Source organism: Conger conger, chromosome 15, assembly GCF_963514075.1.
Source record: "Conger conger chromosome 15, fConCon1.1, whole genome shotgun sequence".
NCBI lineage: Eukaryota > Metazoa > Chordata > Actinopteri > Anguilliformes > Congridae > Conger > Conger conger.
In genome coordinates this window covers 13,808,931-13,881,019 of record NC_083774.1, presented here as the reverse complement: position 1 = coordinate 13,881,019, position 72,089 = coordinate 13,808,931, and the positions used below count along the sequence as shown (strand labels likewise).

The window sequence follows — 72,089 nt, the reverse complement described above, 5'->3', positions numbered from 1 at the left end:
CTACAAAATCAGGAGCATAGAATCTAGATTTGCAGTCTTCGGATCTGTCTCTATCCGTTGGTCAAATAATTCAACACTTTGTTGGAAAATATGTAATTAAGTTTGCATATTATTCCTTTTCATCTGCAGCGGTAAACAATACATGGGCCAAAGTCAGTCTATTTTCAGAATTAAGTTTGCATAACTAGTCCTATTCATCTGCTTTAGTATGCAATACACAGGCCAACTTTAAATTCAATGTCTCACTGAATGAAAATGATTAAAAACAGTTTAACTTTAAAAACTTCTAAATGCAACTGTTTTGAGAGCATAATGGTTTGACCGATCAATCGACCCTAGTTAAAATAATGGTTCAGTACAGTGTGTCTCTGACTGTCCAGCTGGTCCATTCTGGATTCTGGCATTCTGGCAAAAACTATGCTATTCTTGTTTTTGCTCCTACCCACTATTTACTATTTTTAAGGCTTTCTTTAGACCACTTTTAGTGTTGTGGGGTCTTCTTGGGAATATTTTATTGTCCATTTAGAAGGGATATCGTTTTGGAAGGCTTTCTGTTAATGTGAAATCACTGGATAAAACTTAAAACAAAAAATTATTAAAGTTTGCATTACATTAATGGCATTTGGCAGACACTCGTATCCAGAGTGACATACAGTTGATTAGATTAAGCAGGAGACAATCCTCCCCTGGAGCAATGCAGGGTTAAGGGCCTTGCTCACGGGTCCAAAGGCTGACCTTGCGGGTCCCAGTCATGTACCTTAACCATTACGCTACAGGCCACCCACAAGTGTTGTGCCATATGTCCTGACATCAACCTTGAATCCATCCTTTCAGTGGGATCAATATTATCCTGATTTTCTGTATCAACCCTATCTCTACCTTAGAATTTTGAAATACCTAAAACCTTTGATCTAGATTCTAGATGGGATAAAGATTGTGTAATACAATCCCAATTTTTTGGATCAGGATCACAGCGTCTAGATTTGAAATACCCAATTTTGAGATTGAATCCCATCTGATTACTGAAATCCTATCCAAAAAAAGTTTGGAATACTGGGCTGTGGGGGTCAAAAGATTTTTAATTTTAAAATACTGCACAAATAAGTCAGAATTCCAGGCATGCGTGTGCACATTGTCATTTATATATTTCTGGCACATTAAATGCTGATTCTCTTTATGCTTCCTAACCACAATTTCACTCTGTACTGCTCTTTTAGAATACAAGTTTATCATGAAACGGTATTATCTGATTGTATTAGCTGCATATACGGCTATTGACCCAGAAGTAGGCCGTAAAAAACCCAAGCGGTTTGGCAGCAGCATAAAAGTGACTTAGCATTAGAGACCTGAGCAGGAGGGGAGAGGGAATCGCGGCATTTATCGTTTTCTCAGACACTTTCTAATCCCACGTGTGCGGGGTTTCTGAAGGCTTGAGCGTCAAACTGTAATGACTGAGTGTGGGAGCGTGCAGTGCGTCATATCCACGATCGAACGGAGGCTATAAATACTCTGTGCAATTAACACTCTCGCATTCCTCTAATCTTCAGAACCTGAGTGCACTGGGTACCCAGTGCCCAGTGTCTCAGCTGTCGCTCATCACCGGGTGAGTTTTAGACGCACCGTACGGGCGAGCAGTTGTTTGACTGTTGTAGTGGGGGGTATTATTAGTCTGTGAGAATGACCCTCAGCCGAAGAGGCTATTGCGTGCGAGTGGCAATGAACAGCAGGAGTTAAATGCCTCACATTTAGTCCTACCTGAGTATAGACCTACCTCTTGGATTAGTTACCCGTGCCATATGACTCAGTTCACAGCCTGAGAAGAGGGGCGGGAAAAAAAGGAATGAAATAACCGAAATCCCTGAAACAGCCACAGCTTCACAATGACAGGACAGGATTGTGCCTTTGGTGTCGATATGAGTTGTGTAACACGGTATAATATGATTTCCCCTCCCTTTCTCTCCCTTTCCCCATCTGATTTATACTGAATCCCAGTGTCACTGCTGCTTACTGGACTGAATCATTCCTGCAAGCAATCCATTTGTGCCACATGACTGCTCCTGTAGGTCAACATGTTTATGAGCAAAGGCTTTGTTTGTCCCTGACTGTTTGCAAAGATCATTGCGGCTCTTGTACAGGAGGGCAGTGACATCCTATGGGTGGGGGCGGGGGGGTCAGAGTGATTCCATCTGCCCCTGACTGACAAGGGCCCTCCTCACTGTACTGTAATGGAGAATCAAGCTTCACATTGGGTAGAACCTTCTTGATATACGTTTATGAAAATAGAATACGCCGTATCCACCGTTGATACGTATGATCATATAAAAAAAAATTATCCTTCAAATGGGACCTAGTTGACGGTCGAGGTGAAATTGTAAAATGCTCTAATTCAGGACGGAGGCCTGTAAAGACCTGTCCAGCTCGATTTTGATCACTTAATGACAAGAAATATGCAGGACCTGAGGCACAGTTGGCTTATGAAGTTAAAAATGTTTCACATCGCAAAGAGCGATTATTATCATCATTCCTGGCACATTCATATCTTGGATTTTCTACCATACAAGCATAGATTCATTCGGCCTATCTGAGGTCTGATACCCATATGTCCTGTGCAATGGGGTTGCTCCACCAACACAGTTGAGGTGACAAGGGAACATTCCAAATTAGGATGGGAATTGGACATACACAGTTATAAAGAAATAGATAAATAAATACTTTTGATCTCCATGTTCCCCTCCTCTTCCAGTGAGACTGCATCAAATGCTATAGGGTGGCCTGTAGCATAGTGGTTAAGGTAAATGACTGGGACATGCAAGGTCGGTGGTTCTAATCCCGATCTAGCCACAATAAGATCCGCACAGCTGTTGGGCCCTTGAGCAAGGCCCTTAACCCTGCATTGCTCCAGGCGAGGACTGTCTCCTGCTTAGTCTAATCAACTGTACGTCACTCTTGATAAGTGTGTCTGCCAAATGGCAATAATGTAATGTAATCACATCCAATGATGTGAGCATCACTCTGTGCCTAACAATAAGCAACACATTTATTTAGTTTCTGATACGCCGGTAATGTGCAGTAGCTCCGGACGCCTCTTCCCAACTCGCGGTCTTTGAAGGACTTCTGATCCCATAAACCGGTCGCGTGAGCGAAACATCCGCTTCACTTACGCGCAAAACCTCCAGCCGCACGCCGAATTGTCAGCTGTCCCTGCGAGGAGCTCGTTAAATTCCCGGCCAAATTCAAGCGAGCGGCCGGCGGATAGCCGAGACGTAGAGCGCGCCTGACACAAAGCCGCGCGGAGCAGACGGCTTAGCGCCCGCCGCGGCCGATATAGCGGTTAAATTAAATGACCCGCGGTTACAGCAGCCGGGGAGGGGCGGCGCGGTGCGACGAGGAGCCGGATAATGCAGCATAATCCACGCAAGGCTGCCCTCGCTGTTCCAGGGGTTATCAGCAGCTGCCACATCCAAGACCGGCTCCCGCCCGTGATTGATACACTGTAAATTGATTTCGCCTTGATTAGCATAATGAGCAGGGCCAGATGAGATGATCCCCGGCAGTTTGCTTATTGATGGGGCATGGCTCGCGTTATGGATAAAAGTCTCCGCTGACCCTTGAGATTAAGAAAAATAAAATCAAAATTTGATTCTGCGTAACGGTGGGGATGTGGTGTGTGTGATGGGGGGTGTTCTGGCTAGTGCTGATGAAATAGAACGCAAGATATTCAAACCAGAAGAAATTAGTGTAACAACAATTTGGCATACTTCATCAATAGCATTAATGCACTCTGGTTTCTATGGTACGTTTTCCTAATGGAGTCTTCATATTATTGCTAGATGCGTCCAAAGCAATTAACACTTTAAAAAGGACCAAAAAAATAATAATTAAACCTTAACAGAACGAAAGGAAATAAAAATATAATATGGCACGGTTATTGATGTTGTTGTGAGCCATAGCTCAGAACACAGGATGTTTAGCAGGTTTTCATTTCACAGATGGCTTTTTGAATTGGCAACACGGGCGCGTGGATACGGCTTTTATTAATAGGCTCCGTTCTGTTGGTCTAAAACACGGTTTCCATTATAGACATGGAGAAATCAGTTTTCATTTTCTCTGCGTGATTTCGGTTCTTGTATCTATTTAAAAACCCAGACCACCTGCTTGGAGTCTGGCATGCTGGCACTCTGGAGTAGTGTTGATAAAGCACCATTGGTTGTTTACTGCACTGTGAGGGTTATTGAAATCCTATTTACACCTGGGCAGTGGGTGGCAGTTCCCGTTCACACGGTGTTAATTTTGCAACAATTTGAAAAGACGGCAGGGGAAAAAGAAGATCCCATTCCTGTTAATTAACGACTGGCACCAGCATATGATGTAAATGGCCGCGTTTCCATTAGTGGCGCTGAGGCAGGCTCATGGGAGACACTCCCGCCAGTCTGGACTTTGATCAACTGAGAGAAATCGTGCAGAAAAAAATGTCTTCAAATGTGAGCAAAATCAGCGCGTGTTTATGATTTTATTGTTCTGAAATCAAGTTAAGAGCAAGTTAGTGGTGCCTGGAAAATCATCCTGGAAAATACTGGGAGGAAACGTCTGTTGAAATGAGCTGGTAAGTAGAAAACCTCATGATATAATACTTGGTTTTTCTCCCAAACATCTGATTTATTTCATTTACCCCAAAGATACCCCAGTTAATGGCTAGCATTACTGGTGGAGTTGATATCCTCTTCTTATTGAGTGGCTGGCCAAAAGGAAAAATGGTCACTCCATACCGTAGGCCATGAGGCAGGAGTGCAGCTAAGGGGGTAAAACAGACAACAGGGAAAGCTTTCCTGGGCACCAGTGGGTCCTGGGGGCCCCTAGAGGCGGAGTGTGTACGTATGTGTGCCAGTGTGGAGCCTTTTCATATTTTTTTTCCTGCAGAAATAAATAATTGATCCATCTCTGCACGAGGGACTCATCATCATGTACTCTTCTTGACGGACTGACGGACTGACTTTTGCTGCCAAGGGCTTATCGCGGTATTCAAGACGGTTCAATATTTTGCATATTAGTCTGGTAGCTCAGTCTTGTCTTGTTCTCTCAACATGGGGATTATTGCGGTATTTCTGTATTCTGATTCTAGGTTGTTCAAATAGTGCTCTGTATTACCCCATTATTCATGAGTGAACATTGAACAGTGAACATTATACAGAAATTTTAAGCATAGTCATTAATTTCTATGTTTTTTGTAGACAAATGTTAATTGGCATACTGTACAGATTAAAAGAAGCTCAATTTAAAGGTATTGAAATATGCTTAGAAAGTGCCTGTCACAGAAAGAAGATTAGACAATGTTCAGGAGAGAACATGGAGGCCATTTTAAATGGAATGGATGTTGAACCCTCATGAAAGGAGAATAAAGCTAGTTGAGTAGTAGAGTCTCATTCTCAAGTACTGACTGCACTGGACATATCCATAAAATTTATGAAAAATGGTTAGGCTGTGACTAATTGCCCGTTTAGTGTCTCAGAAGGTTGTTAAACAGACCATTACCTTTTAACACCTAAAGTAAGAAATGGGATTAATTAAGCAGAAATGTATTCCTCAATGCTGCCAAGAACCTTCCTCCTACTCTCTAAAAACAGTGTCTGATGGTGGTATGGACTCAAGGGGAATCTCTGGTAATTATATGAGAATAGATTCCCCTCTGTATTCTCCAGTCACAAAAAAGATTAAATAAATGAGAAAATGTATGAATATATATGGATGTCTGTAGCTGAGTTTTTGTGAAATGTTGCACTTGCTGAATATTGCATTCTGTATCACTCACACCCGGGTAGCAGTGTATGAATATTGGAGAAAGTCTGTTCACTTGTTTTATCTTGTACAGAACCAGCTCTGATAGGGTTTTTAGAATTGTGGCTGTGCACTATGATGATTGGGAGTGTGCAACAAAGTGTACAATTCTCAAAAACTTTATCAGAGCCGGTTCTGCTCCCATTGACCAAAAAGCACGAGTGTACAGTAATGATCAGTGGATGTTTTTGTATTTTTTGCCAACACAGTGACATGGTCTTTTCAACAATATTAATAACTGTGAGGAATATGTTACTTGTTATTTCTTGCCATCTTTCATGTCATTGACTTTGCTGTCTATTACTGTATGTCCATATTATGTATGCACACAAATAACCATGTGTGTACTATCAAACATTAGGAAATATATGCTATTGGTTGCTCTGAGTGGCAGTTTATGTAATTTGATAAAACCTGAAGCAGGACTATCAATTTCAATGTAATCATTTAGCAGATGCCCATAGCCAGAGTGCCTTATAAAAGTACATTTCAATCATTTCCACTGATCAGGTCTAGCGAATTACTTTGCTGGTCAACAGCAAACACTGTACAGTACTAATACATTGTACTGTATTGTGATACATTCTGTTTGCCCTTGGGAAGACTTTCAATTGATCATGTTGGAGATATTATAGAAACAATCTTTGATATGTGTACATTTTATATTTCACTGAAGATGCATGGTGCTATATTAATTGGAAAGTATAAACATTATTTAATGTACATTTTGCCCATCTTTTTCACCCAACTGGCAGTAGGACCCTATAAGCCCAGTTAAATCTGTGTTGGTATGACATCATTTTGGTAGCTGTGGGATTTACAGTAACACACGTTTGAACTTATGGCACAGTGCAGGCAGGTTAGGGGTTGCCTGAATAGCCAATCTCACATCAGACCATGGATGCACATGACAGATGTACTTTATGAAATATAGCCCTATAAACAATGTTTTGGATGAGGACGTTTCTAGGCAAGATACTTATATTTGCCTCCAGACAGGTTTAACATGCAGTATGTCCCCTCCCCCCCCCCCATTTCATTATTTCCATTAGAACGAGCTCTCCTTTGTTTCTCTTTTAATTACAAGTAATATGCATCAACTAAAAAAAATATATAAAGGCCTTTCACTTAAAATGTTAATCTAATTACTGGCCTTGTTAACTGTGTGTCGATACTGTATGTTTGAATTTCCACACAGCAATGTGCAAATGGATTAATTTATTCTGTGTTATGACACCACCGTAGTTCCCGTATTTTGTTCCCAATTACGCCTTTATAAGCTACATAAATAAACGTGGATATCCAGTACTCAATTATAAAGTTCCTCCAGAGAGAGTGACATTTTACTAATTGTACGTATTTGAGAATTGCCATCACTCAATGCATTTTAAAGGGTGTGCTGTACTGCAGCAGAACACGAGACAGCCCTGTAAACCTCAGGCCCTGCTATGCAGTAAAGATTTCATAAACATGCCATATGTTGCACAAATAATGAGACACATTAAATACCACAGGTGCTAAAGTGAAAATCATTATATCAGATCTTCCGGTGGTTTAGATTTAACAGCAGACAGTTGACATTAATTGTTGAATTAATGCGCCCATACCCCACCACCCCCCACCCCCCACCCCCCACCCCACACCTCCTACAAACACAAATGCATGAATGCACGCACGCACACATGCATTTATAATTTCTCCTGGCAGTTTATGATCATATTAAGTACTCTATAATGCTTTTGTATCCTGAACTGCACCTGTATATGTCATAATATTTTGCAGGGTAAAAACTTGTGGTGGATGAACTCTTCACTGCTAACATTGTGCCAGAACTAAACCTGCTTCCCTAGATTAACTTGTTTCTGGCATAGTTTTCCCAGATTCTCATGAATTAGTAACATTTTATATACAGAAATATTCAGTAAGCACTATGTCCTGTCTCTCCTGGAATGTTTTGATTTGGGAGAGAGTAGGATTGGCATGTTTGTTTGATTGCCTAATCCCCTAGGCCCTGTGAATGTAGCCTAATGGATCTTAAGATGGAAGTAATGGAGTAGCCGGGTTTGGGTAGCTGTTTGACTAGGTAGAAATTAAGATTTGAGAACTCACTCTGTCAATGGTCAAATTGGTTCCTCCCAGTGAGGGTGACTGCAGTCTGCCATATACTTTTTATCCCCCGCACATAATCATCAATAATATGACAGGATATTGGTAGCTGGCTGTCTTCATTAAGGAGTTTATTGCATTAATTAATTTCAGAGGAGGTTCCCAGATATGCCGATAACATATGCCATTCCCCCATAGACGGTGTCCTTCATCCTCTATGAACGTTTAATCTAATCTGGAGCCATTTCATACATGCTCATTAATCACCTCGGGAAGCCCAATCAGGGTCTGAGTAATGTTAGGCATGGCCTTGTTCGGCGATCCCACAGTGGCACTTAGCCATCCATTTCATCCCACACATGTCACGGGAATTCTCTGTGGATCACTGACTCATGTCATCTTCAACACTTAATCACACTGAGGGAATAAGTGCAATAATACAGGGAGCAGATTTTTATACTTAAGTGCACCAGTGGGTTTTTGGCCCTTTTGTTTTTTTTCCTCTTCAACTTGGAACTGGAAAATAACTCCTCAGTTAACTCTCTGCCACTCACATCCAATACAGGACAGCTACTTACAGTAGTGTGTGAAAATATGTGGGCACCCCTGGTCAAAAAGCCTTTTCCAAATAATATCTAAGTGAACAGAAGTGAACCTGACCTCTAAATGTTAGACAGGACATTTTTTAACATTCCTTTTTTTTCTTTTTCTTTTTTACAGTTTCAAAATAATAAAGTGGAAAAAGGTTCTGTGCAAAAGTTTGGGAGCCCTGGCAGTTAGTACTTTGCAACTATAGCTTGTAAATGCTTCCTGTAGCCAGCTAAGAGTCTTTCAATTCTCGTTTTTGGAATTTTTCCCCATTCTTCCTGGCAGAACACCTCTAGCACAGAAATATTCTTCCACCTCCTTGCATTTACTGCATGTTTGAGATCTCTCCACAGATTTTCAATAATATTCAATTATTGGCCATTCCAAAACTTTCATCTGTCTTCCTGGTTACCTAACCTCTCTTCAACTTCAATGCCTGGACTGACCTTTGAACATTAGCCTCTAGAATTTATTGATATATGGTAGAATCCATGTAGGTCTTTGTTAAAATCTTTCTAGGTCTTCCAGAGCTTGCCATGACTTCAGCTGTCCCATTTATCTTCCAATGTTTCTGACAGTGGAAATAGGTATTGAAACATTGAGAGTTTTTGTAGCCTTCTCCTTGGTGGCAATGAACCAGCATCATTCTGAAATCTTTGGACAACCATTTAGGGGAGCCCAAACACCAGACAGAACAACCACTGCAGTTGGATACATTAGAAGGCATGGAGTTACTTCAGAATAAAAAGTTCAGCCCTGGCATTATACTCACCTGACTCATTGAAGCCCTAATGACTAAATCACCTGGGTTTGGGCCTTAGTAATTATCTTTTTAAAAAGTGACAAGGAATAATCTTGCTTTAAAATGTGAAGAAAGGTCTTATGTTTAACTCTGTACCAATTAAAAGTCAAGTTTGCTTTCAGTCACATAAAGATTCATTGTAACAAACATTTTTGCAGCCCACTGTATATGTGAGGCTATTTTACCCCCTACAGGTGAAAACTACTAAGAGCACACAACTGCCACTGATCACCTAAAAGCTTCTGGATGTTTGGAGAGGGAGTTGGGGACAGTGGGAACCAAATAGTGGCAATTCAAGAAACCCTAGCCAACTCAATCCCACCATATTTATTGTATTAATGACATACCCAAGCCTTGAATTCACAGCTATAGGGCCCAGCCTGCACTCGTGGTGATAGCCTGATAAACATTATAAGTACGTACTACGTAGGCAATGATACAAGTATCATTTGGGAAAACATAATGCATAGTTTATCATTGCATTTTGTAATAATTGATGATCCACCCATAGCCCTTCTCCCCCCGGACTTCATTCACATGTATGCAATGGATCCAATTACCGAATCCTTAAAGATGAATGTGTGCTCTCTAGAAGGGCTCTGAACGAGTATGCCATTTCCACAGGTCAGGAATGGGCACGGCTGCAAAAGAAAACTCGGTAGCAAGGAGGAATAAATGCTTTTTTCAGGTCACAGCGGGAGATAAATGGCACAGAGACAAAACAAATCAACATTCAGTGGCCTGGTCTGTTAGCAGATCCATACTAATCAGCAGGACCATATTGAGCTCTCTGCTTCAGGGACCCTTTCCAATCTGCAAAGAAAACACCTCGGCCCACCTCTCGCCAAGCTTTCTACCCCCTTTCCCCGAGTTCAGGGAATGAATCAAGACACTTCTGCTCTGTGTGGGGGTTTTTTTGTTGCAGAAAACCTCCATTGAGTGATTGCAGGGTTTTTCTCCTGAGGGTATTGTCACACTATAGATTTGGGCCTAAGCATGGAGATGGGTGGGAAGAGGTAATTAAGTGATGAGTTCATAAAGTGACACCCAGAGAAAAAAAAAAAAAAAAGCTTGTCCTGGCTGCAATTTTGGTAAAAGGGCAAAATAACAAATGACAAATCAATAATAATTAATAATACACAATGATAATAATAATAATAATAATAATAATAATAATAATAATAATAAAAAACAGAAATGTACTGTATGTGTACCTGTACCTTTCCATTGGCACTGAGGAGAGTGTATATCTTTTGTTTTTCGTCACTGAGAAAATGACTGGATTTTTGCACCGAAGTCTATCACAAAAAAGCACCTCTGAATCTGTAGAAACACAGAGGTGCAAAAAGTGTTTCTTTTATTTACAAATGACACCTGTGATGTGTCTGAACAATGGAGCGTTGAACGCTAATGCTGTTATTATTCTTTGGAACACTGCTCCATTATTCTACAAGGGCCACTGCCCCATTAGTTAAGGTGAGGCTAAAATATTAAACAGTTCCGGCATGTTTCCTCAGACCCTTCATTTCCAGCTAAAATATTAAGACACCCAACTCATGACAGAAAGTCCAATAAATAATATGTGTTTTAAAGAAGAATGCCTCATTTTAGCCCTTTAAAGCAGGGCTGCTTTGAACAAAGACATTCAACAGCTGGTGTCAGAATGGCAGTTTCTCTTTGCTGCGCTTGTACACCCGTGGCATCATGCGGAAATATTCTAATCTTCTAGCATCATCTTAAAAAGATGTTTTTTATTTAGCAAATTTCTTTATTTATTCATCTACTATGTTTTAAACCCAAAGGTCTGAAGAGCACAATCCATTTACATTTCCATGTTGCGTTTTTGTGCGTAATGAAAATAGAGATTAGTCTTCGTCACATTTGTGGAGGGGAAATTGAAAGGAAGCGGGTGTATATTGGCCGCAGAATTAACGTGGTTACGGACGCCTTTTAAGCTGTGAAAGCACGGAAGGCAAGGCTAAAGTAATGCAAACCGAAAGGCTGAAAGGGAGCCTGCTGAAGGAGGCGGAGGCAGTGTGCGATATTGGAAGCTCCGGGCTGTTTAACATCAGGTAGAGGAGTGCTGTTCATACGTAGAAGGCCCCAGAGGGTGTTGAACATAGGATTATGAAAAGGTGATGAGTACAGCGAATGGGGAGGGGGTTAGGGCACGTATAATTTGATTCAGAAGGTTGATGAATACTTTATCCTGGGGGGTGAGGCCAATATTATGCCCAGGCAGTGAGAGGGTGCTGTGTAGAAGAAGCTGGAATGATTTCTACATGCTGCACCCCCCCCCCCCCCTCAGTGTAGGTACCTGGGGGATGAGTCAGCCATTGGGCCTGGGAGTAATTCTGTGGAGAATGAGCATGGATGGAGGATTAATTAACAATCTGTCTGAAGGTGGCCATTCCTTCAGCAAGTTTGCCCTTCACTTAGTATTCTGTTTTCATTCACGTTTTGTTCTCTTCCATCTCCCCCTGCCTTGCTCCTGCTCGACTTTCCTCAATTTTCTCTCCGTCTTTTCATCGTTCCATATTTCCGTCCCTCTCTTTCTTTCCTTGTTTAAACCCAGAGGTATGGCGGAGAGTGGGTGTTTGCAGGCTAGAGGTGTACATTGTGTCATACATATTGATCGACTGGTAACTTCTGCCTGGAAAATACTAGTCTACTGAGTCAAACCCCAGACTTTGTAAGAGGAGACATACACATTTTTAGAAGTATACAGTGCAGGTTAAATTATTTCATCTGATCACCGTGTTGCCTCAAAGAATAGGAAGAGTAAAAATGGCACAGGACAACAAAAAGCAGGTTATCAAATTTGAATTATTTTACACAAGCTCTTCATATGCCTGTGTGCAGGAATTGAGGTCTTATGACATAATGTGTCATGTGAATGAGACCAACAGTGTGCTTGGAGTGGTAAATAATTGAATTCGTTTCAGAATAATTTATAACTTCATCATAACATCGCAATGAAAGGGGTAGACGTGTGATTGAAGATTTTGTGCAGTACTCCGTGTAAAGTATGGCCTATCTTGGAGGGAAAATAAACCCAAACATTTATATTTCACAGCAAGGTAACAGTGATATTTTAAGGAACTGTCTATGATTTATGTATGACTAAAGAAAATGCTATGTTGTGACACACTCACAAGGTATATCTTAACAGCATATGATTGCACATGAGAAAATAATATCACAGACGGGTGCTGATATTTTGTGAATAGAACATTAACGTGAGCCGTTTGATAGACAGATGCTTGGTGGCTGCTGGATGCTTCAGGTAGGAGCCTCTTGTTGTGTAGAAATTACCTACTTTGCTATACTCCACCTGCTGTTTAAATCCCATTACTATTGTGAGCAAATGGTTGTTTTCTCCAGTAGAACAATTACAGAAGTTGTTTTGGTTTCCCTGAGGCTCAGAATGACGTTATGAAGGCAAGCAATTTCCCATATATCATTTATTTATTTAGTAAGTAACGTATTTCTTTGTATTAATCTATTATCTATGTATTTAATATTAAATAGTACAGAGTCTGTTTTCTTCATTTATTGTGTTAAAGTTTTTCCTTTTTGTCGATTCTCAGTGCTGGTCCTTAGATTTCTGTTTCACCGGGATGTAGGGCAGTACAGTTTGGGTGCTTTTGTCTGAGACAGTCTGCGTGCTGCTGTTCCGCAACAGTTTTTTCCGGCAGCCGGGGTTGAGGAGGCTTTTTCTGGGGGGAGCGGGGGTGCCCACCGCCCCCTGCCCCCTCCCGGCCCTTACGGGAGCGGGGAGGGAGGAAGAGTCCAGACAGTTGTGGAGAGCGTGTTCGGGGGGTGAGGGCGTAGGCGTGGGCGAGGTGATGGGCGGGCTGAGCTCACTGTCGGGCGTGGCCTGGCCGCCCTCCTCCCCCTCTTCCTCATCGTCATCGTCGCAGCACAGGGCGTGGTAGAGGATCTTGTCGCTGAATCGGACCCGCTCCCTGGTTCCGGAGGTCCGGGAGGTCTTGTGGCTGTAGGTGGAGCTGGTGGCCTCTTCGCTCGACGAGTCGGGGGTCACAACCAGCGGGCCGTTGGGGATGGGGAGGCCCCCGTTCATCTGCGAGTAAGGGGTCGCCGCTGCCGTCGCCATGGACACAGGCTCCGCCCCCGGCTCGGGTTCCCCCGGGCGCGACGCTGTCGGCTTCGGCGTCGAGGAGGAACCCAGAGACGGGGCCTCCAGGAAGAAGTCCCAGCTGTCAGAGAGCACGTCCGGGTTGAAGAGGTCCAGCCTGAAGGTGTCGCTGAGCCCCCTCTCGCTGCTGGACGTGCTGCTCACGGTGCCCACGGTCCAGTCGTCCGGCTCCAGGTCAAAGTCAAAGTCTTCTGTCAACTTATCGATCTGACCCACAACCTGAACGAGCAGGAGAAGGAGATAGGGGAAAAAGAAGGGGGAAAAAGAAGAAGGAGAAGAGTCATATAACAACCATCTGGGAAAAGAGGATGTGTAGCAACAAACACTCAAGGTAGCTCCAGTGCAACCAGACATGTAAAGCCCACATGGATAACTTTACCTCCACAAAGGCACACACACATGCACTTCCTACTCTCCTCAGCTCATAATGCTGTGGCAGCAATAAATATCTGAATAATTCTATGAATATTCAGACATAGTTATTCATTACAATGTATTCATATATTCCCAAATAAAGTATTCATATTTGTGGACAACCCTTATTCCCGAATTGTCATTGTGAGCAACCTGTTCATTACATTGATCATATCATGGTTACAAAAAGTTCATTTAAAAACATTGCATCCCAGATTGAATCCAAGCTCATTCTTCCAGTACATTGACAGTAAAAGAACAAATCTACACACAAAATGATGACTAATAATAATGAATTATAACCAACAGATGTGCTGAATGATTATGCAGGTCCTGTTTCGGAGAGCATAATCCTCTATAAACTATTTGGTTGGTAGACTCATACAGAACCCTCAGGGGATTCTTGAAGTATAAACCCACTCACTACAATAAACTATTTTTTTTTCTCCAGTTACAGGAAACAAGCAGAATAAATAACTCACAACAGAGCTGCAACAGAGCTGTGGGCGGCCTGAAGCTCCTACCAATTCTTAACATATAAACAGACAGAAGGACCATCTCAACAGACATTACAATGCCATGGAAAAACAGGCAGAATAGCCTTGAATGTAAGAACATGAGCAGTATACACAACTGTGGGCTGAACAAGATTGAAGGTGACCATTCCAAAATGGTCTTCATCATCATCAGCCATATGGGGGAATGATTGTGGAACTAGAGCATCTGATTGGAGACATCTCCTTACTCACTCATATACTGTACACATGGTGTGTGTGTGTGTGTGTGCGTGCGTGCGTGCGTGCGTGCGTGCGTGCAACTGATTTCTTAAGTGTGGCATCTGCCACGTGACTGCACCTCTGAGATATGTGTGATCAGAAGCTGCAGAATTGGGACCTGGGTTCCTTCCTGGACAACTGGGAAGGGATTCATTGACCAAGAGGTTAGAATGTTGACATTGTTAAAACATGGCACATCTTGTTCTTGCACTGGATATATTTTGAGAATCCCAGACAGAGAATTAATTGTATAAGTGCATGTTTTCTGAGCACTGGGGTTATAGCTCACTTAGTAATGTGAGTCGCTAACAGTCTCAGCAAATAAGATCTTAAAATTCTTTGCAGGTCAGAAGGAGACTATAATATAGAATAATGTGAAATACTATTTGTGCCTTTGGAAAGTTATCAAGTTAATAATTTACAAAACAACTGTCAAAATGGGAGGCAAAGAGCAGTGGAAGACATAAATAAACATGCTGCAAGCAGGCCATTACAGAAGAGCTGAAGGAAAACAGACCCATTCCCCGGTTATTACAGGCTACAAACTCTGATTCAACTCCACAAAATTTCATGATGGGATTTCAGCCGGATCCTTATACCTACTTGATGTACTGAAGTAAGGCCCAGGCTGAAAACTGCTGTGGCAATATTAGGCAAAAACACAGTTTCATACCCTTTAGTGTCTGAATGCCTTGAATGTGGGAGAAGGTTGTGGCTTCTTGGGCTGATGACATTGCTTCATTAGACCCTCTCTGTATGAGTGATAGTGCTCAATCAGCATAGACCACCTTTCACCTAACATGTTCTCAATCTTGCACAAATGCAGTTTGTCCATTAGGCAGAAGCAATGAATGTAAGCGCAGCTAATTTTTCTCCCCCCCCCCCCCCCCCCCAATACATTCATAACTGTACGAAAGGCTCAAATGGTTTTCTTGATTTTTCCACTCAAACAGAAGAACAGAGGTTAAACTGAATAAGGACCCCTGTCTGAGATCTACCCCGCAATTGCTTGACCCTTTGGGCTTCACAGCTCCCCTTTCTCATTGTGGTGACCCATCACCCACCATTGTTGGGGTGGGCAGAGATGAGACAATCTGTATCAGTATCTCAAGTTCTTTTCTGCGGTAACATGGGATTTTCACAATTTGTCAATGAATGGTAGATGATAAAATCTCATTGGTCAACTTCAGAGAGAAGAAATAGCATAAAACACATTACCAATGCATCTTCATATTATTTTCATATTCATATTCAGACACCCCCTGGCCTACACCACAATCAGTTTCACAGTAGTAATCTATGAATCACAATCCATCTTTAGGCAAACCGTACAGCAGCAACAACAAGCTCCAAATGACTCAGACAATTTTTACAGTTTACTCTTCCTTTCTTTTTTATCTTCCTGATCAAAATCAATCAATCACAAAGAGAAGAAAATATTCTCATCCAGTAACATCCATTCCTTAATTGATTGATAATGATTGTAATTGCGCGCTTTCGTTATTTCAAAGCATCGCTTTGCTGTTTTTAAGTTAGTCTCATCACATTTGCTGTAAAGTAAAAAGCCATTTGGGAATCCAAAGTCAAATGGATGTGGAAGTAGAAGAGAAGGAATATGAGAAACAATCAATCCAGCCTTTGGTGACGGTGTGCAGTGGTATCAACGAGGTAATCGCACACAGATGGTAATCTACTGTTAGACAGCATATCCGGTCATTGTTGTTCCTGAGTGCTTCCTTGAGTCATTGAAGTGTACTTGTGGAACTCCATCGAAGGTGATTGGACTGGGTAATTGGAGGTCCAGATGGAAAAGGAGTCATGGTGGTTATCTATAAGCATTCCATTAAAGCTACTGAAAAACAAACCGTTCTGACCACAGCCTGGAGAGGTAATCAATACTTTATACACCATACTTTCTTGTGCATTACTGTAGACTAATTTGCAGATGTAGCATCTTGGAAATAAGACGACCAATATGCATTTCAACGACAATACTGTAGTCTGTATGAATTATCTACGCACCTGAATATATTAAGGAGTTCAGGAACAACCTGTGCTCTTTGTGGTTGTAGCTACAAGCCAGGTAAGCTAAATCAGTAGCTTTGACAGAAAATCTTGAACATAAACCAGACTAAGACTGATTGTTCTCATGGAATGGTGTACTTTCCATTGTTTGTCAAAAGGTGAAGAGCGTGCCTGAAGAATTTTGAACTTGGTTGATCAAAGGAGATACAATGCTTTATGTTCACTGGCAGATTTTCCCCACATGATTTACAGTTACACTGCTGGGCATAGCATGAAGTGCAACATTAGAGATTGGATCACCTTGAAGTGCATGATTAAAAATGAGCAATTTTTACTTCTGTGCGTTTCTGTAAAACATTACAGATAATACCAGTATATTACACTGAAAACATTTCTATTACTGTGTAAATGGTCTCAGTGTCTAAAAGCATATTGCACGCCATCAAATTTCATGATTAGAAAGTTATTAAAATATTTATATACAAAATCTATTAAAGTTAACCAACCAACTTATTGCATACATCATAATTATGGGGTTTTGAGACAGCGATAGCTAAGCAGTGATTACACTGCCGGATTGAACTTGATGCCTGTAGTACATAATGTAATACACATAATGCAAAATTTGTAGACTATAATAATATATTGCACACTACGTAATATACCATTACATTACATTTGGCTGACGCTTTTATCCAAAGTGACTAAGTGACTTACTAAGATTACACTAAGGAGGATACAATCCTCCGCTGGAGCAATGCAGGGTTAAGGGCCTTGCTCAAGGACCCAACGGCTGGGCGGATCTTATTGTGCTACACTGGGGATTGAACCACCAACCTTGCGTGTCCCAGTCATGTACCTTAACCACTACGCTAGAGGCCCCCCAGCTGTGCTGACCTTCCACGGGGATATCCAGCTGTGGGGATATAAAAGCAGCCTCGTCCAGGGATGCCAGAGCACCTTACTTCCTGCACCTTGTCTGAAATTGTTACTAAAATGCAGGCTTCCTTTAGTCACCTGACTTGGCTCAATTTTTGACTTTGAAAAAGACAAGACCATGACCTACTGATCACTGATCAGTACACACCCAACTTTGTGGCTGTGAATATAGATAAGCCTCTGAACTTTACCGGTTGTTCATAGCCTCTGAATCACTCATAACAGAATCAATAAAGTAGCTAAAATTGGTACTGTACATTATCCAAGGCCAATTTTTTCTACATCATCCTCCGAAAGAGGGGAGAAGTACAGTTACATCACCCCACGTAACCCACCTACTATATATGGGGTCAATTTGACCCCATTCAATGTTTGATATCTCTAAAAGACCAGCTGCACCTTTTTTCCCCATCTTCATACTGGATAATTTTTATTTTTTTTCTATTTTGGTGGGACTAAATCGTAAACATGCAATAAAAATAATGCTATGTTTTCAGAAGTCCTGTACCAACTTTGTGTTGCATGGGGTTTTTTTTTTTTACCCTCTAACTGTATAAAATGTCAGAATATATACAGGTGCCAATATCCCATACAGGTGCCAATAGGAGGAGGGTTAAAGCATGTTAAATTGTGCTCCATATCCTTAAGTGCAGAGGGCAGCTAAGAGACAGTAACTTTGATTGCTTAGAAACACAAAATGGAAGCCAGCCTCATAATTCATGCAATGCATCATGGGGCATAGGCATAACATTGGTTAAAGCGAAATAGCATTTGTCACCCTCAGCATGCTCCAGCGGAATTTGTACAGCACACACCGAAACATACTGTATACATATTATTATTATTATTATTATTATTATTATTATTATTATTATTACTACTATTACTATTATTATTGCAGATCCTGATATAAACACAACATATTTTTACATATTAGCTGAATACTTGCTAGAGAATCTCAGCTATCTGGCTCAAGGGCACCAAGGCAGAAATGGAGTGCTTTGAAACCCTTACACTGAGCTTCCACCAATTTAGAGGATTTAAGTAAAAAGTGTATTGAAAACTTTTTACAATTTATTGAAGAATCTGACTTGGGTTATGAAGCGTGAAGGAAATGTTTTGCCCTGTCAGATTAGGATGCGCAGTAAAAAATATTGTGATCTGCATATTCATGAGTGATGAATATCCTTTTAAGAGCTTCACTGGTCACCTTGAAATGGGCATATTACCTTAAGTGCAGTTTTAATGAAGACGAGCGTTTGCTTTGAGATTTTCTCTGGACTCCCAAGGGTATAATCTGAATGCTGTTTTAATATTTTGGAATTCAATATCTCAAAGCAAGAATGGCACCAAGCGTCCCTATCTCATAAAAACGGTGAAGGTCTCTGTGCCATGATAAGAAGAGAAATATACCTGAAAATGTGTATGAAAAACATATGAACACATTCATATTTAATTTATATTAAAGCATACTAAACTAGCAAAAACAAAAAAATATCAATCTTCATTAGTATATTCTGGATGACAAACCAGACATCACAAAACTGTATGAGTGAATGGTGAAAGAACAAATATCATCAATCAAGCCTAGGGGGGCAAAAGAATAGTGATTAGACTACTTAAAGACTATCAATGTTCAGTGTTATTTCAACTCTGAGATTATACAGTAAAAGTAAAAATAACTACAGAGTACTCAGAGTTTACACAGAACATTTCATCATATAATGCTAGTAATCAATTTAATTAAACACACCTAGCAAACAAGAAAAACAAGAATTAGCTAGGTGTGTTCACTGAAATTGATTTCAGTATATTACTAGCATTGTAATACAATTGAAATGGCAAGCCATCCATTGCAATTGCCCACATTTCTGATTCACCAAGATAGCCTTCCTTCACTTGAACTAGAATACTGAATCACTGTTGCACTGTTCACACTTCTAGTTTTCACATGATGTATCAAAATGTTTTATACAATAGATACATTTATTATTTTTAATATGCCATTTCTTCCAGAGATACCATTGTCTAAGGTGAAATGTTTATATGAATCGTTTTGATGTAGAAGATCAGTTGAAGTACACAGAGTTTTCTTCATTTGAGTCAGGATCTCTTCACCAGACCAGTCACCTGAGGACCACAAGTGTGTGTATGTGATCTCTTTGCATAAGACCAGTACCTGAGGACCAGGAGTGTGTGTGTATGTACCCAATTCCAAAGCTGGTCTTAGCAGCCCATTGCAACAAATTCATCTTTTTAATTCTTTGGGAAAAAATAAATAAATCTTTTTGTCTTGTTTTCATCTCAAAATATCTGTCTCAGTAATTGTTGTACATGCCCTTCATTAGTAATGCTGCACGTATTATTAAAACATCCTTTTTAAAAGCCACAACAACCACAGCAAGCATTGCACCTTTTTCAGCGTACCCAATTCTGTTTGGCTTCTTGCTCCTTATTAAAGCATTCCAGTGGAGGAAGCATCAATATAGCGCGTTTGATTGCCAATAAATAAATAAAGAGATCACACTGGGCTTGCACGTTCACAAATAATAAATGAGACTAATAATGAATGTGTTAGAAATGGAGGACCGTGGTCTGGGTTATCTACGACCGTGTAATGGCTGAAACGCATAATCAGGGAGCTAGATCTCTGAACATTGGGTTTAGACGTCTGAAGCGTTACATGCTAGGATTTACTGTAATTACCCTCTCGTAACTGGGCGTGCTCTGTGGGCGGCAGCGCATATCCCGTACCCTTTAGTCTCCAAAACGGGCTCAAACTCATTGAAACCCTGTCCGTTTATCCCCCGAGGCACGCTCACAAACAATACCGCAATGAGCGCGATTCTGTAGGAAATATTGACAGCAGTGTCATCATAGGCAGCATCTAAAGGTTACGGTTAAAGGGATGTATTGATCCAGGAATTAGCGATCCCTTTTGCTGGGGCGAACCAAGTGAACATAACATTAATATGAGATCACAATATCGCCAGAGGCATACATATGCTGGGGTGTGACATACATAACTATAACTAGCATAACCAAAATGGTATATAAACAAATATATATAGTATGAGATCTGGAAGAATCCTCTGTACTGTTGACATATGGTCAAGGAAACAAACATTTGGCCATCAATAAAGTTCTAGGCATATTTTGCGCAGTAGTCACATGAATAGAAGTATAAATGAGCAGCATTTTGACACCGATGCATTACGTTATGTCAGAGTGAGAGGATTTGTCAAGATGGTGCGTTGTGGTGCGCATAATCTTCTATGCTGCACATTAGGCTCATATCCTTTCCACACCATAATTAAACTTCATTCTGCAATGATGTTGGAATTTACTGTATTCACACATTGAAATTTATATGAATTTTTTTCTTTATATAAAGATACAATGCATATAACATTCAGTTTGTTGACAAAACTGCACTCATACGGAAGTTGTTTGAATGGATCGTTCTGAAATCACGTGACAATTTCCTTGACGACAACATTATTAGCCGTGCTGAAGTATAAGTGGTCATAGAAGCCGTTCATTTCAGTGGTCATACACAGGGGTCAAAGTAGGCCTAGATGAAAAATTATAATGGTGCCCAGTCAATATCAGTTCTCATATAAAGGCTGGATTGTTGACCTGTAACAGAAGAAAACAAAGATCTCTGCATTTCATAGATCTAAGCAAATTGTGCATTGCAGGAAATAATATTTTCTTACAAATCAGTGGGCTCCAGAATTATTGGCACCCCTGATAAATTGAAAAATACAGTTATTGAATTTGGAGGGATTTTTGACCATTCCTCTACAGAGAACTTTTCAGAATCATTGATATCCTCCAGTTCAGACCACAGGTTTTTCATGGGATTTAAGTCTGGAGACTGAACAGACTTCAACCATTACTGAACATTGTTCTTTTTACTTAACCATTTCTGTGTGGATTCTGATGACTGTGATGTATGCTTACAACCAAGACTAAGCATCCTAGCAGAGACAACCACAGCAGCACAGCATCTCCAAAACATGAATGACCCAACACCATATTTGACAGTAGGTATCAGGTGCTTCTCCTGTATGCATTACATTTTTTCGGCTAACATGACAATAGTGTGTATGGCCAAAACGTTCAATTTAGGTCTCATCTGGGCATAGTACTCTTCCAGTCATAATTCCAAAGCGGTTTGGGCTCAAAACGCACTTGCATCCACTTCCTGGCAATTTTGCAACAATCCCATATGGGTTATGCCTTTGTATTATTGCCCTTACAGTACCAAGTGATATGTTTAACCATGTATTAATGTATTATGTGTTTATGTATTATTTTTATACCCATTACCTGACCTAGCAATGGTTGACAAATTAATTTTGCATGCTTATTACCTCATTGCTATACTATCATGAAATAGGAAGTGATGGAATGGCCAAATACAGTTCCTTTAGATTAACTAAATTAAAGTAAAATTTTACTTTCTTTTCACAATTGTTAGGGATAAAACATGCATTGTATTAAATTTGCCTTAATTTCCAACCTCGGTGTGTGATGGAATCACCTTCTTGGTCGGAATAACTACTGAGTATTTTATAGCTTTAACATTGTCAAATAACGTTTTGCGGTGTCTCTGGGCACTGCAGAGATGCTCACTAAATCAGGACAGAGAGGGAATGGGCGAGTCTCAAACAGACAAAAGCAAATACTGTGGCAGTACAGATACCCAAACTTATGAGGAAGAGGCCTGAAAACCAGTTACCAACCACATAAAATAAAGAGAAACAGGAAGGACTTGAAGTATAATCAACAACTAGTAAACTCCTCAGTAATAATGACCAAAGGCCACTTCACTAATAATAATAATGAACAAATGCCTCTTCAGTTATAAACATTCCTCCTTTCGATTCCCAAAAGCAGGCCAAACAGTGATACAAAAACACCTCGGAGAACAAGCGAAGAACTCTTAAACGAGGCCCGACCGCATCAGAATTTCTAGCTCTACTGGGTCACCCTACAAAAACACAGGATCAGGAAATCAATCGGCCATGCCGGTTGCTGCCTCTCTTAAGCCCAAAGGACAGGGCGTTGTCACACCCTGATTGGCCAAGAGGGGAATACGCCAGGTTGCTCTCAATTACCAATTAAGAGCCAGTACTCACATCCTGAGCTGCAGGTGAATCAAATTACCCTCCCAATCAACCCAGTGGAAGTTTGCTCTGGTGCAAACTGAAATGAAAATCGAGGAAAAAATCCCGAAATAATCGAAACAGAAAAATAAATCTCTAAAGGAAGTACTGGCCAGCACCATAAAATGGATGACTGCTACATCATTGAAACAATTGTATTGTTTATTAACTGTATGCATTTGATTTTATGTTTGCATGCTTTACCTAATGTCATAGAGGACAGAAATGCATGCAATCAAGAGTTGGCAGTACCCTAATTATATTATGGGTCTCATGAGGTGTAAAATACTGTATATTGCATACTTATCCTCAAGGAAGTGTACTGAAAAACAGTGTTCTCACTTCTTTTCAGGACCCCTGTCTCTCAACCCCCCCCACCCCACCCCCACCCACCTTTCCCTCACAACCTCTCCTTGCTCTCTTGCAGCTGGTCCAGATTGTTAAAAAAGAAAGAATGCCTAAAAATTACAAAAACAACGTCAAAATAATACACTATATTTCACATACATTAGATGTTTACCAATATAAAATGGGGTCAAGTCACTGAAAATGCTCTCAACCGTAGTCAAAATCGTTTTCACTGTCATTATTAACTCAGACAAGTGATGTCTTTTGAGGCCTCCAAAGGCAGTCTTTTATTTAGACTTGGGCATCACACTTTTTTTGGTTTTGTCATAAAACATCAACTATTTAGGCAACAAGTGTCAGATTTTGTGGTGTATAACGGTCTCAGCATGCATACTGAAAAGGTAACGATTTGTTTACGCAAACAATCTGTGTTGTTTTATGCAAGCCTAACAAACTATACACCATTGGAATTTTTCATTCATAAAAATACTAAAGTCATCCGTTTAATAGCATACCCCAGGCCGGTTGTATGCTAGGCAGAAGTTAAACTGTAGTTGCTTGCTCATGGTGGACGGCATTGTCAATAATGAGTGACTGCTTAACCGGTTTTGGTCAGAGAAACTTGGTATGTGAGCTCATCGTGTTCCAGAGAGCCAATATAGTAAAACTATATAGTCCTATTTAAGTACAAGCACTTTTATACAAGTATGCAATGGCAAAAAGGACAACAATGATAATCCCTCTGGAAAATTGCAAGTAAACAATGAACATACTATTGATGTTTCTCTCTGAGCTCCCTGAGTTTTTGGAATCAAAACTACAATAGATTTAATTCTCTGGACAGAGGTAAGGACACTGGCCATACCCTGTTTCATGGGTATGCAGAGAAGGTAAGAGCACCCCAAGCTCATTTTGCCACCCCACACCTTACAAAATACGGAACCGTTGTCACGAAAGCAATCACATCGTAAAAATAGTTTATACACATAGAACCCTTTAGAACAGATAGAAGAGATTTAGCTCTTTCAAATGGTATATCATGTGAGAATTTAGATTGAAAACGGGAATGAATGTAAAAAGAACGTATGGGGTTATATTTGATGTAACAGTGCCAGAAATCAAAACTTAATTCACTGTGGGTCAGAATCAGTGCTGCTTGACATTTTGTGAATATCTATGTAATGCTACAGGTAGTCTGGTGACTAAATCTGTCATTTGTGACAGATTTATGCATTTGGTTGCACAGAACCCTTACTGTTTATTGTAATTTACCACACTTGTAAGCATTAACTGCCTTCTTAACTTAACTGCTCATTAACAATGTAACAAAGCTCAAATGGCCAGTTGGCCAGCTGGTCTGTTATGGGTAACAAGGTATAATCAGGTACTTAAACAGCCACCACAGAGATACAAAAAGAGTGATATTTAATATAAAATGAGGCAAATCCAACTTGCTAACACAATACAGATAACAAAACAGAAATAGGGACAAGGCAACCTGCCCCAAAACAATAAAAAACAAGACAAAAAATGCATTACAAAAAACAACATTATAAAAAAAAAAAATTTATTCTTCAAAATCTAAAAGTTGATTTTGTATATTGGGGGAGGGGGGGGGTCTTGCTTTGTTATGGGTTGATGGTTATTGTTTATTTGTTTCTGTCAATACTTCTCTCCAATGTTTAAATAAATGGGACATAATATAAAACATATTTTCTCACGTTCCTTCTCTGTGCACCCTGTGAGAAACTCTTTAAATATCCCACCACTCAGCTGAACGCCATTCTTGGCTTCACTCGTACATCATACCAAACACAACGAAACAAGGGCATGGAAAAAAACAGGACACAGATCTGAAGCATGTCACTAAATATTCATGTTCAGTCCATCCTGAATTTCTCAATGAGAGAAACAGTATATATAACTTGAGTAAAGAAAAATAAAAAACCCCCATGAGTCATATTGTTGGTGACTACTGATATACTGTACGCTTTCAAAAATCAAAATCGCTGGAGAGGGACAATTCAAATATTTTCATGGTCCTGTGCATAAAAAGGCACTGCAGTTCTGTATTGATTGTACAGTATCTACTAGCTATGTCTTTAGTTCATGTCATGCTCCAATTGCATGGAGTTGCCAAGTCTGTCCAAAAGAAGTTGAGGGTCTGCATCATAAGGACAGCACCAGATATTGCAGGGAAATTAATTATGCACGCATAATACAGACAGATATTAAGATACGGATTTACAGATCCATGTGAAGAATTGCTTTTCGTTCATGCACATATAGCCATGTTCATTTTGGAACATTTCTCAAGGAGGAGGTAAAAACAGAGAAAAACTGTTATTTCACTGCTTTAATTGGCGAATCTTCATTTCCTAATTATAGTGGTTACAGGCTTCAAAGGGTTCATTTTCACACTTGTACATTGAAAATCAAACCACAATAGAAACCGAAATGGTGGAAACTGAGCAGGCACCATTTTAGGGCAGCTGAAAAAAGTCTGCTTTGAAACTTTTCCTACATGCGTGTTAACAAAATGATGTTCTTTTCAAAATGTTGAGATTAGATTTTATTTTATTCTTTTTTTGACGGTGACATTTCTGTGGTTTTCAACATCATCAACAAGTATTAGCCAGAGCCAGTATCGTATCATCATGAGTCAGAACCAGCATCGTAATGCCATGAGTCAGAACCAGCATCGTAATGCCATGAGTCAGAACCAGCATCATAATGCCATGAGTCAGAACCATCATCATAACGGCATGTGTCAGAACCAGCATTGTAATGCCATGAGTCAGAACCAGCATCGTAATGCCATGAGTTAGAACTAGCATTGTATCATCATGAGTCAGAACCAGCATCGTAATGCCATGAGTCAGAACCATCATCATAACGGCATGAGTCAGAACCAGCATTGTAATGCTATGAGTCAGAACCAGCATCGTAATGCTATGAGTCAGAACCAGCATCGTAATGCCATGAGTTAGAACTAGCATTGTATCATCATGAGTCAGAACTAGCATCGTAATGCCATGAGTCAGAACCATCATCATAACGGCATGTGTCAGAACCATCATCATAACGGCATGTGTCAGAACCAGCATCGTAATGCCATGAGTCAGAACCAGCATCGTAATGCCATGAGTCAGAACCATCATCATAACGGCATGTGTCAGAACCAGCATTGTAATGCCATGAGTCAGAACCAGCATTGTAATGCCATGAGTCAGAACCAGCATCGTAATGCCATGAGTTAGAACTAGCATTGTATCATCATGAGTCAGAACTAGCATCGTAATGCCATGAGTCAGAACCATCATCATAACGGCATGAGTCAGAACCAGCATCGTAATGCCATGAGTCAGAACCAGCATCGTAACGCCATGAGTCAGAACCAGCATCGTAATGCCATGAGTCAGAACCAGCATCGTAATGCTATGAGTCAGAACTAGCATTGTATCATCATGAGTCAGAACCAGCATCGTATCTCTGTGAGTCAGAAGTACCATCGTATCTCCATGAGTCAGAACCATCATCATAACGGCATGAGTCAGAACCAGGAGACTCAGCTAAATAACAAATTATATTAAATATATATCATCATGAGTCAGAAGCAGTATTGTTTGACTATGAGTCAGGACCAGCATCATAACATCATGAGTCAGAGCCAGTATTGCATCATCAGGCATATATAGCCAGGTGTATCAATTGTGTCAACTTCAATAAACATCTAAGCAGTATCTAGTACAACATTACAGCAGAGCCTTTCTACCTTTTTAACAAAGTTAAATTGTGTGCTCTGATGTTGATTCTATTCTGTTGTCAGAAGGAACCTCATTTAGCTCTTATTGTTATTGGTTAAATTATCTTCTAAACCCAAAGCACATACACGTGAATCATGATTGTCACTGCAGTTCATGTTCCAAAAACAGACCTTGTTCTCGGTAATGTTTGACTAAATCCTCTACTGGCAAATGCTAACAATAGTACAGTTATTGAGCAGGGCATTTGGCAAAGGGTGGACAACTGCTGGATAAATTTGCGATTCTGACTAAAGCAGAAGGCTGTATTTGTACAAAAGTATAAGCTTCCCACTCCATTCCGTCCTGATCTACAGTTATGGGAGCAGAAGGTTCCGGTTAGCTGGAGGAACACGAGCAACACGAGTTTAACGTGAGCAATCCGGCCCAAAGCATTAACAGTGCAGTAGGAGGGAAGGCTGGAGAGGGAGTTGTATAGAATACATTTCAGGCCTTGCCATTTTAAGTAGAAACAGAGATACTTTCAAAAAGGCCTTTATAACAGGATGTTGAAATTGTTATATGCTATCATTAGAGCCTCCAGTAAATAAAAAAAATAAGCAAATCATACTTTCTTATTAGCTCATATTCAAAATGCAAATTCTCCTCAAGAGTTTGGTACTCCAACAACAACAAAAACAGTAATCATTTTATAAACACAATTATTTTACTATGCATAACAATAAACAAAAACTCTAAAAATAGTTTCTTTGACTAACACATCAGAATAAGACTAACAAACTAACACTTCAAAAAACACCCATATAAACAGCTGTTGTTTACAGAGCTGTTTGTTTACCCACATGTGTGGTTTTTGCTTGGAAGGTACAATATCAACCTGCTACCTTCACATTCACAGCACAATTCAACTCTTTCCACCTCTGCTTCGTGCTGCCAACCACTGTACCACAACACAACTCAGCTCAACACAGCGTAGGTAGGTATGCTTGGCTATACTGTACATGCTGGCAGTGGTGAGAACCTTGTGGTGGCTTCACAGACCCAGCTAGCTGTTGGGCGCAGGCAGTATGCTGACAGCATGCTATCTAATCAATCTGCTAGGGGGGGGAAGAGGCTAGCTGTGTGTGAACATGAAGCTGGCACACACATGCAGTGTGGGCGGTGCTTTCTTACAGACAGTATCTGGCTGCCTGACTGAAGCTGGCTCAGTCTCACTGAGATAGCCATTGATCACCTTCACAGAAGAAGTGTGAACAAAAGAAAAAAAAAAACATAGGTTACATTTCTTCTCTAAGAATCAATGAAGTATATTCGAGTGCACACCTTTTTGCAGTGCCCTTTTCGATGTGTGCACAAGGTTTGCTCTTGCTTAGCCTTCAGTGTACCTACAGCATACCGGTCTACCTTCCTTGGCTTCTATCCAATTAGCTTAACTAGCTGTGCGACAGTAAAAGTGAGGTTGAGCCCTAGGGGGTATTTTTTATTACGCTCCTCAAACAAAATCATTAGGATAGAAGACCTGCCAAGTTTTTTTTTTTTCCCTCTCTCCACAATTCTTCGACAACAGGGTAATCACGGGCGATGATGTCACCGGCGGAATCCGGGGCGCGGGCGGGGCGGAGCGACGTCGACGGTGACGTCGAAGGCAGCGTGGCACCCCTCTTTAAATAGCCGCAGATATTATCAGCAGGTGGTGGCACAGTTCTGACAGACTCTGCCTCAGAGCCTTCTCCCACGAGCTGACATATTTTTTATTTATTTCCCACAACCCCCCCCCCCCCCCCCCCCCCCGTTCCTCCCCTGTGGTATTCGCTCGGTGGAACTCTGGCCCCTGAAGCTGTTGTCAGTTCCATTTTGCTGCCATGTCTTAAAGACCCAGTGGATTTATGAGGTTTCACTGTCAAGCGCTTCTCTTTACTTCCCGTCTGAATGCCCCTCCGTCTCATGTCCCTTCCTGTTTCCCGTGTTGTCATTTATTTTTGTCGTGGTACAGTATGTCCCCTTCACCGTGACATTTTCATTATAGCCATTATATTACGGTCTGCCCGGGTGTAGTCTCGGCCGGATTCACACTGGCCGAAGGGTTACTGTATTCTGCGGGAGAGATCCCACATCCCTGTCCATGCGTGTGTGTGTGGGTGCAACTGCAGAGGCTGGACCCCTCTGCAAAATCTCTCTGAACATTAAAACAAACCCGAGCTTCATGGATCATAACAGACGTAACGCTATTCAGATCACTGCGTCTTAAAAGTATATGAACAACCCATAAACCTCCCATTTACCTGCAGCGAGTCTAATGCGGGGCCACGAATGCACAATTAAAGCTGGCAATTTTATTCCATTTGCGACTGAACGTTTCCTCACCCGATGAAAAGAATCAGAACGTAAAGCCATTTGCAGTCAAAAAAGTAACACAGAAAAGCGCATTCTTTATTAATATCGCAGAGTCCCCATTGTGCGTGTGCCGCCATCTGCTGCATGTTAGAGACGGAAGGAAGAGCGGCCCATGGAACTGCAAAGACAGAGCTGGAACGCCCTGAAATGTAATTAAAATGATAAAATCGGGATGTGCTCAGGTGATGGAATGACAGTGGTGTGTGTGTGCGTGCGTGTGTGTGTGTGTTGCTGACATACAGCTCTGTGCTCATTCTCCCCGCTGACTTTTCTCTCGCGAACCATCAGGTGTGACGGGCGCCACAATAGAACTGATTCAGGACTGGACAGCCTCTCCACAGCCACGCCCGCGTCTCAGGGAAAACGCTCACGCTCGCTGCCTCCTGTGTGAGTAATCTCCGTCGCTGGGCTCAGCCCTGCTCGGATTTGCCGGGCGTACACCCCGTACATCTGTACATGTATATTCATGTAAAGTTTTAATTCACTGTGGCTTATCTGGCGAAAATCGATGGAACACATCAATCTAAAATATTGAGATGTTTTTCGGTGTTTGCAATTAAGAGCACGACAGGGGAAATCCATTTCCATTAGGCATTGTTTTGACCCTGCATTCCGCATGCATGATTAATTCGGTACAAGCTCCACACATAAATCCCGTATGATTACTTCATGTGCAGGGAGAGCAGAGTGCGCATTTTTTTTATCCTTTTCCAAAGGAAGCACCGGAACATTCCAGGAAATGAGGGCTTTCGAATATATATTTTAATACGCTGCGGTTGATGTCCACAGCATATTAAAAAACAATGTCTTTGCCATGACGCAGGGATAAATAAATAAATACATTTCGCCTTTGTGTTCAAAAAGCAACACATCTAAAATTTGCATTGATGCTTTTGCTTAAAACGATGACACTGCAATGAAATTTCTTTGTATTCACCGAGTGGCTGAAAGAGGACCCCCCCACACCCCCCCCTTCAACACTCAAGCTCTTCACCCATCTGCACAGAGGCACTTTGATCATGATCAAAATGTTAAAGTCATCTAAGCACAATTAAAAACACTGCGCGCCCTTGGACAGGAGCCAGATGTTACAGCGAGAGGGGCTCGCCAGGCATCTGGAAAGTGACCGCTGGCAGCAGGCTCCGTGGGATTGCAGATTGCACATCGCCCTGCGTGATAAATCACCTGAAGTCTTTCCCTTTCTTTTCCCTTCTCTCTCCCTCTCCCTGGCTCTGCCCTCCCCAGTCAAGAATACTGAGGAATAAATATGGCCTCTGTTACCAGTCACAATCCCTGACCCCAGTGCCCGGTCTGTTTATTAAAGGGGTTTTGGGGGGTTGGAGGACACTGAGACAGCAGGAGTGTGGGGATAGGACATTGGCTGAGGAGGTAAGAGCACTCTACTGGCAGTTGGAGGGTCACTGGTTTGATCCCCCGCCCTGGGCATGTCGAAGTGTCACTGAACAAGTCACCTAACCTCCAGTTTCTCCCGATGAGCTGGTTGGTGCCTTGCATGGCAGCCAAACGCCGTTGGTGTTTTTAAAATGTGTACTAAACACGCCATTATACTTTTCATACAAGATGTAAAGCAGATTACAAAAACTTGGCAAACTTGTCTTGTAGCCAGAAGGTTGGATCAATTACAGGAGGGGCACTACTATACAGCAATATATAGTATCATTCATAATTCGCCACACTACAAGCTGGGTATGTTGCCCTGTGGAGGAAATAAACAATATGATATAATGGACATATAGTAAATATCATTTAGCTCCTGCTGATTGAGTTGGAGCAGGTCCCTGCCTCAGTGCCCCTGGCGTGAACATGGTCTCATTGTCCCGCTATACCGTATCCAACGTTTTCACAGGGAGTCTGGCCAGGGGACTGAGCGATCAGCGCCTGTGAACCAACAGCACAGCTGTGCCACGCCTGTGTGTCCTCCTTTCGCCGTAGGAAAGATTGCGGACCGGGGGTGTTAGGGTTGCTGGTGATAATGACTGCAGACATCCCTCCACCTCTGGATGGTAGGGGTGCTAGGCAACCGCCTATGTCACCCATGCCTAGAACCGGCCCTGTCTTTGTGTGATGAAAAGACACTGATCACAACCCAAGAGGCTAAGTGCGATTACCATTCTCTGATGCACAGCGTCTGACAGTTAAGGTGTGGCACATGTTTTAGGTCATACATACAGGCGAGATTTGATTTTGGTCTCTGCTGCAAGAGCTTATGAGTGATCCTGTCAGTGTTCATTAACTCCAGAGCATAGTATAATCTGAGAGCTACGAAACGGAACAACTGCAGTACAATAAGTGTGGACAGTTTAGTGTTGACATATTCGAAAGGCAACAATTTGATACAACCCATTTTAGTGTTTGAGAATGGAGGAGAACACGGTAACACAGAGCTTTGTGAAATTGGGAATGCACTTGGACACTGGTTCCTGATTTCCTCAGTGAACACCCCGGCTTTAGAGTAGCCACATTAGTATTCTGTTGCCGTTGGAGCAGATGGTCCTAAATATAGCGAATAAAAACATCACACCATCGGCGCCACCTAATACCAGCTCACCATTTCAGCAGTGGACTAATGGAAAAGAGATCATCCTGGCCTTGAATCAGTGCTTTGGCAGCAGACTGTGTGTTGTGGAAGCCCGTTTATTCTTTGGCCCATACGAATAATCATGCTAAATTAGAGGCGATGATGTGATTGGACCTGATTAAGACTAGATTTTCTGGGGGGTTTCGTGTTTATGGACATTCATTTTTAGGAAGGGAGATTGAGTTTATTTGATGAATTAAAATACAATACACAGATTTGCATTTAGCACTTCATCCATCAGGATATCGCAATAAAGTCACACAACTTACATTGCGGCCCTGATAACTTGGCTGGAAGGCAGGCAGTTATAGGGGGCAGCTTGTAAGCTACTAATTACACATTATTTTTAAAAAATCAAATCATATTCAAAATTTACACATTATTAAAAATGTATTCTTTAATATTTTACTCAGGAGTCAATTTTCAAGTGTACTTAAAGTATGAACATATATAACACACTTTCTAACCCACTTCTTAGATTGGCCAGTTTCATGTTGTACACACTAGCCCTCATATTCAAGTTACAGGAGCTTGTAATAAAATTAAAATACCCTGAAAATTTGGACAGCGACCAATGTATAAACCACAATAAGTTTTAAAATCCCAAGATCAATGGTATCATTTCAACAACTACAGTGTTCTATTTCAGGAACACAAAATCATATTTGTAAACAACACTAATTTACCTCTGCTCAGAGTCATTTGTATACATATTGGATTATTTGACAGCTCCTGTGGCATCACCTTGATCTAGCTTCTACTAATGACTTCTACTCAAAATTGAGATGTTCCCTTCCATATAATTTGATTAACTTTCACTTTCATCTGCCAAAGAATGACAAAAATATAATCTCATGTTCAGGTTCAGGAATATCTCATACAGTACAGAAAGTATTTATAGGAAGTATGAGAAGTAATACTTCTCACTGAAACTTTCGACCAATTGTCCCGTATTCCTTCATAAAAATTACATGGACTGCTAGCATGCTGAACACCCATGTGAGAGAAAACATCTGCAACAACTGGGGCGCCTTTATCCAAAGCGTTGTACAATTGATGCTTCTCATTCACCCATTCACCCATACACACCCACACCCACACCCACACCCACACACACACACACACACACACACACACACACACACACACACACACACACCAACGGCGATTGGCTGGCTTTCAAGGCACCAACCAGCTCGTCAGGAGCATTTGGGGGTTAGGTGTCTTGCTCAGGGACACACCCAGGTTGGGATCAAACTGGCAACCCTCTGACTGCCAGACGACTGCTCTTACCTCCTAAGCCAATTTATGAAAAATATATGTAAAAATACTGGAACAATGTGCATTTATTGCACAGATATTTGTACATCACATATTCAGTTTATGTTAACAATATATTTGAAGTGCATTTAAATATTCATAATTGTCTGCTTTTGCATATTTGACATGTATTTACCTACAGTATATAATATACCGTATGTATTAAATAGTATATTTAGAATATATTTCAATACACATTGTTAATGGATGCATTACAATGTACATTTGTATTTACATAGATTTTGGATTTCCTGCCATAAATGTAAATATAACTTCTCCATATGGGTCCTGACTAAGTCAAATTAAAGACATTTTCATGAATATGTTATGTGTGTCAATTACTAGGCTGGATATTGATACCTTGTTTTTGTTACTCAGTGAAAATGCTATTTCTTGCTGATCCAAGACAAATCAGAACTTATTGACTTATCAGAACTGCGCTCGGAAGTTGTTTCGAGCTACTGTAGTTATGAAAACAAGCATCTGCTGTTCAGCTCTGAGGCATTTCTAAAAACTGACATTATATTCCACTTAGAAAATAAACGACAACAAAGGATGAACAACTGGTTGCTCCGAGCTGATATACTATAGCTCCTAGATTATGTGAGAGGCAAGGCTCTGTTACGGAATATGGCCTGGAAGAGTTATCCATATCACTCAGTCAGTGCTACTGTTCAGGAGGCTGCTGCAGATGCCTTGAGATAATATTGTCCCTTCAGAAGACATTAGCCAGATGATTGTTGAACCTAGTCCCTTCAGAACTCGAACATGTTTTCTCTTAGGGCAGGGGTGTCAAACTGAATTCCCAGGGGGCTAGAGTCTGCAGGTTATTATGGTTTAATTTCAATCAGCAGCCAATGAAGGCCTTGAGAACAAGGTGTGCGGGCTCTTAAGCCAATTAAATACTTTGAAATGTATCTCTGATGTTGGAACACACCAAAAACCAGCAGACACTGCGGCCCTCCAGGACTTGAGTTTGACACCTGTGTCTTAGGGCCTGGACTCGTGGCGGTATCTTAAACACTAGTTTCAGAGAGACGTTATGTCCTTTCCCCCTCCAGTGCCTTCACTGTTAAAATAGCAAAATAGCAAAAATAGCAAAATAGTGCCTATTTGAGCAGGTTTGTCTTTAATTGAGGTGTGGTCATGGGATTTATTGGTGTATTGACATTTTGATGCAGCTGAATGCATTTGTTTTATGAAGAACCAAAAACTGGTCTTAAGTCATGTTGCAGTTTCATTGACATTAACTGATATTGACATTTTAACTGCTTGATATTAGGTTAGCAATCTCTAGGCTACTAAGCAATGGTACATCCATGGGGCACACAGGGACACAAATAAACATGCATAATGTTTATGCTTATGATATCATCTTTAAAAAGACATTATTGATGAGTTTGGGGTTGTTCACATGCATATTTTCTTTTTTGTTTTACGGTATGCTGAAGATTGATGCTGAATTGTTTTAGAATCCTTAAACAGAAGAGGCTAAAAAAGGTAGCTACAACAGCATGAGTACAATGCAGAAAAATAAAAATCCACTTAAAAATCCCTCACTCTCTCACACTAATACACCGATTAAATGCTGACTGTATTCTGTTCTCCTACCTTTCATAAAGTGCTTGATCGTCAGGTTGTGGATCTTAATGGTAAAACACTGTGGAAAGATGACCAAGTATTTTACAAAGTTATTGGAATGATCAAACTTTTGCTGTTCAGAATAATTTGTTATCCCTGAAGGATATTCAAAGGTATCCTGGAATCAAACATTAATAATGCTTTTTTTTGCCTGCCTTCACTTTAGAGATAAAAAAGAACAACTTTGTGAAAGAATTGGACATATTGTTAAAAGTGTTGGAGTAAAATAATTTATTCAGCTACAGAACCCGTACCAGTGCATCAGTGTTATGTTTGGCACAGTTTGTGTTTTATAGTCTATTGTGTGGAATGAACTCAAACATTCGGTGTAGGGTTTTACACTGTTAAGCCATAGTCTTTTGAAACGTATTCATGGGTCTCCAAACCTCACAGAAAGTAGGGTTTATAAACTGATAAATGGTGCAAGCTATGTTTATGTTACAAAACAATATTTTGGATATTTTGCATATTTACTATATGAAACAGCAGGTTGGCTTCATGTGAAAATATATTCTTTGGTGAGTATATCTCAGAATTATTCTGATTCAAGTGCTGCACAGTGAGCTTGCACCCTTGGAGATAGCTAATCAGTGCTTTTGCCAGAAATGGAGGCAGGATAATACCCATATTTTAGTACCCAGCAATACATTTTACATTGTATTATTTGTGAAATAAAAACACTTATCCAGAGTATATGTTGTAGACCTCACCCACTCAAGGGAAACAGCTAAACATGTACTGTTGCAAAATACTGGTTACTGTAATTGCCTTTGCTTAGGGGGAAAATATCAGTTGTGCTCCTGGAATATAAAGTCACGTAAAAGCCTGATTCTGTGTCTAAACTGCTACACTAGCCTCCTGTTCAATGCACAAAGTGATACATTAAATAATATGTTATGATATGTTTCTGTATATTCCATATTCCTGAACCAGAATGACACTGTTCAATACTCAATTGAGAGACACTTGTGAAATATCAATTCAATGAAATTCAATTTGATTTATATAGCGCTTTTAGCAGCAACACTTTGACACAGATGCTTTAGAGAGGACACAGATCTGAATCCCAAAAAGCAAGGAAAAAAAACATAAAAATAAATCACATAAACAATGGTGAGAGAACTCCTCCTAATGTAAAATTTGAGACATTGTTTTGTTAGTGCCTCCATTACACACTTTTTCTAATCTAAACATGAGCATGATGTTCCATTGATTGGAATGTCGAGCATTTTTTTGATATTCCGATCAGGATTCACAGCTCTGATCTAACTGATGTCTATTTTACAAATCACCATTATTCTTTTTATCAATCAGGGTTAATCACCTTCATCTGACAAATCTATAATAGATTTTTTTAAAATTAGATTTAAAAATTGCATAGTTCACGCACAACAGTCTCTAGAGTTTGCAGAGAATGGTGCAAAAAACAAAAAAACATCCAGGCAAAAAAATGCGTTGTTAATGAGAGAGGTCAGAGGAGAAGGGCCAGACTGATTGAAGCTGACAGGAAGGTGACAGTTACACAAATAACCACAAATTACAACAGTGGTATCCAGAAGAACATCTCTGAACACACAACATGCCAAAACTAAGTGGACAGGCTACAGCAGAGGCAGACCAATAAGTCTAATAAATACCTAATAAAGTGCTCACATTCACATATCTCACAAGCCATTCTGCTTGTCATCAGAGAGAACTACTTCACCGAATATACACATGCCTGGGCTTCAAGTTTCAAATGTCTTTTTTCCAGAATAATTCATTAAACACCATCTTTTATATTGACCATTGTGTAATGTCAAGAAAATGTGTTACTCTCTAACTGAGAGACACATAGTCAGTGTGAAAAGTGTCATTTCGCATTGTTTGCGAACGACTTCACAAACACACTTTTCTTCAGTACCTTATCTTCCTCGAAATACCCCCACCAAGCATCAAAGGACACAGGAGCAGTGCTGGGATTGAACTGTGTGGGAAAGGCATTCAGATTTGTTCTATAAGCTACAACAGTACAACGTCTCTCCTGTTCTTTTTCAAGGTAAAACGCCATCAACGTTCTTTACAATTCACATCCTCTCATAGCCCCTCCCTTTCAGTCTGACTCGGAAAAAAAAAAAGGTTAACTTTTTCCCCCCCGCTTTGAAAATGTTATTTGATCTTTTTTTAATCTTTCTTTTAAACAGAAGCACTGCAAATCCATGTGTAGGAGGAGACATCACACTCTCCAGTGTACCATGATAAGCAGGGACACGGGGCTGTAATTTACATAGCAATTGGGGAAAGATAATATTACCGCTCACATCAAGGCTTGTTAAGAGACACTTTAATTAACGTGGGAAAAGCGAGTACATCGCTGAATACATAATTCCTGAGGAGCAAAATCAGCCTGTGTATTTGTCGTGCCAGGACCCCTCCTGTATATTCAGGTTAAACTGTTCACTGGGGCACATTTACAAACATAACTGAATGAATGAATGTTTTTTTTTTTTTCATAACGTAGCAAGAAGCATGTGTTTGTTTTGATGTGGTTTAATTCTAATTTCTAAATCCGGCCATTGCAGAAATAATTTGCATAACTCATGGTTTTACGGACACTGCTTTATTCTCTGTCTTGCATACAAAAGCTTGGCACAGATTCATACTGAACCAATTTATATATGATGAAACCTTAACGTTATTAACGTTATTTAGGACCAAAGAGAACCACGTTTTTAAACAGGTAGTTCAATGGGCCACTGATCCTCCGGAAAACTAGTGTGATGGCCCAAGCACTGATTGCAGGTTTCAGTTATAGTGAAGGGGCAGCCTGTAGCTTAGTGGTTAAGGTACATGACTGGGACCTGCAAGGTCGGTGGTTTGATCCCTGGTGTAGCCACAATAAGATCCGCACAGCCATTGAGCCATTGAGCAAGGCCCTTAACCCTGCATTGCTCCAGGGGAGGATTGTCTCCTGCTTAGTCTAATCAACTGTACGTCGCTCTGGATAAGATCATCTGCCAAATGCCATTAATGTAATGTAATGTAATGTAATGTAATTGTTAAATATATCGGAAATGGTTATACAGTAATGGTTTTACGGTACGATGAGATGCATCACTTGTGATACATTCAATGGTGAGAGATTGTCACAGTAGAAGTGACCTAGGTATAAAACCGAGCCCATCAGGCACTATGTGATTGGGGGCAGGAGAATAAGCCTGGGGGTGTCAACAAGGACCAAATTGTAGGCAGGAACTATAGATAACCCTTTCGCACATAAATTGCAATTACATGACATGATATCATTTGGCTCACGCTTTTATCTAAAGCAACTTACAGTTGATAAGACTAAGCAGGAGACAATCCTCCCATGGAGCAATGCAGGGTTAAGGGCCTTGCTCAAGGGCCCAATGGCTGTGCGGATCTTACTGTGGCTACACCAGGGATCGAACCACCGACCTTGCGGGTCCCAGTCATGTACCTATTTTATTTTAATTTAAAAAAAACATGGTTAGTTTAAGCTCAAATATTTATGAAAAGTGGAAGCAGCAGGGTAGGCTATTGCATTTACAATGTTGGAGTAATTTTTATTTTAAAATCATAATGGCATGGCCTTCCAGTTTTCATAGTATTAATACAGCAAGTATGTGGCAATAGTGATATTTTATCACCACTTAATTTGCATTCATTTGCATAGCCACAACTGCCTAATAACTAAGAATATGACAATCTGACAGGAAAAGCTACCAGATTCAGTTAAATTTTATTTAATTTTTTCATATGTGCATGTTGTGGCATGTAATCGATTTATAGCTGGATGATACGTGAGTATTTAAAGATTTCCCGATTTAGCATTTTTCTCATTTTTGACAAATCGAAACTGACGATGTTTAAGCATCCAGTAAAGCTGAGGGCTGGGCCATGAGTACCCCCTTTATCACGTGTATTCACATTTTTTGGTTTCAACAGATACAAAAGACAAGTAAGCAGGAGCAAAGCACAAATCCAAAAACAAACATCCCAGGCATGAAACTGCCAGATATCCGTCAGTCCGGAGCCAGCCTCTGCGGCCTCATATGGTCCACATACTGATGGAGAAAGTAGAATTGACAGGTATTTAAAAGCCATGTCTCCCTTTACAACGAATTTGCTTCTGAGTCGAACAGATATAAATGTGGGCTGAGCCACTGACCTTCCAGGTTACGCAAGAAGAAATTACTCGTCCCGCATCCCAGAAGGAACTGCAGCCTGCAACCCCTGAGATAAGCAATAGTGAATCTCTCTCTCTCTGTCTCTCTTTTTCTGTGTTTGTCTGTCTCTCTCTCTTTCTGTGTCTGTCTGTCTGTCTCTGTCTCTGTCTCTTTCTGTGTCTGTCTGTCTGTCTGTGTCTCTGTCTCTGTCTCTGTCTCTGTCTCTGTCTATCTCTCTCTCTCTCTCTCTCTCTCTCTCTCTCTCTCTCTCTCTCTCTCTCTCTCTCTCTCTCTCTCTCATTCTCGCTCTAATCCAAATCAAATTAGACATTTTTCATCTCACATACTTACAGCCACACACACAGGTGTAGCACACACGCAAACAAACCTTCAACCGTTCGGCCATTCGACCAACCCCTAAACCTGCCTACTTTTAGAACATAATAAGCTCAGTACAATGTTTCAGGGCTGAGGTCACCAAATTTGATGATGTCACACACATTAAAAATGAAAAAATCAGATGTGCAAGCAGTTACAGTTGATCCTGTTTCTATGGTACGTTTACATGGCAAGCGGATGACCACTACAGAAGAAAACTAAGGATACAAGGTATTACAACTACAATTTGATTATGAGTTCTTTGCCTTGTTGTCAGCCACCACGATTTGCAAAATAATGTGCAGGTAGGGTTCCCTACAGTAAATGAAACTTCACAAATTATAATACTGCAATATTAATGGAAAAACTCTGATCAGCCACTGTGGCGCTAGCAGTGTTATTTTGTGTTTAAACTGTGTATGTGTGTCTCCTTGACAATTTAGCTGGCTAGCTTTCAACAGAAGTAGATGCACTATGTTCATGATGTTTGCTACAGTTTGGACTACTTGGCGCCTAGTCTCCAATAAAAGAGCAGTCATTGCATCACTCACTCTTTTGCTTTTTGTAGATGCACATCCATGGAGTATAAATCAGATGCATATAGTTTGTTATGCACGGTTAAATGTTGATTACATTTAAATAAGGTTTAAAATATTTGTTAATGTAAGCTTGACTCAAGCCTGGCACTAATCATCTTCAGAAGTGTCAGTAGTTGTAGCAGATTTGAAATTTAGCAAGGCTATGAGCCACAGTGGTGACTAAGAGGGTTCCATAACTAAAATATCCATATTGCAGTCTCATTTTCGAATACAGCGTGTAGGCTAATGGACGTAATAGGTTTTCAGAGTACCTGTCTTCTCTGCAACCCAGGCATATTATAGTTTTGTTGTTTCATTTTTAATTGAAATTCTTAGAGCAGGGAACGTGTGTATTATGTATCCTGCGATGGGAACACACACCCACTCCTTTCTAATATGTGGCTACAGCCCTTTATATGCATACACACAAATAGCGGTGGGTTCCAGGTAAGGCTGACAACATTGTAAACACTCGCTGTTCCATGTTGTTCCGGCTGTTGTTTGTCCCATTCGTGCACACCCGCAGTTGCTTTGACTGACACCATCCCTCCCACACCTTCGCCCCCACCCCCCAGCCAGACAGCTCCATCTACGCTGACAGCACACACACATTTCAGCGGCGCAATTCAACCCGCGACCTTGGATATAACGGTGGAGGTCGCCGTCTCCGCACTTTGGCCCCTTTCTATATTTAATCCGTGTCAACCGGAGCTCTTAGCCAAACAAGGACATGCATTAAACGCTCTGCCAATTAGTCATGGTTTGCCTTTTGGCAGCAGCAAAGACCACACAGCATTAATAATTCACAGAACCCATTGGCTCCACATTGACATCGTTTATGTCACAGCAAGTGAGGATTGAGGTATTTGTGAGGTGAGGGCCCACGAGACTCTAGGTCTCAACTCCGTCGTTTCTCAGCCATGTTATTTACGTGCTACCATGTGTGCAATTACAATTTAGTCTTGCCATTAATTTTTGTGTACTGATTAATAGCTAGGGCATCTACTGCTATGCAGACTGGTAGCAGGAGGCCTTCGTATCTACATACTAATTAAGCAGAAAATATTCTTTTTTATTATTTTCCCTTTAATTACATCCATTCCTCCTCATCTACAGCAACCCAGCGATGCTGCACTCTGCTTGAATCCAGCATTTTTTTTTTCTGTGCCTCGGAGTGATATTAATGAAAGTGACTTTACATCCCATCTTGGCACCCTCTCCTCATCAGCTATCTATTTAATTTCAGTGAATTATCCCTGCGCCAAAACCTGGCATAACAGAACAGTGACTCACAGTCACATCGAGGACAGAAAGGCTAGCAGTCTCCTCAGCGCAATTTTAAACACGTTTAACACACACACGCACGCACGCACGCGCACACACACACACACATACACACAAGATTTGGTTAAAAAAACTCTGCATGAATAAACAGAAGTGCGATCTTCTCGAGGTGCAGGCAGACACGTCTCCAGAGAGTACAGACGCCGTGTGCTGTTATCTGCCAGCTGAACCCCACCGCACACACACACACACACACACACACACTGCATGTTATAAACACCTACGGGCACAGCTTACATGTCTGGATCATCAAGCCGGTGATGTAATTGAAAGGATTTAAGCAGGGGGGTGTAATCTACAATGCACACTTGGGGATATCCGTGTGACCTTTACAGATGGATACTGGGTTTATGATTTTCTTTTCATTTTTTTTCTTTTTTCTTTTTTAATCAGCACATCCATACATCCATGCGTACATACACGCATTTACAACACCGTGTAAATGTTTGGATTGCTGAGCAGCTGTATGAACTGAGGGGATTTAATTTGGGGACACCTGTGTTACTGACACAGATGGGTGGCATGTATATATATGCTGAAGGGATGGCTTTGCTGAAGGTGAAGGAAACATCTGAAGCTTTGGAATTCAAAAATGCACCTTGCATTACATTACATTACATTTGGCAGATGCTTTCATCCAAAGCAACAAGCAATAAATGCATACAGATGGTTATTGGAACATTTGCAACATAGAATAGGTTCGACAAGATACTTTATCTTAAATGTATCAGTTATCCATAGCCATGAACATCAAGTCTAGTTCACACGGTAAATATAGGCTAAGTCAGGAAGTTTATGACATGGCATGGGGTGAGCCTGTAGTTAAAGTACTTGACTGGGACCCGCAAGGTCGGTGGTTCGATCTCCAGGGGGCGACATGGCTCAGGCAGTAAGAGCAGTCGTCTGGCAGTCGGAGGGTTGCTGGTTTGATCCCCCGCCCGGGCTGTGTTGAAGTGTCCCTGAGCAAGACACCTAACCCCCAAATACTCCTGATGAGCTGGTTGGCGCCTTGGATGGCAGCCAATCGCCGTCGGTGTGTGTGTGAGTGTGTGTATGAATGGGTGAATGAGAAGCATCAATTGTACAGAGCTTTGGATAAAGGTGCTATATAAATGCCAACCATTAACCATTTAGCCACAATAAGATCCGCACAGCATTGCTCCAGGGGAGGATTGTCTCCTGCTTAGTTTAATCAACTGTACATCACTCTAGATAAGAGCGTCTGCCAAATGCCATTAATGTAATGTATTGTAATGTAATGCATGAACTGTAATCAACGGCATGCTTACATAAGTACATAAAGATGTAGATAAATATGAAATGTCAGATGAAGATACAATTACAACATGAAGGGGTTAGAAGATACAAGTGATGCATGAGAGAGTTTGGGGTAATGTAGAGGTGCTCAATGTACAGAGAAGTGTCTTCAGACTGGGCTGGAAAATTGGTAGTCACTGAGTAGCTTATAGAGGAATGAGGAGATCGTTCCACCACTGGGGGCTAGGGTGAAGAAACTCCATGATTAGGACAAAGCGAGAACCGTTCACACTTTCCATTTTTAGGGCTGCACATACAGTATATACAGATTTCACAACCTTCTCATCAAACAATGTACGTCATCTTATACTGTGTGTGTGTGTGTGTGTGTGTGTGTGTGTGTGTGTGTGTGTGTGTGAGAAAGGACTGACTGTATAAAGATAGAATTTTATGAATATAGATTTTTGTATATTTTTTTATTACCTGCGTCTGCAAAAGAATAAAATAAAATCAATGCAACTACACATGCATATCAGTCATCTTCTGTGCTGGTGTCTGAAACCTGTATATGCTGTATGACTAGCACTAAAAATGGAAAGCAGGGGAGTCTGTTGAATGATGCCAGTTACAGCAATGTTACTTTGGCACAGAATGCTGCGGTCTCGTACATCTCTTTGAGTGAGTGGCCGGGGCCTGTGCCAGTGTTCTGTGGGCTTCAGAATGCTCCAGAATGTTCCGGGGTACACAAAGGGCTCTCCAAGCACGATTTAAGAATTAATGGCATTTAAACACAAACTAAACCCCTGACTTTGCTAATTAGACCGATTAGTAACAATTCCGCCCAATCCAAACAATCTTGTTTATTTACAGAAATGTCAGAGCGCAGAGAATCGATGCATCAATACATCAAAACATTAAGAATATTTTATATAATGAAAGAGCCTGTCATCATTCACAGGAGCAAAATGGATTCAGCATTTGTTTTGAACATTTTTATATTTTGTCAACAGGGTTAAAAGTCACATGGGTTGACTGTGGGCTGTTTGATTAAAACATATTATGATATTGGGCTACCCTTGGTTTCTCAGAGCAATCACATTATAGGATTGTTACAAACTGGGCTGATTCCTAATCACCTGACTGAATCATGGGAATCCGGTTTATAAATAGTCACTGTAAGCCAGACCCTTGCGACCATCTGAGGGGTAGAAAAAGGTATGGAAGTGCTGTTGCCCTGAAACTGTTATCAGTTCAACTGTAAGGTCTGTTATGTGGACTGAGGACTTCCAAGAGCCAACACATGGCTTAGGCTGGTGAGGGCTGGAGGAATTAGAATGATCTCAAGGGCCCTGATGGCTGGGGTCCTCAAAAGGAATGGTGTGAGTACTGCAATTAGGCAGGGGCGGGATCGCCCGGGGGCCACAATGTGAGATCCTTTCATGGGGTCCAAAGGCCCTGGCAGTGCATCTGTCTGTACATCTGCAGACACAAGCTACACACACACCTATTCAACTAGCCTACACTCATAACTATGTTGACAATTAATCTCTGCCAGCCAATTCACAGCCCATACTAGAAACAGGAAACCATTATCCTTTATCTACCACCCCTATGGGACATACTGTACTATAGTGAAATATAAAATGTCACGGTACAGGAAGGTAAACAGAACGATCGGACAGAGAGCTCCACGTTTTCATTGCTCTGCTCTTGACCAAAAGGTGAGCCCTCATTGATAATGATGAGGTCGTGGGTGCAGGGACTTGGTTTTGGGAGCTGAAAGGGTCTGCTAATACAACACATTCTACAGGAATGATGTGGTCTTGGACAGAACTCAGGGTGATGTCATCTTAATGAAGCCATTACTTCAGCCTTGCATGAATGAGGCTCATGGGAAGGGTGTGTCTATTGCAGTTTTGTTGCTGAGTGCGTGCTGACCTCATGATTATATAAAGAAAACTTCACGTTTATCCTTTGCGCTTGATCATTCAGCTGGTTGAGTTCTGAAGGACACCCCTGCAGGTTGATAAACCCCAGTAAATCCACCCCATGTATATTAGCTTCATACCTTTGGACTCGAAAAACAGCTCAAGCTTGGTTTTGAAACAGCTGGTAGCCGGTTGACCAGTTCAGACCAGCTCCTAGCTCAACATGGTTTAGCTGGTTGACCAATTCAGACCAGCTCCTAGCTCAACATTGTTTTCACAAACCAGCTGGTCAACCAGCTACCAGCTCAGACAAGCAACCAGCACTAACTGGTTGACCAGCTCATACCCAGCTAGACCAGTGTATGACCAGCCTGACCAGCTAAATTTTCAAGCTGGTCAAGCTGGTATAGCTAGATTTTACAGCAGGGGATTAATGTAATATAACTGGTTTGGAATGGTTTCACATTCAGTAGAGGGCAGATTTGGGCATACTGTATGTTTCCACATATTTGTATTATTGACCCTTAAAAAGAGTAAAAAAAGAGACCTACCAGCACTATCCCACAGCAAATGGTATTTTGTGATAGATTAATTGCATTCTGTTTGCAGTCCTTTTACATACTGTATTACGTAGCAGGATACTCTCTGAATCAATTACAGTTAGGACGCAACAGCTGAGCAACTGTCCTTTTATAAAAGTCTGTGACCATGAAACCTTCCGGCGTGCCACTGTACGCAAAATATTTGTACGGGATCAGCCCTCTCAGCGAGTGAGATGCGCGACAGGGCCCAGGAAGATGAAGACCGCAGTATTATTACGTTCATTATTCTCCCGTTGGAGACGGGAAGACGGATACGCGCTGTTGAGACGGGGCCTTCGACGGCCCTCCGGAGCCCGGCGACGGGAGGAACGGTGAGCCGGGTCACTTAATCAGCCGCTCACGGATCACCGGGCCGTGGTGTGTGTGTGTGTGTGTGTGTGTTTGTGTGCGGGGTCTGGAGATGGCAGGGAAATAAATAAATAAGGCAGGAGAGGCAGCAGCCTTTGATTATGGCTTTGAGCCTCCCTGCGGTGTTCTCGGTGTCAAAGCCACATCCTTCTGTAGCGAGAAGGCTTCCCCACTGAGCGCCAGCGCCTTGGTCCGGGCCCGGGCATAATGAGAGCACGAAAAACCCCCCAGCAGCACACGGCGTCGCAGGAAGCTGGCTCTGATGTACGCAGCCAACACTACGGCGGATTTCAATGTTTATCAATGTTTGTCTTGTATGTGGCGGTTACAGTTCTGTCCGCGGTATGGTGCAGTGTTATTCTAAGATGGCCTTTTCTAAGTGTTTTTTTTTTTTTTTCGGCACTTTCTTTTTCTTGTTTTGAGAATGTAAAAGTCACGGATCAGCAGTGATCCTTAATGAGGTCTCAGGTTCCGTGTAATGGGATAAATTAGGCTATTAGGGTGCTGGCAGACTCACAGACATATGGTCTGTGCACCACTTACTTTCACAGTGGTGGGAGTGCTCGTGCTGCATGCGGATCTGTCAAAACCAGCTTTTGACCATATTCTGGCTGTGCGGCCTCTGTAAGGCTTGGTTTCCAGTGGCCGGATGTATAGTTAGACTTCCACATGATTTATGGATTAACAGAGAAACCCCAAATGAAAAGAGCTATGTATCTGATGCAGTCTTGTTCGGCCTTTTATACCGAAAGTCCATTTTCCATGTTGCCATGGGCCAATCCATGAAAAGACCGCTCCATTCACGGAAATGATTGATCTGCCTAGCTCCTGTAGGTCCAGACAAACGTCTTGCGCCCCTACTAGGAACCTCACAGGTCACTTGCGAAATACCTGCCCTTTTTTCCATGTCGAACATGTAATCTAACATCTCATTTATTCAAATCTCTGCTTTGCCTTTTTTGCAATCTACCCTACACAGCCATTTGAAAAGGAGTGATGAATGGATCAATACACGGATGATGCTGAAGCTGATGACGCACGGAGGAGGGCATTTTGCACTTTTGGTGTTTGCTATGAAAATATATTCAGCTCCAGAATGTCAGCTCGGAAGGCCCCGCGCTTTATGACTGACAGCTGTGATGACTTATTCAGTGTCATTTATTCCACGACGGGCCAGAGCCATCGCAGCACGCCTCTGCCTGATCTCGCCCCACCGATGGGGGCGAGCCCAAAGCGGAACCGCGATACGCACACCCCGGATAGACGGGGCTCCACGTTACATGCCTTCGCCGTCGCTGTCGCTGTCGCTGTGTGTGCAGTTTTTATTTCCGCTCGTGCCGAAACGTTTGCGAACTACAGGAAACTGAAGAGGATGACAACTTTTTAAAAAAAAGTCCAAACCGTCATGGATGGGCAGAGACAGGGGGCGGTGTGGTGCTGTGCAGAGGACCCAGAGGATGTGAGCTCTGAGTTTAAACTGAGCTGAGCCCCGCTCCCAGTGGTCTCAGGAGATAATCCCCCTGTATCTCTGCCATCCCACAGTAATCATCCACTCGCTAAGAAATCAGAAACATTCTCAAATGATGTCACTCATCCTGGACCGGCTCCGGCAGAGCCTGCGATTGACTTGTGCAGCGTCGCGCATTAATGCAGTTCCTGCGGTTATGTTCAATATCCTCAAATTGAAATAAAATTGGACAGATAGAAAACACAGAATCATGCTGCTGCTGCTGGTACTGCTACTACTATCAGTAACGCTGCTACTTAAACACTCCCACCACCATTGCTACCGGTATTATAACTGCCGTCAAACAAAAAAATACAGTTACCAGAAGTGATATCAGCAACGGCAGATATTAGAAGAGATAATATTTATAACGCCACGAGCCAGCGAGCTGTACTAGTCGAGTGCGTCGTGTATCCTAATCGCCGTTCACCGATTGGCTTTCCTCTGCAGTGCACTGAAGGTGAAGCCTAGCATGTGACCTTGATCCTCACCCCGCTTGGGTAAATAAAGAAGCGGGCGGGGAGAGTTTTGGGAGGGGCTTGGCAACGATGGCGTGAGTTACGGACACCCCCCCCCCCTTCATTTCCCTGGCAGTGCGCGATGGCTCCCGGAAGCCTGTAGCTCCCTGATTGGGCGGTGGGAGGCTGCTGATGACATGCAGAAGCCCACAGTGGTCGCCGGGGATTAATTACAGCGGCTTTTGATGTGTTCATCCTTTTCTGAGGGCCGTACAAGAGGTATTAACGGGGAGAGGCAGGAGGCTGCAAAGGGGGAGAGATTGAGCCCCTTAGGCTGAGGGATGGACAGCGGGGCTATCTTCACAGGCAGGGCACACACACACACACACACTCACGCGTACCTGTTACAGCAGTCTCCCTCCATGCTAGCAACTAAAAGGCGATCTCTGAACCAGCAGCCCATGATATTTGCACACACAGCCTTCTCGATGATAACGTACAATGCACATTGATGTTGGGAGTATATGTCAGCCAGATCTTCTGAAAACCTCCTCTCCTCCTCTCCTCCTCTCCTTTAGGCACTTATGTGATAAGATATGCACCCCACCCTCACTGTGATCCCCTGTGCTCAGAGAAGTCTGGGTAAAGGCCTGCAAACCAACAGTTTGGATGACCCTCAGACCGTGAGCATCTGTGACAGGTGGGGTCATCCTGCACCTTGCCTTAGCTAAGCATGTACATGTCCACTGGCTATCAGAACAATACAAAATACACCATGCAAACACTACTCTTACAGTACGTCTTGCTGACTGAAACAGCTTTGTCTTGTTACCATGGCAGTGTTGCACATACAGTACAAATCCATCTGATAATAAGCTGGTTATATAACTACAGCAACACAATACCTGCTTCCCTCCTAAGCAAAACCTCTGTATTTTTATAAATACATTTTTTGCTGGATTGGCTTTCCCTGTGGCAAATCATTTCCGCCCAGATTGGCTCTGTTTGCATATCATCAGCAGTTGTGTGTGTGCCTTTAAGCGGTATGAACAGTTTCTGAGCCGCCCTGCACTCTAACCTCAATAAAAAAACTGCACAAGATGCTGAACAGTTCACTCCTGCTCCCTCCATAGGCAAAGGGCAAGGATTGATTCCACCTACACCCTCAACCCATAAGCACTATTGCACCTCCTGCTATATTACAATCCTGCTGTGCTACTCTTGTAGTGTGACCTTTTGAGTGCCAACCCTAACCCCAGACCCCCTTGCCTGTAAGCCCCACCAGCTCTATCACGGGTAGTAAAGAGGCCAGTAGGCCATGTGCCTCACCTCCCGAAGCTCCTTGGCCACATCCTTGAGCTCAGTGAGAATGCCTTCCAGCTGGTTGATCACCATCTTCATGTGGCTGCGGATTTGCTCTCTCTGGCTGGGGGTCTCAGAGGTGTCCTGGCCCGGAGCTCCACTGTGGGACATCCTTCACAGGGCGACGTGGGGCCAAGGGGCGGCACGCTGTGTTCGGGGGGGAGCCGAGTCGGGGTCCATGTCTCTGGCCGCCAGGAGCCACGGTACTACTGATCCCCACAGGAGCCCCGGGGATGCAGGGAGATCTCAACATCTTAAAAAGCACCTGGGCAGCCAAAAGAGCTCGTCCTGCCTGTGGAGATGCGCGGTTTACTCCTGTAGATCCATGGGGTTTTTTTTTTAACCAGTGAAACCAAATTATAAAAAAAACGACAAGAGGACAAAACAATGGGCACAAACGGCTCTGGACTAGGCGTGTTAGAAAAGAAAAGAAAAAGCAGAAATTAAGAAAACCGTGTATGATAAGGATGATGAAACGGACAGCCCTCTCATCTGTGCGTGTCTCTGTGTGGAGATTTACAGTAGAAGCGCTAGTCTACTTTGAAATTGCCTTTTTCCATGTCATCTTTGCCCTTAAAATCACTTTAAAGTAATTATTTGGAAAAGTAAGAACGACGTCATTGGTTGACAGGCACAAGGTTTTCATGGTGACCTGTCTGAAATAGAATATCCATTTCTACTAGAAAAATAGAGATCCAAGCAGTTCCTCGATTGTTTGACTGGGTTTGTTTTACATTATCGTTTGTCAGCAGGGTAAGATTTCCATTTACAAATACCAGCCCTTAGTATGGGCTCTGAAAATGTACAAAAAAAAGAAATAAAGTAAAAAAAGAAAACTCAGAAGATGCTACACGTAGTGCTACACATCCTGCTCTTGTTCCATCAGATCGGATTAAAAATGCAGCGATCTCCACAAGAACCACATCAAAAGCTGTTTCTGGACGAGATCATTTCTTCTGGGACGTCTGAAAGGTGTCACTCATCTCTCACTCAGCGAGGAGGACAGTGGAATCAACATTATCAGCACTGCAGCTGTAGGAGCCCATGGAAAGAGCAAACCATTTTCTGAAGAATGATAGAGATTCTGAGACTCGTGTTTCAAATTTGCTGCAAAGATGGGCAAAAATATTCTGGAAAAGAGGAAAGGGGAAATGAAGGATCCCAGAGCCCAGAATGACAGAGACCCAATTGTCCTCACCGGTCCTGCTGCTCCTCCTTCTCATGGTTGTTCAGAGCCCCCAATCCATCTCCTCGCAAAGGTTCAACCAGCCAAAACCAGGGTGGCAGGACACACAAACACACGCATAAATAAAAAAATGCTAATTAATTAATAAACTCCTTCAGCTGTTGCTAAGGGAATCCGGTGAGCGTGGTCCTGCAGTTTTACTGAATGTACCTTTCCCTCAGGACGTAGTTAGAGGCTTTTCACAAAACAAAAAGCTCATGACAATCCAGTCGGAGGAGGTAAATCCAGAATGGGTTTCTCCCCGGAGAGACAGAGCTCAGTGGCGCGGAGGGGGAAGTGGCAAATCCGGGCGGAATCCGGGGCGATACAGTCGGAGCGAATCCTGCGTGACACATAGGGAGACTCAAAAGCAACTGCTTTCTTCCTCTCTATTCGAAGAGTGAGAGAGAGAGAGAGAGAGAGAGAGGGAGAGAATGAGAGAGAGCGAGAAGAGAGAGAGAGAGACTGCAGTGCTGGGACTTTATAGGTTTAGCTCCGGTAAAAATGCATCCATTCCTGTAGTAACGCTTCAGTTCCCTCTGTGTCCCACGCACACGCAGTTCTTCAGAGCGGCAGCCGGACCCAGCACTCGGGTGCCCGGCTCCTTATCACTGCTTTGCGGACGGCGGCTAAGCCGTGTGCATCCCGCTAGTACCGCTGCTGCCTCAGCCGCTGGATCCTTCAGAAATGCGCACACGCATACGCTCACTCCTCCCGCACACTCTTTCCCTTTCACTCACTGTCTGTTCGCTCAGAACTGCTTCTGTGTGTGTGTGTGTGTGAGAGAGAATCTGACTGTGTGTGTGAGAGAGAGAGCGAGAGAGCGCGAGAGAGAGAGAGAGAGAGAGAATTAAGTATTTGAGCTCAGTGGAATGGGAACACGTGAGATGGAGGATGTGAATGCGAAGGTTTCGGCGATGTGGTGGGAGGGGGAAGACAGCAGACAGTCGTCACACAGAAAACACTGAACCAAAGACGGGAGACGGGCAGAACGAAAGGAAGAAAGGAAGAAAGAAAGAAAGACTAAACTAAAGGTGTATCCTCCACGCACAGCTGATCCCCACTCTCTCCCTTCACAATGGCACAGGAGAGATGCTCCCCCCCCCCCTCAGCGGCAGAGCCGGTCCCTGAACGAGCGGTCGGCCGAGAGACAGGGAGAAAACAGACGAGTGAAAGGACGAGCCGTGTGCTCAGCAGTGCCGCCTCTCTCCTTCGCCCCCCGATCGCCTCCGCTCTGCCCGCGCACCCCGGAGAGCTGTCGCCGAGTGTCGGATGATGGAGGGACGTTAGCGGAGTTATGGGGGCTCGGGGCTCTGGGGCTCGGTGCTGGGCTGCACTGTGGAGGAGGGGCCAGGCTGCTTAAAGGCACAGCGCCCCAGAAACGCCGCTACCAAGCGCTGCCTCCTCCCAAACAGGAACGCTGTGCTATACACAATACCAAACCCGAAACAGAAGGTGGGATATGGGATTCTATGGGCTAGTTAATGTAGCACACACACTTAATATTTTTCTGAATAAAAAAAATTGTAGTACAGGTTATAAAAGTTAATAATAGCTTAATTTCTATTTTGGTTTCATTTGCATTGACTATGAAGGACTTCCTTTGACAAATCAAATTCCTTTGAAGTATGAGGATTACTGAACTCATCGGTGACAGTGTGCGGCCATAATGCTGTTGACAATAATAATAATAATAATAATAATAATAATAATAATAATAATAATAATACTGATAATATGATTGAATAAGATTAATACAATAATAAAATTTCTGAAGCGTTAGACATGTAACCGCTTTTAAATTGTTTACTGGAATATTAAATCAAATGCAAAAGTTTTGCATTTGCAGTTTTGAACATAAATAAAATAAAATTCAAATGTATTGACTATATGGCTCTAAAAAGGTACAGGTGATAGTTTGCAACCCTCTGAGTTACTTAAATACACAATCCACCAGCTTTAGGATAGTTTGGTGTTTTCTGCATCATTGTTTGTGCAATGCATAGAGGGTGAGGATCCTGCAGTAAATCTAGATCATAGCTTGCCTAGAGGACCCTGGTCCTAATTGCTAGGGTCAATACCGTACTGTGCCTATGAAGGTAATTGGGTAAACGCTGCGGTATAGAGATTTCCCTTTAGTATGGGTTTTTCTTTTATTAATGAAACATCATGAATGGACTATTTCCAAAATAAATAAATAATAATCCTAATTGGATTCATACAACATGCAGAATCATTATGTTTTTCTTAGATTTCTTGTTTAAGAATCGCCGGGCAGCATCTGTCAGCCCTCTGCAGTCTTATTGTGTGATTAAACCATGCGTGACTGTTTATATACTTGTGTAAGGTGTGTATGTGCATAAGTGTGTGCATGTGCACATGTATTCTCACAGAGCAATGTAATTTGTAGTAGACGTTTTTTGATTTTTTTATACAACTTTCTAGCTACAGGTATTACACTGCGGTCATTATGTATGAGAAGTCAAACACTATGGTCTAGGCTTGAGTTTACTGGTTAACGTCCTATCTGGATGCTGCTTTTAGTAATTTTCCCATTCACATGAATAACCAGTCAACAAACATTATGACTTATACTGTGAGGTTCTGTGTTTTTCAGTTATCTGTTTTATGTCTAAGCCCCCAGCATTTTTTCTGTCAGGGTTTCGGGACAGAGGAACCAAACGCAGACTCTTTGGATTACGTTATCCCTATTTAGAGTCTGCGTTTGGTTCCTCTTTACCGAAACCCTGACATATACCTGCTTAGCGAAAAAAAAATGGGATACTAAACTTATAACTGGCGTAAACATATATGTCACTAACAGGAATACGAACGTGACCACATTGGGCCAGGGCACATGCAAGAGAGCTGGAGGACAAGGGCACCCGCAATACACCCCCACTCGACGAACCCCATCGTTCGGCCGCCCTTGACCGCATAAACGCGTCACAGTTTGTGTACTCAAGCGTGTGTGCAGACAAGCGAGGCTTGATTCGCCGTGAGCAGCTGTGAAGGATTTTGAATAAATTACTGATAACCGCAGCAGACAAGAGTGCCCGACTGCATTTTATCCCCCGATAAGAAATCTGTCTCCTGGGCCCGGTGCTGGCCCTAGCCTTTAAGGGGACCCAAGGGGCCCCAACCACCCCACCCATACTAAATATACATATTTTAGAATCATGTTGGGGCTTCCTGGCAATCGTGGGGCCCTAAACATTACATTTACATTTTAGTCATTTGCCAGAAGCTGACACATGTATAGGTTCTTCTACAGGTTAAAAGCATCAAATGCATAACTAGGAAAAGTCACTCCACCACTGTAGAACAAGATTGGAAAACAGGCGTGAACGTGCAGTCACTTAGGTTGCATACCGGGGGGGTCGGCTGTGCCTGGATCGGATGCCGTACCTGACCATGAGACACTCTCGTTGAAAAGCTGTAGCATTACATGCTTCTTCCGCCATCATATCTATTTTTAATGGTGAGGTCATCCAGGCTAGTAGTTTTTACTATGGAGCTGGAGACGGTCCAGAGAAATATTGGTTCCACTTCATACCATTTCTACCTGGGATTTATAGCGCCTGCCTCTTTACGGAGAGAGTTTATACGACGCTATATATTTCTTTTTCTATATGAACTCACATTATAAGAGGAAATAGCCCCATTAATGTGGACACATAATGTTGTCTCTGCAGTGGTTTATTTGTGTCACAGTGTTTATCCAGCTTTGAGCAATCATACATTGGATATGTGAAGCCAGGAGACTCAAGGATTTTTTATTTTTTGTAATCACAGCATTATCATGGCACTCTTCTTCATCCACTGTATCCACAACAATGCGGGAAGCTTGGGATTTATTTTTCTAATAAACTGAGGAGGGCGAACATGAGAAATCAATACAGGTAGCCTATTGATTCTCTTCAGAGCCGTCAGTTACGTCAAAATGAATGTTGGGGTTCAGGCATCTGATAGATAGGTGCGTTAGCACGCATCCCAGTCTCCCAATGATCCTTTGACCATTTGTCTTGCTCACTGGAATAACACTGACATTAGGATGATAAAAGTACAGATTCAAACAAAAAGAAACAATACAAAACAATACCTTTCTTAAATTTGGTAGTGACCTTGTGTTTTTTATAAAAATAAATAAATATGACTTACCAGGGTGTGATTCCACAGTTTTCCCACAGTGAGGCACTGTGGCATGGGCACGACAGTGGTCTAATGAAAAAAGCTTACACTACAAATGAACACATCTATAAATTAAATCATATATTTTATGAAATACATTCTACATAATAGCATGAAGAAATGAAATCAAGTCATATTGGATTACTCTGAAATTTTCAGCGTGCGCAGATCATTGGAAGAAATTATCATTGCAATCATCATTGGAGTAATTAAGCAGTATGAGGTTCATCTGAATAATTAATGACCTGCTGTATTCTGTCGCATTTCAAAACAGACTGTGGGGACTGCATCTACTGGCAATGCCGGCTGTAACACTTCAAACAGTAGCATAGTTTGATAATTATTGTATATTTGTACATTATTGTATGTCATGTTCCTTGGTTCCAATATAGTAGGCATGTATCAACCACACATTCCCATCTCTCTTTAAATCAATAGCACACGATACGTGGACTCCCTTGCATTAATTACTGGCCCGGTATCTTCAAACTGCCGTGCCATTCACAGTTTTTATTGCGACAGTGACTTGATTGAAATATTTGACCTTAAAATCTCTCGGTTTATCGATGACAGTTGTGGACAAGACTCCCTTTTATGCAATATGCTTTTCGAAGTAGTCAAGGGCAGCACGGGGCATGGATCACACTGATTCACAGCTGACCCATTCAAGGGTTATTGCAATCCTGCAACCCTTGAACCTCGTTCAGTCTACACGAGCGCACGGTTTGTATAATTATATCCAGGTGTGCACCTCTCTGACCCTTTGATATTTTGCCGGCTGTGTGCAAATGATCGCCCGCGTTTCTCCATCCCTCCATTTTGTGCGGAGATGAGCGGCGTGCTGACAGGAAGCTGGAAATGCCATGCGAGGAATCGTGCCCTAATCTCTGCTCCATCCCGGCAGGATGCACGGGCAGGTGAGGTAAACATGGCAGGCTTTTCTTCGCAGTTGTTTGCGCTACGGCCTCTTTTGTACGGAATGGAAATAGGTTTTATGAGGAGGTATCGATCCGTGTTTATGGAAGAGAGTCGTTTGCAGGGTGTGGTTGCGTTTGCTCTCTGCTGTACTTCCCTGTCTTTGTGCTCAAGTCCTGCATGCATGCAATTCCCATTGATCTGCCCCCCTCCCTCCCCTCTTCCCCACTCCCTCCCCTCTTCCCCCCTTTCTCATTGAATCGTCTTAACGTTCTCCACCCAAGTTGTCTTCCATCTGAATCCTCCTTTACTTTCCAGACGGTCTTTCTCTCCCTATCTCCGGTTTCTCCTTGCACAATGCTAATTAGTGCACCCCCCCCCCCCCCCTCCCCCTTTAACACCCAACCATTCTCTCAGTTGCTAAAGTATATTTGGGACTGTTTGCCAAGAGCTATAAACAAGTGTAATAGAATTGCAGAGAGGTTAGCCAGGATAGCCGACTGTGCATTTCTGATCACGCCCGCCTTCTCGCCAGAGTACTAACGAGCTGGGCCACTTCATTGCGCATTCAAAGGGAGTCTTGTCAATGTAGGTCATCTCCACACCAGCCAGCTAGTTCTTCTCTTCCTCTTTCCCTCGCTTGTCTTCCCGAGCATTCATTATCCCCGTGACTTTTCCATTCCCTTTGGTGTGCTGGCTGAAAGGCTTGCACGCATCTGGCGGTGTGGAGACAAGACTCCGGCCATCTCTTTGAATTTGCGCGCGTTGCTTTGTGTGCCTTCACCAGCGCTCATGCTTGTTACCTGAAGAACATACTGGAAATTTTGAATTTACAATTCAAACGGGAACACACAATCACAGCTATGTTCTGGGACAAAAAAGTGTGCTGGTAACACAAAGAAAACTGTTCAGAAGGCCACAGTCAGCATGCGATATTTGAAAAAGAGTTTTAAATCCTTAGAAGCAGATAAACAGTACTGTATTTCTGGTCATTTATTCAAAGAGTAAGTAATTGAAAAAAAACATTTTTCCCCGTTTTCCCTGTGATTTGGAAGGGCCAACTGCAACTGCTGACCCATGCTACTACTGCAACACCTGTCGGACTTGTTGCTAAGGCTGGCACAGGAACGGTCCAGATTTGATTCGGGCCAAAGGCCACACGGCTACAATCTGCACTAGAGCCTCAAGCAGAACTGCCCACATAAAAAAGGTAGAATGCTAAAGAGTCTGAATCTTTTAAAATGGGTTTAAAAGGGTACGCTATGTATAAAAAGCAGTTTCAATGCAGTTATCTGTCAGATATAACGGATGGCCGAAGTGGAATCATTCAGTCTGTAGGCAGAAGGACATGAATATCAGGCTTTAAGTATGAATCCGCAGCGAGTATTTTGGATCTCCCTCTGAATGGGTCCCGATGTGGCCATGACATCTATTGAAGATTACATTAAATGTTTATGAATCGATGATTTCTGATTTGATTACGAGGCTTGATCTACGGTCTCAGCGGTATGCGCCTTGGCTGGATCGTCATCTTCACTTGGTTCCTTCACTGAACTTGTCAGCCAGCATGTTACATGCTGCTACACAAATAATTAATTTAGCACACAATGTACTGGGTACATTGTTTTACTCACTTCCATCTATTCCTGTTTTCAGAGCCTTAGAGTCCTTTAATGATGTCAGACTTGCTGTTGTATGCCTGTGGCGATTATAATATTAAACTTATATTATTGTTATATTTCACGTAATAAAATCAGTGGCGGATGTTTTTATAGTCACCGATTCGTCCTCATTTTCTTGAAAATGAACAATGGATCCGCAGTGCAGTATTTTCCATTGCATTAATCGACATGGGCAACACACATTATGTAGCTACCTATCTTTTGCTTTTCATCATTGAGATATTCACTGTGCCACATGAACGTTTATATGAAAGTATCCATTGCTGTGATTTGGTGCACAAATGAACCTGATACAGATGTCATTTTTCAATTTGCATTACATGTCATTTGGCTGACACTTTTATCCAAAGCGACTTACAGGTGCAGGAGACAATCCTCCCCTGGAGCAATGCAGGGTTAAGGGCCTTGCTCAAGGGCCCAACGGCTGTGCGGATCTTGTCGTGGCTTCCCCCGGGGATCGAACCACCGACCTTGTGGGTCCCAGGCTGCTACAGGCTGCCATTTGCAGGAACACATTCTACCAGCACACTGGACGCTAGTTTCAGGAGTGGCAGTGTCCTTTAATTTCTCAAGAGAATGACTTTATTCAGATATTCATGGGTTCTGAAACAGAAGGTATGCTTTGAAAGCAATGGGGAGGATTACAGTAGAGTACATATGTATATATACCCTTGTGGTATCTGCACAGTTGATGTAGGACTGGGCCACACAGGCAGCCACATTCATTTGTGACAAGAACACAAGATGAGGGGGGAACTATTTTTCCAATTCAATGTAGATAATGCTGGACAACCGATGTTGGCCTATTGCCATTTAAAACATTCATTCTGAGGTCACAAAACCACACACAGCACGCTGCTGTTTATGTACCCTGCAGTGGAACTGCATCATTCACAATGCATATGATTAAGCCATCCTGACCTCTAACTTTTCACACAGCAAAAAAATAAAAAATAAAAATAAAAATAATGACAGAGATACTATAAACATATCTAAACTAAATACATACTAAATACATTGGAGAGCACACGGTGTGTCTATACTGTATGTGTGAGCAATAGGATAGAGAGGAGAGAGAGATAGAGGGAAGGAGACAGAATGAGGGAGGGAGAGGGAGTGTAAGCATTTTCATTACATTGGACGGCTGAAGGCTGCCTATGATGACTCATAAAGGCGTCAAGGCCGCAGTAGCCGGGAAAATCAATCAGAGCAGAGGACAGAATAGAGCCATCCGGAGCAGTGCAAACATACCGCTCCCGCACTGCCGACCTGAATCCCAGCGTTGTTCGCACGCGTTTAACAGGCACCAGAGATGCTTCAACCCCCCCCCCCCCGCCCCACCCCTTCATGCCCTGCCCTCCGCCAGCGTCAGTCAGGGAAAGCCGGAGCCATAGATTAGCATGTGTTTTTACGTGTTCAAAACTACTATTTACAATTCTAGAGCCATTTCCAATCAACATATGATTCTGGCCTACTTACTGTTGCCATATTATTGTAGCTGAGTTTGTGCTGAAAACAAAGATATGAAACACTTATGTAAATTGTTATGTAAAGTCACTGTATGTAAAGTTTATGAAAATGGCACAAATGTCAGAGCATGGCACAGTCACCAGTTTTCCTCATTTTGCCCTCAGACCCCAGAGGGTTAAAAGGGACTGGACTCCAAGCAGCCGGGCCACTGACTGAACGGTGCTCCATAGATCAAAGTTGGACCAGTGAGCTAACTGGGAGCCACCAGGGGGCTTTAACTTTTAGAGTGCATTCAACAGCTGAAAATGGGTAGAGGATTGCAGGGGGATTTGGGATTCGGTGCATAACTCCAGTCCTAGTCAATTTCACTGTAAATCACAGACAAATACATAGGAGCCAACCCGTGAAGAAATGTTCACCATCTCTTTAGGACTAACGCACAGTTTACATCCGTAGAGCAGCACATGGTGGTCGTGTTCAGATTAAGCTTTGACTGTATTTATTAATTCAGTCAGGATTGCTGAGGCTTACTGAACGCAAACAACTGCATGGGGTTCCGTGCCGATGTAATCAAAACAGGCTTTCTTAGTGAGAGGAAGAAACTTCAACTTCAACAAATAATTGTTCTGAAAAGGGGGTTAACCATAAGCTTGATGGCATTAATCAACATCATCTTCCATTCAAGGGCCTTGTCAAAGATAATGTCAGAAAACATGTTTTAGCAGCTTTGACAAAAACTGAAATACAACTATTATGTTGCCTAAATGCCTGTAACAATTATGTTAGCTAAAACCACAACCTGTAAGTCCAAATACACATATTTTTATTGGTAATCATAGATGTCACACACACGTGACACAACCCTGGGCAGACAGAAGAGCTGGACACAGGGAGGTAGAATGAATGTCGGCGTTTTATTATTGTCGGAAGGGGAGAGAAAGCAAGAGCGACTCTTAAAAATAAACACAATGTCTTTGCCGTCACCCTCATGGGATCCGGGAAAAATAATAAAGGCAAACAAAATAAACCAAACTGTTGCTTTCCAGCTCTCCTGCTTCCCTGCTTTTCAGCTCCATCTCTCTCTCGTACACAGCTCATGGTTCCCCGGTCTCTGTGGGAAAGAGTACACTTTTAACAGCCTGGACTAATTCCTCGTGTAGCCCAGGTGTGTGTTTACTTAACCAATAGGCACGGTCCTCGGATTGTGCTGCCTCCTACCCACAAACCGAGGCCACACCTGCCACTATAGATAATAGGCAAATGGCGTAGGATTCATTCAAATATGACATTACATTACATTACATGATTGGCATTTGCCTAGATAAGATAAGGACTAGGGCCTATTTGATCATCGGAATTTATTTTTCTTTTTCCTTTTTGTAATACCACACCACACAAATATGAATAAACAGCTTACCATATTAGAGTGGACACTATACTTACCTGTATGAAAACACCTCAAGGAGTAATACCACTTTTACTTTTGCATACCACTGTTGTAATGTGTGGTTATTTGGGTTACTATCAGCTTTGTTACTACCTTTGTTACTTTAAGTTACTACCTTCCTGTCAGCTTTGACCAGTCTGGCACTTCTCCTCTGACCTCTCTCATTAACAAAGTGTTTCTGCCCGCAGAACTGCTGCTCACTGGATGCTTTTTGTTTTTTGCACCATTCTGAATATACTCTAGAGACTGTTGTGTGTGAAAATCCCTGTAACTATCTGCACGATTTTATGCATTGCACTGCTGTCTGATTAGATAATCGCATTAATAATTAGGTGTACAGGTGTTCCTAATAAAGTGCTCAGTGAGCCCTCTTGACATTAAACTCATGGTTAGCCACTCAAGGGAATGAATTAGGAAAATATTGGTTCCAATGAGTCATTTTGGATTCAAACAAATAAATCAAATGCTTGAAATAGTGATCTAAAGGCATAACTTTATCTGGTTAGCTAGGTCATTTGAGTTCTAAGCCTAGGGCTATAATGATTCAATTGAGTATTCAGAATATCAATATTTGAGTATGAAGTGTTTTTCTTTTCTTTAATTATACTCCATAGTTTTAGGATAAACAAATAAAAATCATTCACACCTCCAGTTAACCTGAACTGAAAAACATGATAGTGAACTGCTGTTCACACATGTATGGGTTTTAATGAATGCCATAAGTTTGATTTGTTCTCCTGGGTGCCAAAATAAAAAAATAAAAATAAAATAAGGAAAGCATTCATGAGACACTACACAGGAATATGCAGAGGAAGCATTTACTTGTTAGTTCCATGAATGATTTATTGGTGAAAACATCCTTGTTTATGTTTGTTGAGTGTAGAGAGATGCTTTAGAACTACATGGCATGCATAATTAATGAAAACACAGATCATGTTTTTGTGATATGATGAGGAAACTCTGTGCTTGCCCAGTTTTGAGCAAACAATGCAAATCAGTCCTCTGAAGTAAGAAGGCATGCGAACAGAATTGTCTGAGCAAAAGGGGAACATTTTTTTTAATAATTGATATACACTTTGAAAATAAGTGTGTTTCTGGATGGACAATTACGGATGTATTTAATGGTTTCATAATGTTATGTCTTCACCCAGGATAAGTTAATTCTTAAAAGCAAGCACACTTGTAAAAGCCAGAGCAATTTGTGTTATTGGTTGTAATGCATTCGGGAGCAAATATATGTGCAGTTTCTAAACACATAAAAGAAAGTGGTTTCAAAGAAACTGAATAAAAATAAATAAATAAACTTTAAATATGCCTAACTGAGGTATTGTATAGACTCACTTAGCACGTTATTAGAAACATTATACTAATACTAGGTAGGGCCTCCCTTTGCTCTCAAAGCAGCCTCAATTCTTCGTGCCATGGATTCCGCAAGATGTTGAAAAAATTCCTTTGAAATGATGTTCCATGTTGGTAAAGTAGGAAATTCGTATTGTATACTAATATAGTAGCTTACAGAAAAATATTTTGCTTAGCATGTAATTTCAGCAGTTTGACATTTGTGGGTGAATAATATACAGCATGGTGGGGAGAGGGATATTTGATCATTCCTCCATACAGAATCTTTCAAGATGCAATGTTTTGCTCTTGTCAAATTCAAACCACAAAAAAGTCAGGTTCAGGTCTAGAACAAGACTAAAAATATTGATTTTTGGTGTCATTCATCAATTTCTTTGTTCATTTCTTGAGGTATGCCTGGAGTTTGACCATCTTGCTGAAAAATACATCAGTGGAAAACTTTTTAAACATGTTAATATAATTATTCATTGGAATCCAATTTTACTTGTACTGTATGACTGATTCTTTGCACTTCACATGGTATTTGAAGCTATTTGTACATGTGTGTAATTGAAATTGGAACCTAGAGTACTTACTGCTTAATGTTACTCTTATGTTAATATTTGCCCACCACCATTTGCATGGTGTTTTTCTTGCAGGTGATACTATAAACAAGACACATTACCTTATACAAAAGGCCATTGACACTGCAGAGTGCCCTTTTTACAATCAAGTTTGCCTCTGCTTTTAACTTATAACCAACATGTCCATGTAAATGCTAGCAGATTTAATGACCTGATTTTATTCTGCCAATTTATGGATTTAGTGACCCAATTGCTACCGGGACAAGGCAATGTGCTGTAAAATGACTAAAATGACTTCTTCCAGCATTTTTAAATTACTGGGTTGTTTTTGGGGTCTGTTAATATATAGAACCATTAGGCTTTGAAGAATAAGAATTGCAAAATAAATTCACTCCCAGACTTCTTCCTTTATATTTGGCATATTATGCAGTATACTGGCAATCTAGTCTTGGCACACTTTTGCCAGATTTGTGCCGCGTTAGCTGAATGTGCTATTCTAAAATGTGTTTGGGACATTTCTGAGTGTGACGCTCTCCTGTTCTGCGTGCGGAGGGGTAAGTGTGGCTCCAGAGCCTGTGGGGTGGAATCTGCACAGCTAAGCGAAACCACGACGGTGCTCGTTGAGAAACCAGAGTCAACCTCGCAATTGCTTTTCCTTGCTGGCAGCAGCTGTTGAAAAACTGAGATGTGAAGATAAAAACGATAAAAAGCGATAATTAAAAAAAAAGGTAGTAGGAAGAGAGTAGACAGGGTTGAGGGTGGAGGGAGAGACCTATCTGTGATTGTAAACAGAGGACCACAGCAAGGCGAAAAGAATCCGGCATAGTATGCCTTTAACCTTTTGAGATGGATACCACCTATCAAATAAGTATTAATTTTCTCTCATAAATTCTGCATAGGTTATCCTTTTTCTTTATGGTAATACCTAAACCTTTGATGGCATACCTCAAACAGTCCAAGTCCACAGGCATGCAAAATGGCAAACTTTACTGAAATAATAAAGAAGCATACGTCTATCCTTTTGAACAAGTTTTGCCTCTGCTTCTTCAGACAATTTTAGGCCAATTCAAAGAAGTAGCCAGATCAGAATTGGGCTATGAGCAACAAATGCAATTTGAAGGTTAGTTTTCCCTGCATCAAGTATGGATGTCAATCTTTTAATGTGTGGTAATACTAGTGATGGTTTGTATACTAACCAAGCAGTTTCCGTGAAGGGCAGCAAAAAAACCCCTCTAATGTTAAAATCAGATGTTAACTACACAAAAAAAAAAAAAAGTATACTGCCATTTTCAACCCATCTGGAATGGCAAAGAGAAGACTCCAACCCCAACCTCATGCTGCGTGTTCAGCTCCACCAGAGAGGGAAGGAGACATTCCCAGAGAATCCATTTTATGTTGAGGCCATCCCCTGAATGTTCTGATATATAATGTTGCCAAAACAATGACAGAACAACTCTATGTAACTGAAAAGTTTTGTTGGTCAGACATAAAAATGTAGAAATGATAAATGAGAAACTGGAAGATAATGGCCAAGGCATCCAGATTCCAACAAATCCCAAAGTGGAAATCAAAAAGGCCCAAAACCAGGAAGCCATACGTGAGAGTGCACAGCACCTCTACAGCTCTTATGGATAGCAATGCAGGTGCACCTAATTACCTGAAATGAGAGAACAAAGGGACAAGATAGAAAAAGAGACAGGAGGGGGCAGCAAAACGCACACATTATATTATTCTCCTGTATAATATTACAAATACAGTATATATAATAGATCACATTTTTAGTTTAGTTTACATCACTAAGAAAAACAAATAGTCAAGCTCATATTAATTGTTCTCCTAGTACATTCTCAGGACCAGAGAGTATTGTCATTGTCAGCTGCCTCTGACTACCCTGGTGCACTGGGTATAAATAAACCATGGGTATACTAACAAGTACTCTATCCTACATAGATATACAGTACAGTACTAGCAGGGGCATTACATTAGGGAGCTGTGTGCAGTGCAGGGTAAATTAAAGAACATCTGCAACAATGAGAGAATATTAATACTCCAACACATGCCCTGTTTTACAGGACATCCTGTTGTGTTGACATTTACCTTTTGCCAAGCATCTCAGCTGGTTGTTCAGATTGGCTCAGAATCTGACTCAGAAAGGCATGTTGTGGTTTTTTATATTTTATTGATTTGTTTTCAAAGCCATACAGCAATACAATCTCCAAGGAGACGGGGGCTTGAAAGAACACTATAATCCATAATGCCTGAAATAATGTGCCTGAAATAATGTCTACGCAAATTGCAGAAAAAAAAGGAAGAGCACTTTATTAGGTATTTATTAGACTTCTTTTTGAGACTTCTATGGCTGTAGCCTGTCCACTTAGAGTTATGATGCGTTGTGTTCAGAGATGCTCTTCTGCATGCCACTGTTGTTATGTGTGGTTATTTGTGTTACTGTCACCTTCCTGTCAGCTTTGACCAGTCTGGCCATTCTCATCTGACACCTCTTATTAGCAAGGCTGCAGAACTGCTGCTCACTGGATTTTTTTTTTTCTTTGTTCTTTGCACCATTCCCTGCAAACTCCAGAGAATGTTGTGCGTGAAAATCCCAGGAGATCAGCAGTCAAACCATCCTGTCTGGCACCAACAATCATTCCACATTCAAAGTCACTTAGATCACATTTCCTCCCCATTCTGACATTTGGTCTGAAAAAACAACTGAACCTCTTGACCATGTCTGCATGCTTGCATGCATTGAGATGCTGTGACATGATTGGCTGATTAGATATTTTCATTAACAAGCTGGTGTACAGGTCTACCTAATAGAGTGCTCAGTGACAGTATAGTCAATAGCAAGCACTATTTGTGTGCATCAAGATCTAGGCCACTAAAAATGTAATTGATACCTGCTGGAGGTCCTGTTATCCTTGTCTGCTGTGCAGTGCAGCTCTTCTGTTTGAATAGCACAGGGTTAGTTGACCTGACGTGGGGGTTGCCATGGGCCAGATATGAAAACCTTGAAATAGAGAAAATTAAAACTGCAAGGGCGAAATGGGATGTGCCTAAAATATAATACCAAAATAAACAAAAACATGGAGTTGGACTGTCAAGCAGGTAGGGCGAGACACTTATTCATCCGACTTTTTGTACTGCAGCATCATAATCACATCCCTGGAAATTCCAGTTGAAATTCCAAGCTGGTTTAAGGTGCATTTTCAAGTTTTGAGTTTGTAGCTGGTCTGTGACGGGTCAAAGCTGGTCTCTAGCTGGACAAAGCTGGTTAAGTCATTAGAGCAAGCTTGTGGTCAAACAGGTGGGCTAGCTGACTATATTGACTTTATGACTAACTGGGCCATGCTGGCTGATTAGCTCATACTTATATAGACCAGCTTATGACCAGCTCAATTTTCAAGCCGGTCCAGCTGCCATAGCTGGATTTTACAGCAGGGTTGGTCAGTAGCTGCTCAAGGTAACTCTCTCTGACAGTCTGCTCGAATGTGTACTCTTGTCAACAATGACTGTAGGGAGCAGACAGCAGGCATAAATCGAAACCAAATTTCGATTCATGCAGAAAAATCAAATATTATATACCAGGTGGCAGGTTTTCTTTCTCAGGTTCTTCACCATTATATCACCATGCCTCTGCCTTACCAGGGAGTCAGCTCTGCTTCTCATTAACTGGCTCTCGTGCACCTCATCCTCTCTGACGGGCGGCGAGCCAGGATGAGGCGAGTTCAGTTCACCGTCTCTGATGGGACCGTTTTATTTCATTTAAAGAGCAATTTTCAGACAGGTTTTTCCAGGCTGTTTAAGTAAGCAGCGCTAATGCACCTCTGGGTGTAGAAATAGTCATTATCCGTCACGCCTGACGCGCCTCTTTCTGGCACCACCCCGGCTCCCCTGGCAGCTTTCGTTTTTGCCACACGCACCAAAGCTGACCGCCGACCGCTTCCAGACGTCCTTCTCTGGTCCGAGCCTTTATTCTATAACGCCAAGGCCCGCTCCGACCAAACACGGGCGATTCGAACCTCCGTAGCTCGCGATTACGGCCCTCGGACCGGCGCAAACGCGCTGCGCTGGAACGGGAGCGGAGAGGAGCATGTGGGGGTCCGTGATAAGCTTGGCCGCTTCCTCTCGCACTTCAATCTGATTCTCCGTGAGAGGACTTTAATTTGCATCACACGCCTGGGCGCCCGGCTCCCCTCCGCCCTCAGAGCCTCTGCGACAGCCGCTTTCGAGCGGGTTCGAAACGTGCCGCTTTGCCGGACGAAATTTGGACGTAGGCGGCGGAGCCGAAGCCAAGGCTTTTTTTTTTGGTTTGTTTGTTTTTCAACTGAAATTAAAATGTTTCCATCCCATTCAACTCAACAGTCGCACACATCGTGCTCCAGTAGCACAGGAATATTAAAGCAGAGACATTTTGTTTAAAAAACTAAAACTCAGCCTTCATTCCTTACAGTCCTTCCCGTCTTTCTGACACATTTTCACAGAGATGGATAGGACAGGCGCGTGTCTCTGGGGCATGATAGCAGCGCTGGCCTCGTCTAATTAGACCTGTCAGCTCAGGTTGTCAAACTGTCAACCATTCATGACGCACCTGACCATCTCTTCACCTTGCAGTGCCATGTCTGCACAGTGCACTGGACAGTGCGCAGAGGTGAGAATGATAATCTGAACATAAGTGTGCCTGGCTTTCGCTCTTCCAAACACGCATTACTGTGTTCATGAGTAATGACCTACAGTTAGGACTTGTGCCTTATTGGTCGTTACAATTCTCAAAGAGAAGACTCAGAGATGATTACTTTGTCATTAAATGTATTCTGTTCGTTGTGTATATCATTCCACAGGGAAGTATGGCAAACAACAATGGCACATATTAAAAAAATACCTGCTTGATACTGCTGGGTAGATTATACTGGGCAGGTTGTATGGGGAAAGATGGAAGGTGACTAGAAAAAGAACAGTAGAATTTCTTCTGTAACTTTGTGTAGGCAGTGAAGCCTCAAAAATACAGGATGACTACCCAATTAGCATTCCGTTGTAAGGGACTGTGAGTGGATAATTTATTTGATCGACAGAACAAAAAGAAAAATCTTAAAATAAAGAAATATGAATCAGTGATTCTAACATTGTGGCCTTTCGCAATTATGAGGACACGGTACAAGAAAAGCAGTTGTTAATCCCAACTGACAAAGGACTTGATGATAATAAAGGTCCTTTCTCACCTGGCCCCAAGGCAGAATGGCTCTTCAACATAATTGCTAATTGTCCAGCCATTATGTGATTGCACAATTATTTCTAGGACTCATCGATGAGTTTGACGGAGACAAACGTATCTGCGAACGGCAACTGGGAAGCCTTAAAGATTTGAATTGTCAACCAATTAAAGTTTTCCGCTTAAAACAAATTGGTGTGCAAGGTGAAACTAGTGGCGACCCTAGCTCTTGGTAAGTGGACACGCACCAGTTGCTCCAATTCTCGAAGAACTCTGTATTGTACAGAAACGGTTTTGTACAGTATCCTCTGTTGAACTCTAGCGAGAACATCACACAGATGTAATAGCTAGCAAGGCCTTCCTGATTCACTTACACTCTTTCCCTGTTTCTTTCTGTCATGACCACCTCTTCAATCGACCACCTGTCAATCCACCCTTGTGTTAGCCCTCCCCCGACCTGCCCATTTCATTAAGACTATGTTGAGTAGTATACTGCAGAGAGAGGTGCCAAGAAGAAGGCAGTTTGCCGCAATATGAAGATCTGACCTCATCCCTCAGAGGTCCAGGGCAATAAAAAACACGAGCTGGGGGTGTGGGCTGGTAGAGGTCCAGGACAATTAAAAAAGAGGCGTGGGTTCGCAATGCTTCAAATTTCAATCTTCTGCTTTGCCCTTCCCAGTGAGAGGTGGCCACGGGGTCAGCTTCACCCATCTCTTTGATCTTGTCTTCCTCCCTTCAAAGGTGATGGGAGACCCAGGACAGTTATGGCTGTTCCTTCTCCAAACACTTGATTCATCAGTATTGACATTGACATCACTGGAATGAAGGGGTATGGGTCCCTGGACAGCAGTAGCAGAGTTTAAACCAATTAGAGGCGCACTTCAATTGTCAGTTTGAAGTGAAGAGCGATATCCTACACCAGGGGTGTCAAGCTCCTGTCCTGGAGGGCCACAGTGTCTGCTAGTATTTGTGGTTTCCTTTCAATCAGCAGCCAATTAAGGCCTTGAGAACAAGGTGTGTGGACTCTTTAGCCAATTGAAATGCATCTCTTGTGCTGAAACACACCAAAAACCAGCAGACACTGCGGCCCTCCAGGAGGTGTACATACATTCTGCCGTTCTACATCTGATTGTCTCCTCATCCATCAGCTGCATAGCAACAGAATGATGTCTCACAAATCCCCACAAATCCCTATGTTCTCTGGCATGGAACATTGTGGTGAGTTTGGTTTAAAAAGCATGTTGGTTCATTTCAGGCCTGAACTGTTTCTTTCCTGACCTTCTCATTATAAAATTATGGTAAATGGTAAATGGTTGGCATTTAAATAGTGCCTTTATCCAAAGCACTGTACAATTAATGCTTCTCATTCACCCATTCATACACACACTCACACACCAACGGTGATTGGCTGCCATGCAAGGTGCCGACCAGCTCGTCAGGAGCATTTTGGGGTTAGGTGTCTTGCTCAGGGACACTTCGACACAGCCCGGGCGGGGGATCGAACCAGCAACCCTCTGACTGCCAGACAACTGCTCTTACTGCCTGAGACATGTTGCCCCAAATTATAAATGAGCTAGGCATAATCCCATTACATCCATGGATTTTTGCCATCTCTTTTTTTGCATTAGCGTAGTGGTTAAGGTACATGACATGGTTTGATGCCCAGTGTAGCCACAATAAGATCCGCACAGCCATTGGGCCCTTGAGCAAGGCCCTTAACCCAGGGGAGGATTGTCTCCTGCTTAGTCTAATCAACTACGTCGCTTTGGATAAAAGTGTCAGCCAAATGACATGTAATGTAACAATGCTAGCAATTAACAACCAAATTCTGTACCTTTGTATTTAAATAATTCCTGTCCTTACAGTCTTCTTATGACTATTAAAAAGCTGTCCCAGATTAATGGAACCTGGCCGTCTCATATTTGGGTTCTTCTTTTTGTGAATACACTGCAATGTGGCTACTGGCCCTCTAAATACACACATATTTGCAACGCCTCCCCTTTTTAATGCGTCCGAGCTGAAACCGCACACAGAGGAAAATGAGCCGTAATGGCGATGCTGGTGGCAGCCAATAACCACACAGCGTGACACTCACTCAGGAAGGCCCGGAATCTTTCACCTCAATCTCTCATAATGCTGCAAGTGCGCGGAGGGATTGTGGGTAATGGCCGACACTGCGTAAAGTGCGTCCTCTTAAAACGCACCGCTGTGGACGTCCATTATGAAGCCGAGCCCTGCCGTTTCCTCTGACTGTCTTTTTCGAGATCTGGCCGGGAGCCTAGTACCCACTTTACCAAATAATTTTGTTACAATTTTCACTGTCATTTAACTTTGGTGACAGATGGGGAGCGCGTTTTTCGACGTAATTGACGGGACATTTCACCTCGTCTAGGCGTCGCAGGGCCCACGTCCTTCATGGTGGTGGGCACAGGCGCATCTGAGATTTGAACTGCTTTATTGCATCACTTTTTAAGGTCTAATCTGATTAGCATTCGTTTGGGTTTCGAATGGTACTGGCAGACGCAGGTGTGGGGAATTTATTTGTAGCGGGAGAGCAGGCGGTAATGACTGTCTTATGCATATCGGTCAGTGCGTGGATGTTCCTGTAGGTATGTTAACGGTACCTGTTATATTTACATGTGTTTCAGTATGTAGCTTTCCATTTTATAACACACAGGCACGTGACCTGCTGATAGAGGTATCACCTATCTTTGTCATTCTCAAACATGAGATCACTGCATAATTGCAGCAGCGCAGTAAAAAAGCTGATAGATATTCTAAACCACACCCCAGCGGAGAGTGGCGGTGTGGTAGAATTGCTCTCTTGAAAACTGAACATTCTCAGCAGTCCTGCACATAAGTGTGCTATATATGAGTCTGTCATTACTGCAGCATTCTCGGTACAATTCATTGCAGTCGGCAGCCCTGCGATGTGCTGAAAGCAGATGGTCCAGAGCAACGCGATACACTGAGTGAGCAGTAAGTGGTAGTTGAGTCTGCGGACGCCCGCTATGCTACCAGCAGGGTCTTTAGCTTCATGTCAAAGGCTAGCGGTGAAAGGACGCAAGAAATCTAATACTAACGGTCGCAGGAGATGAAGTGGTCCAAGTTTAGTGGTACGGGAAGGTAGTTTGCAGTAGCAGAAAGTCAAATATCAGTGTCCGTAATCTGCCGTTTATTTGTTTCTGCAGGGGCTCAGGGAAAGTGAATATCAGTTAATTAATGAGTACATTGAGAGCTTGTCAGAGTGGATTACCTGTCATTGGTTATATTGCTACCGATAACAAAGAAAATACCATTTAATATGCATTGTAAATACATGGTAAATGGTAAATGGCAGGCATTTATATAGCGCCTTTATCCAAAGCGCTGTACAATTGATGCTTCTCCATTCACCCATTCATACACACACTCACACACCGACGGCGATTGGCTGCCATGCAAGGCCCGACCAGCTCGTCAGGAGCATTTTGGGGTTAGGTGTCTTGCTCAGGGACACTTCGACACAGCCCAGGCGGGGGACCGAACCGGCAACCCTCCGACTGCCAGACGACTGCTCTTACTGCCAGAGCCATGTCGCCCCCATAAAGGGTATCCATTAGAAGGGATATAAGAAAAAATATATATATATCACTGTTAACAGGACCCAAATGTATGGTCCATTTGGATAATTTCACCCATTGTGATTCAGAACTGTACGTTTCTAAAGAGCCATTTTGATTATGTGCTTATTTTGCTATCGACAGCATACATCAATAGCCATGCTTACATGCTTTTTCATCTATGCCCCTTCATGTTTTAAAGCAAGCAATTCAAAATAAAATGAAATACTCATTCCTTTACCAGCATACATCAGTTGTACTACAGATAGATGCACTGCATTGAGATGGGTGCTCAAATGCTCTTTCGTTTGTGCATTTCTCATTTTACTGTTGCTCTGCCTACTAGCTGTTGCTGCATTGCTTAAATTTCCCTGCTCTGGAAATCATGCAAGCTGCCCTGCTGCGTGGCTCATTCTGCATGCTAAAGCCATCGTGCTGCCTGGCTCTTTCTGCTGCATTACCTGTTTTGGCATGCTGTCCCGTTTTCTGCTCCCACCACCATCCCAGCATCCACCTGTGCGCTCAGCTTCTTAAGACCCCCATGGGGGAGTTTGTCGTCACTCCCCATTTCGCTGGCTTACAACAGGGAGTGATAAGAGGCAGAGCAAGTTCGCATTTACATTAAACCTCAATAAAAATTCATTCTGAGTCGTCTCGCTGAACTAATTAAAAGCTAATTGTTATTATTGTGACTGTGGCCAGTCTAACTTTAGTAGTTCACATGGCAATGGTTGGCAAACTGATGGAAGCTTTAAAGAGTCTAGTCACTCCAGGATTGATTTTCAGCCCTACCTTGCCATTAGCAAGGGACTAGTATTTGACACACTTACCGAGGCTAAAGCAGATGTCCCTGCAGATTCCATTTTTTAGTAGTTCATAAACGAAAATTAGCATGTTGGTAAACGTGTCACTCTTTCCCCCGCCAGTTCTGATTTACATTTTGTCCCGACTACACCCCATACGAACTACACCCCAATGGCTGTTGCCAATGGATGATGGTTCATAAAACCACTTTTATGGTTCATAAAACTGTTTTGCTGGTTTTAGGCTGCATGTGCATTTCTTTTGCATTAATAAAAAAAAAGAAAACCTTGGTTGTCAGCACATTTTTTAAAACTACCTTGAGTGAGGCATGCGGTGATGTTCTGAGTGGATCCACTCTAGAGGGTAACAAACAGGCCTCTGTGGATATTCCACACTGAGTGGGACTCGGGACTACATCACCACTGAGAATAACAGAGCAAGCCACATTAAACAGTGAATTTGAGATCTATGTATGATATCTACCAAAACCCACCCTCCTGCTTCCTAACCACACCCCCACATTCCCTCTGCCAGCACCCTCTACCTCTGAACCACAGAGCCTGGAGTGTACAGTTTCACCTGCCTCTCCCTCAGCATTTAAAGACTGAGAGCAGGCGTTTGTCATGATGGATGACTGAAGCACACTCTGCTTATTTCGGGGTCGAAAGGTTGCTTTGGCTCAATGTCCTGAGGCCAATTATTTAGAACATCAGGATTCTTTTGCCACTACATAAAGAGTTTCTGACTGTACAGTTTTGTTTTGGCAATACTATTTGTAAATATTTCATATTACAGAAAAGTGAATAACCA

At 42.2% G+C, this 72,089-nt stretch overlaps 1 protein-coding gene across 1 annotated transcript; it reads right to left on the bottom strand.

Moving 5' to 3' along the window:
• Positions 1-12,680: 12,680 nt before the first annotated feature.
• insyn1 (inhibitory synaptic factor 1) lies at positions 12,681-51,238 on the bottom strand. The gene is made up of 2 exons (XM_061222443.1): positions 48,780-51,238; positions 12,681-13,706 (listed from the first exon to the last, which is right to left on the bottom strand). Exons 1-2 carry the CDS (start codon positions 48,921-48,923, stop codon positions 12,915-12,917), a joined length of 936 nt encoding a protein of 311 aa, XP_061078427.1. The 5' UTR covers positions 48,924-51,238; the 3' UTR covers positions 12,681-12,914.
• Positions 51,239-72,089: the final 20,851 nt, after the last annotated feature.

Excerpts from the sequence above, each read along its gene's own strand:
- insyn1 (XM_061222443.1), bottom strand. The coding sequence starts at position 48,923 with ATGTCCCACAGTGGAGCTCCGGGCCAGGACACCTCTGAGACCCCCAGC. Across the intron at positions 13,707-48,779 it reads TGGCCAAGGAGCTTCGGGAG|GTTGTGGGTCAGATCGATAA; the intron begins GTGAGGCACATG and ends CTGCTCGTTCAG.